Consider the following 72,089-nt stretch of genomic DNA (forward strand, 5'->3'; position numbering starts at 1 on the left):
TTGCAGGAAATAACACATTTTTTTCAAGATGTTAAAAAGTGTGAATTTGAACAAAAATTATAGAATCGCCCATATAAAAGATCTCATCTCATCTCATCTCATCATCTCTAGCCACTTTATCCTGTTCTACAGGGTCGCAGGCAAGCTGGAGCCTATCCCAGCTGACTACGGGCGAAAGGCGGGGTACACCCTGGACAAGTCGCCAGGTCATCACAGGGCTGACACATAGACACAGACAACCATTCACACTCACATTCACACCTACGGTCAATTTAGAGTCACCAGTTAACCTAACCTGCATGTCTTTGGACTGTGGGGGAAACCGGAGCACCCGGAGGAAACCCACGCGGACACGGGGAGAACATGCAAACTCCGCACAGAAAGGCCCTCGCTGGCCGCTGGGCTCAAACCCGGACCTTCTTGCTGTGAGGCAACAGTGCTAACCACTACACCACCGTGCCGCCCCTATATAAAGGATAGTTACTTATATATAAGCTTCTTTTTAATAGATTATTTTGTTGAAGGGTTTTCAGTGCAGTCGATAGAGAATGTCCAGAGTCTGTTCCTTGCACACCTGAAACCTCAGGTACAGAAAGCATGAACTGGCTGCGATTCCTTATGTTAAAAAAAAAGGTCAGTTAATCAATTAGTATGTAAGTAGGTAATAAATCGCTGTCACTATTCTAAGCAGAAAAAGTTGGGCTCGTCCGGGATTTGAACCCGGGACCTCTCGCACCCAAAGCGAGAATCATACCCCTAGACCAACGAGCCGCTCATGAAAACAACTAAGTATTCGTTCGATTATATGGAATCTGTTAGTGTAATGACGTATCTGTATCTAATAAAATGTATATTTTTCTCACAAAACTAATGAGAGAAATCGCTTTATGCAACATATTCCTGAAAATAATAAATTCGTAATTCTCATTTTTATTACAAGTGTCGTTTCTTAACAATAAAACTTCACAGATAACAAAAAACGTCTCGGGAAAGACTTTTTTTTTTTTTTTATCCTAATGGTTCCCAAAATGTTAAACGGGAGATTGTTACAGGATGTTTCCGGTCCGTCCAGCGACCCTCCGGTCCAGCAGTTCAAGAGCGTCCACTGTTCGCCTTCGAGCTTGCGTGCAGTTCTACCTCTAACCGACAGAGGTCGCTAACACAATTTCATAATGCTGGCCCTTAAACATGACAGCACTGGTTTTAATCAGCTGGAGGTATAATCCATTAAATTTGAATTAATTGTACAGAATAATAGTTCTCTCAGAAATGTGATTTGAGATTAGGGTTGAGGTGGCAATTGGGGTGGCAGGGCTGATTTCAAGGGTGGCAGCTGTCACCCAGAGCTACCCTACTGATATGTTAAAGTGTATGTAATGCCTTTTTGTAATGCTTTAAAATTAACATACATCATTAGTACCAACCAAAATTAATTAATAAAGCGGGGGGGGGAGAATAAATATATATTATTTACCAGCTTAAGGTCGGTCCGTATCGTGAAATACCGTGACCGAGGTCTTGAAAATACTGACTGAGGCCCTGTGGGCCGAGGTCAGTATTTTCAAGGCCGAGGTCACGGTATTTCACGATACGGACCGACCTTAAGCTGGTAAATAATATATTTATTTTTTTCTTTACCAAATTCTAACAGAAAATGGGAGCGCCCGAAAGGGAAAACAAAGCCAAGGTGAGCCGGCATTTTGAATCCTCATTCACGGTTGTCATGCAAATTGCTTCCTCCTCGGTATACAAGTGCACTTCCATGGCAGGAAAAAAACCCTACATTTTGCCGCCTATGTAGTCCTGTATTTATACAAAATTGAGTCATTCAGGATTCAGCCACGTTTTTGCTCGGCGTTACCAACAGTTACAGGTTTTCGGCTGTCTCCTGAAATGTTTTCTTTTAGTTCGTTTTCATCAGGGTAGTAAAATTCGCTTTCGCTGTGAACACTGTCGTTATCACTATCCATGCTGTAAAATTAATGCTATTATACTCAGAAATGCAAAAATAAATGTTGACAAAAAATTGCTACTATGTTTATTGTTGTTGTGAACAAGCGAGTCGCCAAAGGTCCGTAACCGGGGTCCGTATCGTAGGATTCTGGACCGCTCATGAGCCAATCAGAGCGCACGATTTGATGGAAACCGGACCGCAAAAAAAACAATATAAATTATTTGTTATTTTATTATCAAGCACAAAATTCTCGATAAATCAGGGCTTTTAGATCCTGGAAAAAGGCAGCTTTGCCTCAGGGCTAATCTCACCTGACGTCATGCGTGGAATCTCAGTTATCTGGGTCATTTAGGTTCATCTGACTCCGTGCTTGTTTACTCACTGAAATTGGATGTTGTTGTTGGAGTCTTACAGGAATAACGATGAGAAAGTGCTGTGTTGTGTTTGGATGTTCAAATTCATATACAACAGGACATTTGGTTCACGAATTTCCAAGAAATGAGACAAATCTAAAGCAACAGTGGGTGAGGTTTGTGCAAACGAAGCAGGCAGATTTCGTGTCGCCTACTAATAATAAATTCGTTTCATCAAGTGTTCACCACCACCAGAATGACCACATGGGAATTATTGGAGCAAAAAGAAACCCATTTATTTAACAAATGACATTTGATCTGACATTTGGACAGATCGTCAATTCCCCTCTTATCTCACACACACACACACACAGTGCACCAGACGCAGGATTATGAGCAACATTTACACGCTCGCGACATCAGATCTTATCATATCTGATGCACTTAACACGAAGAAAAATGCACGTGTGCAATCATCATCATTAATTATTAACTGAAACGTGTTAAATGCTCTCAGATTGCAAAATATTGCAAGACTCGATTTGTTTTTAGTTTTTTTTAGTTCAGGAAAACATGATGAAAGGTAACCACCGCGTTCTGCACATCTCTCTCTCTACTGTATCCATCTCTCCATCTTGCGCACTTCAGAGGAAGACTGTCGTGAACTGAGTGCAGTTTCTCGTCTTGGGGGCTTGAAAAGATAACCATTTACTCCGGAATATCCTTTATAGTCATCTGCCCCTTCATCCGACATATAAGAATCCCAATCACGATCAGAATTCTCTACAAAACGTGATCCCATATCGAGATTGGTCTAACCACTGCTGTGCACATGAACAAAATTGAAACCTGGATTGTTAACACATGTGACGGCATGCACCCCTTCGGGATCTTCTGGATGATTCTTGGCAGATTCCGTGAAAATTGGCTAATCTTATTGATTTTCCGTTAATTTATGGCCTTTCGGATCAGCTACGGTTCGAAAACACACGGTTAATCAACATAATGATTGTTGCTTTGTTCAAGGAAAAATGTGGGGTTTAGAGGCATTACATACACTTTAAAGTGCATATCACGGGTAAATTCAGGAGCAAGATCAATGTAATTCTCCTATTTTATATTAAACTTTGGTCAAATACCTGTCACATTTTGTGCTTTGGGGGCAGGACGGCGGTGTAGTGGTTAGCACTGTCGCCTCACAGTAAGACTGTGTGGGTTTGAGCCCCTTGGCTGGCGAGGGTCTTTCTGTGCAGAGTTTGCATGTTGTCCGTGTGGGTTTCCCCCACAGTCTAAAGACATGCAGGTTAGGTTAACTGGTGACTCTAACTTGACCGTGAGTGTGAATGGTTGTCTGTGTCTATGTGTCAGCCCTGTGATGACCTGGTGACTTGTCCAGGGTGTACCCCGCCTTTCGCCTGTAGTCAGCTGGGATAGGCTCCAGCTTACCTGTGACCCTGTAGGACAGGATAAAGCGGCTAGAGATGATACGAGATTTTGCATTTTGTGCAGTTTTTTTTTTACCTTGCGCAATGCCAGAAGAATTCAATTGAAATCAAGCCATTTGAGGCAAATTGGTCCGCCTCTGAAAAAACTTGGCATTTGGATTTCCCGGCAAACATTGATTTTCGTGACGTCACGTGCGGGATGCCTCCTTCTGAACCCTATGTCAGTGCTGGTTTGTTTATGAGAATACGACCTGGTAGTTTCCTGCAAATTTCTTCAACGTTATCGTGTAATTATTAAAATGGTTAACAGATGTATTGTAGGAGGGTGTAGCAACACCAATCTTGATGGGATTAGTACTCATCGTTTCCCAAAAGACCGGACAATGAGAGAGAAATGGGAGCGCTTCGTGCGAGGCACCTGGAAGCCAAGGACCAAAGCAGAGCCGAGAAAAAGACCAAGAAAATTAGCGATTCACAAGTCGACTGTTGCCAGGGTAAGAAATAAGAGAGACTATACTCTACTCTAAATTAGGTGTTCCTGTGTTTGTGTGGTACACGGATAATGTTATTTATTGACACACACAAAAGTAAACAACACGAAAGCGCTGGGCAATAATGCACTTACTTCACATGTATCAAGGGATATGCGTGTCAGGGCTTGAGATCTCGGGACCTGTCAAACACATTAAATGTATATACAACCCTGTTTAGCTGATTCCATGTGTGTAGCTTATGAAATCTTTCTCCTACAGTAGGCAGCACTCTTCTAAATGAATAAATATATAAATACATAATAGTAATTAGAAAAAATATGATTTATGTAACAATAGATAGATGAGCATTGATGCATGAATCCATGGGTTTAGAAGCTCAGGCGACAATTCCATATTTCAATGCAAAATCGCTAGCTGCTAAACTTGGTCTACACAGGCTGTGCACTGAACCCATGCAAGCTCTCTCAGCCTGCTGGCGGATCCGCACGTGACGTCCCGAATCTGGCTCCAGACTCCCTTGGGATTTTTCCAGACGTGTTTTGTTATTTTATTTTTTTCTGCTGTAGACAGATGGCCTTGTGCAAAATTACCCTTCTGGATGAGTGTGTCAAGGGACATACTTTCATATAAAAAAACACGAAATTGGTCCAGGATATGCACTTTAATAAAGATAAACTGGGTTGGGTACAGGAGAAACCTGCAACAAATTTGCTCAAACAGAGCTATGCCAATGATAAAGTCAGTGATACCAGTGACTATAAAAAAAATTAGACAGCATAAGGTCTCTAAAAAGTGAAGCTACCACAGATCTTTTGCTATATAATAGCTGCAGTATAATGTGTAGCACTATGGAGGTTTTTTTTCTTATCTTCAATCAAGAGCATGGTCTTTCAATCTGAGAACAGTATTTATTCATTTCACGTTCAGATTTTGCATCCAACCATCCATTATCTATACTGCTTATCCATCATGGACACAGAAAAGCTGGAGCCAATCCCAGCTGACTTTGGGAAAGAGGCAGGATACACCCTGAGTAGGTCACCAATCTATCACAGAAACAAATAGCCATTCACACTCACATGGGGCTCTATGGGCAATTTAGAGTAACATAACCTGTATGTCGGCGGCACGGTGGTGTAGTGGTTAGCGCTGTCGCCTCACAGCAAGAAGGTCCTGGGTTCGAGCCCTGTGGCCGGTGAGGGCCTTTCTGTGTGGAGTTTGCATGTTCTCCCCGTGTCCGCGTGGGTTTCCTCTGGGTGCTCCGGTTTCCCCCACAATCCAAAGACATGCAGGTTAGGTTAACTGGTGACTCTAAATTGACCGTAGGTGTGAATGTGAGTGTGAATGGTTGTCTGTGTCTATGTGTCAGCCCTGTGATGACCTGGCGACTTGTCCAGGGTGTACCCCGCCTTTCACCCGTAGTCAGCTGGGATAGGCTCCAGCTTGCCTGCGACCCTGTAGAAGGATAAAGCGGCTAGAGATAATGAGATGAGATGAGATAACCTGTATGTCTTTGGACTGTTGGAGGAAGACAGAGCACCTGAAGGAAATCCACAAAGGCATATGGAGAACATACAAACTCCGCACAAAAAAGCCCAACTGGCTGCAAGGTTCAAACCCAAAACCTGCTTGCTGTGAGGCGACACTGCATCACTGTGCCAAGCTGGGTGATCCAGTATTTTTATTTATATTTTTCCACTGTATAATAACTTTTATTAATACATCATTTTTACAGGCAGGGTCAAGTCACAAGCAATAAACTAGAATAATCCATAATCAGAATTGAGCAAATAGGCACCAAACAGTCAAACTAGGAATTCACAATGAGGGAAAAGAAACAGGAAACCAAAGCTCAGAAATACATGATAACACTGAGGAGACTGCAAAATTACTGGAACACAAAATCTGATGTAAACACAAACTCAAAGACAGATCACTGAATAATCTGAATAAACGCAATGTTATCTTAGGGAAATGGTGGTGTGATGTGGGAAAGATAATTTATTAGTGATGAAAAAGCATTACGAAGTCAGAATTTAAAGATTTTTATAAAGCTCAGCTGAGTTGCCAATTAGATTGTACATGATTTCCTGGAAGGCGGCATGGTGGTGTAGTGGTTAGCACTGTCGCCTCACAGCAAGAAGGTCTTGGGTTCGAGCCCAGTGGCCGACAGGGACCTTTCTGTGCGGAGTTTGCATGTTCTCCCCGTGTCTGCGTGGGTTTCCTCCAGGTGCTCCGGTTTCCCCCACAGTCCAAAGACATGCAGGTTAGGTTAACTGGTGATTCTAAATTGACCGTAGGTGTGAATGTGAGTGTGAATGGTTGTCTGTGTCTATGTGTCAGCCCTGTGATGACTTGGCGACTTGTCCAGGGTGTACCCTGCCTCTCACCCATAGTCAGCTGGGATAGGCTCCAGCTTGCCTGCGACTCTGTAGAACAGGATAAAGCGGCTAGAGATAATGAGATGAGATGATTTCCTGGAAGGCGGCACGGTGGTGTAGTGGTTAGCACTGTCGCCTCACAGCAAGAAGGTCTTGGGTTCGAGCCCAGTGGCCAACAGGGACCTTTCTGTGCGGAGTTTGCATGTTCTCCCCGTGTCTGCGTGGGTTTCCTCCAGGTGCTCCGGTTTCCCCCACAGTCCAAAGACATGCAGGTTAGTGGCTAACTGGTGACTCTAAATTGACTGTAGGTGTGAATGTGAGTGTGAATGGTTGTCTGTGTCTATGTGTCAGCCCTGTGATGACCTGGCGACTTGTCCAGGGTGTACCCCGCCTCTCACCCATAGTCAGTTGGGATAGGCTCCAGCTTGCCTGCGACCCTGCGCAGGATAAGCGGTTATGGATAATGGATGGCTGGATGATTTCCCGGATTCTTGCAGTAAACACTTTCATTACTGTCTGAGCTGTCAAACGTTTGCTGATATTCAAAAATAAGTCCTCGATACTGCTACTAATGATAATAATAAGTTTTGATGTAATGTGTAATTAAATATTTTCTTCATGGCAGAATCGATTTTTGAAACAGCATTAAAAATGTTAGCAGATAAATGTGTGTGTGTGTAAAAATCTTAAAATAATAGACCGAAACCTGAAGCTGTTCATGTGTACAGTACATGCCATCTCAATTTTCATGCCAATATCTTTGGCATGGTTACACAATATTAACTATATTAATAATGTTCTATTCATCTTTGGCAAAGTGCTTACGTTACAGTTGTGTACACTCACTACTTTAATACAAACACCTGTACGCCTTCTCATTTACACAGTTATCTCATCAGGTAATCATGTGGCAGCAGCACGATGCATAAAATCATACAGATACAAATCAAGAGCTTCAGTTAATGTTCACTTCAAACATCAGGATGGGAAAAATTGTTATCTCAAAGTGTGACTTTCACTGCGGTATGGCTGTTGGTGCCAGATGGACTGGTTTGAGTATTTCAGAAACTGCTGATCTCCCAGGGTTTTCACACACAACAGTCTCTAGAGTTTACACAGAATGGTGCGAAAACAGTGAACAACAGTTCTGTGGGTGGAAACGTCTTGTTGATAAGAGAAGACAGAGAAAAATGACCAGGGGTGGGTTTCCCAAAAGCCTCTTAATGCTAGGAGCAGCTTAACGAGGAGAGAGAGTGTTCATTGTGCTGCTCACTCTACCATTTAACAATGATCTTTGTGCTGCAATGCTTTGGGGAAACTCGGGCCAGATTGGTTCGAGCTGCCAGGAAGAATATCGTAACTCAAATAATCACTCTTTACAACTGTAGTGAGCAGAAAAGCACCTCATTATTATATTTTTATTATTATTTCAGGCATACTGTTTTCACTTTTTTTTTACTCAAAAGCAATACATTTCCTTTTAATTGTTTGATATTTAGACAATCAAAATTCATATACCATGCCATTTAAGCAAAAAAAAAAAAGGATATGCATGTAAATTATTTATAAAATATTATAAACAACATGGGTGAGATCAACCCCCCAAAAGAAAGTTACACTTTTAATTAATTAATTAAATGAGGTGAAAATACATTTTGCAACACTATTAAAAAACTTTACAATATGCAGTGATTCAAGAACAAATCATACAGTCATTGGAAAGTCTTTGATACCTTTTTAAAATGTCCATGAGATAGTATCTACAGAGCACCTGAAAAGTCAGAAACCAGTGAGTAAAACCACATATAATTTTGTATTGATTATTTGCAACATATGTTCAAATGATTTATGCATTTTCTCAGCCTCTGTGTCATGTTTTTGTGGTTTGTGTGCCACATTCAGAACAACATACTCGTATTAGCTCAACATATTCCCATTGATTCCTGACTTTTCAGACACCCTGTATATGTTAAGTAGCCTATATCAAAATCCACATTTAATTTTTTTAAATATCAAACAGGCTTCAAGATCACCAGACAAAGCACAATAGAAAAGCTCACAAGAACTGTAAATAATGTATGTTCATGGCTGGAAATTGTTAGAAGGAATCCAAAATATAAATAAAACTTAATCAGTTAAACAAAACAGTTATAATGGGGGGGGGGGGGGGGGGGGGGGGGGGTTTACACTTATGACAAGCCCTGTGAAGTTGAATCAGTACAGACAAGCTGATTAGTACAGACAAGTCCTCCAAGAATGCACCCAGCTTTACTATTGCTTTGACCTGTTAATGATTATTGTATCATCCATCCATCCATTATCTATAGCTGCTTATCCTGTTCTACAGGGTCGCGGGCAAGCTGGAGCCTATCCCAGCTGACTACGGGCGAAAGGCAGGGTACACCCTGGACAAGTCGCCAGGTCATCACAGGGCTGACACAGACACCCATTCACACTCACATTCACACCTACGGTCAATTTAGAGTCACCAGTTAGCCACTAACCTGCATGTCTTTGGACTGTGGGGGAAACCGGAGCACCTGGACAGACACGGGGAGAACATGCAAACTCCGCACAGAAAGGCCCCCGTCGGCCGCTGGACTCAAACCCAGAACCTTCTTGCCGTGAGGCGACAGTGCTAACCACTACACCACCGTGCCACCCGATTATTGTATCTTTCCAAGCATAACTGACCCTCAAGCAGCTCCATCCTGACTGATTTGTGAAATGAATCAGGGATTTATAAGCCGGCTGTACACCAACTGCATTGTGTTCAGAAAAGATTCATCTTGTTATTGCACACTTTATTCCTTTAGCTAACACTGAAAGTCATCTTGTTTCTGCAAGGCACCTTCAGAAGCTTCTTCCACACCACATACAAGAAGGTCTGTGACAGCAATATATGTTTGGCATGCTTGAAACGGGTACAGGCTGGTCTGATTGCTACTTGTTCTTGAATCTGGAACAGGCAGGGCAGGCTGTTCTGATTGCTCCTTGTTTTGGTTAAGTTAAATCCTTGAGATTTATCTTTGCTTGGACATTCTGATCTCTGCTGATGTTGACCAGTAATGTTTTCCTTCTTTTCATAAGACTATCAGCCTGATGGGTGATGTAATGGTACATAATGTCTCTCTTGTTTCATACAGTAGTGTAGTCTAAACCAGTGATGTAATGCTTCATCACCCATTTATGTTATACACAGATAATTTAGCTTCATCAATCCCATCATCATCATCATCATCAGCCAATCACATAGCTACAACACACTCTTGAATGTGACTATATTCTCATGTTTGTCCTACAATAAACTGAGAAACATCTCTGAACAGCTGTGTCAGTGACTGTTCCCAGATCGAGCCATGAGGCAGAATCTCTTAGGTGGCAGAGATCCACATTCCTAGATCATACTTTGTCAATTCGACCTCCTTCGGTACATACAGATCAAAACCTAACAGTCTGACTTGTTGCTGGAACCATAATCTGAACACCACATAGTGTATAACATTAATTAACACAGAGTGGTAGCCCCAGCCCCCATTTTAGTATTCACTGCTCTGACACTTCACCACTTTAACTCAGAAAAGGCTGAAAATTATCTGATTAAGGTGTTGGGAGCAGGGAAAAAATGTTAAAATGTACAGCACAAGGGGATACTACAGGACCCCTGTGAAAAAAAAGGGGAGCACATTCATAAATTTTATTTACTCTGTTTTCCTGTGAGAATGGCTTTATTTGTTCTGAAGTTGAGATGGCATGATTTCCTGCATTTTACTCGGCCTATCTATTACGTCTGAAGATCCTAATAGTGATTTGGGACTGCAGTGGGCTTACAGTTGTTCTCATCTGATGATCCGTAGAGCTTTCAGTCATGAAAAATGAAACGTTGGGGCAGGGATTAAAGGAGGTTGAGATCTCAGAAGATATTACTTCTTAGCTCATGACAATGACTTGAGAGATTATGTGAGATTGACATTAATTACTTGTTTTCTAATGAAAATGACACGACAGATCACATGAGATTCTCAAGTGATCTCTTGTGTAATTATCATGAGATAATAAGTAATGTATTCCAAGATATAAACAAACAAACAGACAAACCAACAACAGCAGTTTGAAAGTCATCAAGTTTATTTGTATTGCGCTTTACAGAAAATTAAAGACTTTAAACATATGAACTAATTTGATCGCTAATAAATTGATTCAGGGATAAATCATTGCTTCTAAGTGAATCATTGCTTCTACTCTGTACCAGATAAAACGTGACATAAGTGGCACAGCTAATGACACCTGAAATACAGAAAAATCGCAGCCATGAATGTTAAACTGTTGAAATATTTAATGTGTGTCTTGTTCAGCCATTTTGAATGAACTACTAAGAGGTCATGGAGCACTGCTTTGTAAAATAGCAAGATGGTGGCGGTGATGGAGGACAGCATGTTGGCTGAAAAAAAAATCACAAGATTTTGCAGGTGCTGCAATTTCAGAATATTTTAATTTTTATATTTCTGCACACATATATTTATATTTCAGAGGGACAGCACATGTGGAGAGCTTGGGAATTAAGCTAAGAGAGATAAGACCGAGATGGTATGGGCACATCCTGAAAAGAGATGCAGAGCATGTTGGAAGGAGAATGTTGAGGATGGAGCTGCCAGGCACACGAAAATGAGGAAGGCCAAAGAGGAGATACATGGATGTGGTGAGAGAGGACATGAAAGTGGCAGGTGTGGTAGAGAAGGATGTGGAAGACAGGGAGCAATGGAGACGAAAGATCCGATGTGGCGACCGCTAATCGGGAGCAGCCAAAAGAAGAATTTTTGCACACATTTTTCCATGTATCATCCATTCAATATACAGTATATATATTATTTACCAGCTGGGAGATCCATATCGTGAAATACCGTGACCTCGGCCTTGAAAGTATTTTCAAGACCTTGGTCACGGTATTTCATGATACGGACCGAACTTAAACTGGTAAATAATATATTTATTTTTTTCTTTACCAAATTCTAACAGTAAATGAGAGCGCCCGAGAGAGAAACCATATTTAGAACAAACCTGCTACAAGCTCATTTTCGGCTTTCTCCTGAAATGTTTTCTTTTAGTTCGTCTTCATCAGGGTAGTAAAACTCATTTTCGCTGTGATCACTGTCGTTATCGCTATCCATGCTGTAACATTAATGCTATTATACTGAAAAATGTGAAAATAAATGTTGACAAAAAATTGTTAGAGTAGAGTGGGGGAAAAAGCCCCCTTTAAGGAAAATTCAGTTTTTCTCCAAGTTGAAATGAACCATGTGTTTAGTTTTAATCATAGTTTTTGACAACAGTGACATGAATAATAATGCCACCTAAAGTTTGCCTAAAGTTAATACTTAATTTTTTTTTTTTACAAAAACAAACATTGTGCCAAGGGGGCCTTTTACCCCCCCAGTGGGGTAAAAGGCCCCCTGAGGTGGGGCAATAGGCCCCCTCACTCAAAAAAAGCTGTTTGGATAGCAAAAGTGTTTATTTAAGCCTATAATGTGAAAGAAACAAGAAAATATCCCTGAATTAATGAATAGATGCATTATTTTATTATATTTCGCATTTTAATTTCATTTTTTTTTTAAATTTCAATTATTTTTAATATTAAGTTCAAATTACTTGCTTTACTCAACCAGGTAAGCGAGATGTTATTAAAAACTATGTATCTGCTATTCAGAAATGTATGAAATACAGTAATTATGATAAAAGGAAATGATGCCCCCTGGGGGCCATTTACCCCACCATTAAGGGGGCGTTTTACCCCACAGACTACACTTTTACAAAAAAGGGTCTTACTTTCAAAATGTGATTCAACTTTTTATACCTAATGTATTTTTTTAAACGTACTGACCTGTCTACTCATACCACATACACAGCTGTGATATCTGACGAAATAGCAGCTATCTAAATACAGTTTTACTGATATCTGAAAATTATATCACTTACCATGAAATTTGATTTCTCTCTGCTGCGTTGCTGATATGTGATCCACAGTGGATATTTGTATATCCCCGTTGTCAAGCCAGTCCATAGCAACAATAGAAATGTAACTTTGCGCCATCTGGTGGTTATTTTGGGTAAAACAGGCCGGGGCGTATTACCCCACGGGGGCGTATTACCCCACTCTACTCTACTATGTTTGTTGTTGTTGTGAGCGAATCGCCAAAGGTCCGTAACCGGGGTCCGTATCGTAGGATTCCAGACCGCTCGTGAGCCAATCAGAGCGCACGATTTGATGGAAACTGGACCGCGAAAAAAAACAACAACAGTTTTTTTGGGGAAAAAACCCCAAACAAAAATGTTTTGTTTTTCCATTGTATTTCAGCAAATCAAGCATGGAGTTTTTTCATGTAGCCCAAATAATTACATTCAGGGGCATAGCTAGGATTTTTCAAAGGGGGGGGGGGGGGGGGGGGTGTCACACACTGACTGGCAGCCTGAGTACATTATGTAACAAAAAATAATTACCATTGCTAGTTTTAGGTAGCTTAGAAACCGGCTCTTCCATTATTGCTGTTTCTTCCACGTTTTCTTGGTGTTGTGTTCTAGAAACGGCACACTAAAACTTAGCTTTGAAGCCACAAAATGCAACTTTGATGGAAAAGTATATATATATATATCAAACTGCTTACCTCTCTTCACGTCGAAAGAAGGAGGAAAGTTTTGCTTGTTTTGACATGGCGAATTATTAACACAAGAGGAAATACTTGTAATTCGCAACTAAAAAGACTGCAGCTACACTGGCAGCTTGACCGTGCTTTCTAGTGTGATCGTGTTGCGATTGCACAGAACTGTGTCAGTCCCGTGCGCCTTGGCTCGTGCACCTGAAGGCGCGCGCCTAAGCTCCGGCATGCACGCTGTTAACAAAGAACACCTGTCTTTAATCAATGAACTGTGTTTGGGCTATTTAACCTCCCTGTCATGTTCGGGTCAAATGTGACCGATTTACAACTTAAAACACTCACAAATATTGTTTTTTATATCTGATTGCCTCCAGACCTTATGATATCCTCCACACTGTGTACTTGAACACAAGGGCGTAACCATGGTATAAATATTGGGGGGGTCCAAATTTGAGCCCTTCCCAAAATATTTTGAAGTGCATTTCGCGCAATTTTCATATAGGCCTATTGATAAACATGTGCTTATCTAGAACATTGTTTTGATGAATACAATTACCAATGAACATGTTAACATTTATATCTTGTTTTTTTTTTATTGTGTATCAGGCAAAACACAAAACAGAATGTGCAACTGCAAAACATGTAACGCAATACAACATACAAAAAACATGTAAAACATTGCATGAAAATCTGTCACACCAGAGCTAGTCACACACACACACAAATGCAGAAATGCCAAATTGCTACAAAAAAAATGGCTACCAAAGCAATAGAAAGGAGCATTACCCTGGTTAATAGGTCAAAACAACATAGAACTTTGTAGAAAATATATTGACTTTATCTAAATAAATGGCCCAAAAATATGGAGGCGTTCAAGAATAGAGGGCTACCGCGTGACGTCACCGTACCACGAGATTTTGTTAGGGCGCCATATTGGAAGACCTCAAGTACATACATACATACAATATAAAACAAACTATGAGCGAGAGTGAAGTGACACGATGGCTGATAATTCTGGTTATGTGAGTACATTACCAGCTGCAGAAAGGGCACGGTATGTGGAGAAACTCGCTGTGATTGATGGGTTTGACCCATATGATAAGACTCGGGGCAAGGGCGAATGGAAACATAAGGAGGACCTGACACCAATTCTGCCATCTGTTTGCTACCCAGACATTGTAAACTATTTGTTGTTTACACCCAGTGCCTACACGGCTGATGACTTGAAGGCCTACAAAGGGCTACAGGCTTACAATTATGTTGTTAGTGGCTTGGTTCGTGATATTACAGCTGTTATTAAGAATAACCTACACATAGTTATGGCCAAGGTAATCTTGTTGATATTTATCTTTTAATAATATATCTTTTCAGTTGAAAAAATAATACTTTTTGTTCCTATTAAGGTATCCATAATTTAGGTTAATTTATCCAAATTATACATATGTATTTATGATATATGCCTACACAACAACTATGCTTTATTTATATAATAGCCCCAAACCATCCTAAATTATTATTATTATTATTATTATTATTAATACATTGTAGAAGTCTGGGAGGCTTGCTCCTCATACAGTTATCAACTTGGGGCCAATTTAGCATGTTTTAAATCTGAATTTCTTGCGTTTGCTTACCTCAAAGTGTCCGCAGATCATGCACAGACTTATCCATTATATCCACAGTTTTTTGCCAAGTCTCACAGAGGTTTCTTTGAAGTCTACTGTTGGGCCAATAAATCATAAATAAAACAGCTCAGATTTGTTTGTTTAAGTCGTTTGCCACTCCACTGTATTCTCGTGGGTTCACATACCGCTGCCGTTATTTCCCCCTAATCACGAGTTTGTTGGTCTTCCAAAATGGCGCAGGGTCTGTTTACTTCCGGTTTCGGGTGACGTCAGTGATATCCCTCTATTGTTTTGGGATAAAGCATTGGCAGTGGGAGGGGTATTCAATGAGAATTTCAGTTCAGTCCCATGCGGATTCGCAAGTGCTGTGGTGTATTGTAAGAGATCAGCTTACATTTCGATTTCATTCATTACATACGGTTTCTACCAGCTTTTTTAGTTTGTATCCAAACTGGGCTGGGCAGACACTGTGCGATTTTTGGCCCGATTTTGACACGATTTTCACTCGTGCGACTATTTTGGAGATCGGGCCGATTTTTGGCTCAATCGTGCGTCTCGGATCGTGTAGTATACATGGGGTAACGACAAGCGATTAACACCTCACGACCTCCTCCCGATCGATCGGATGAAAATCAAACATGTTTGAAATCCTGGTCGCCCCTCGTGAGGCTATCGCACTGTTGAAGCAGTGTCACGAGCCGATTTACCTCAACCGGTCACACTGCACATGCGCGAACACAGATACGGAAGAGATAAACACTGAGCAGCACTTCCGGTCTCCTCTTCTTCTTCACGTAGATGGGATTTATGGCTCTTTGATGGGATCCGCATATTTGTGATCCGTTCTTTGAAAAGAGCCGTTCAAAAGACTGGCTCATTTGGCTCTTTTTTAAAATATTTATTCAGTTTTAAGAAGACAGCGTCTAAAGAAGCCACATCCCTCTGCTTAGACAGTGACATCAATATTTCTGGACATACCTTTTATATAAAGCAACCTAGACTTACATTATTGTAACCCCTAAACGCTCATAAATAACCATTAAAAAACAATGAGGGCTTCAATGAATGTCCATGCAGAACGGCTTTTCTGTAAAAAAAAAAAAAAAGAACCCACTCAAGAACATAGTTATCAAGAACGCAAGAATATTTTATAGAAAAACACTTGTTTTACAAAAATATTTAATTCTGAGATACAAAACAGATAAATAAATAAAATACACAAAAATGGAACAAACAAAATGACGATAATTAAATGAACGTCCATGCAAAGTAGTTTTCCCACAATATTATCATTAATATCACACAACATTATAAACTATCTGAAACACAGTACAGAAAAAGAACGACAGAAAGAACGGCTCCCCCAGCTCGAGACTCGGTTCTCATCGTTCATGCCTAGGAGCCGTTCAAAAGAATCGGTTCGTTCGCGAACGTCACAACACTACGTTGCAGTTCCGGATACAAGAATCTGGAAGTATGGAAGTACAGTGTGAGCAGTCAGATCGCATCCGAGCATCGGATCGTATAGTGTGAGAACAGGAATCGTAAGCTGGGTGCTGTTTACCCCTGCGATTCACTCGTACAGTGTGAGCAGCAGCTGAATACCGCGATTGAAAAAATCGCACAGTGTCTGCCCAGCCACTACGGCGTCATGGGCTGACCCAAGTGCACAATCATAGGGGGTGGTCGCAAAGGTTTTTTTTGTTTGTTTGTTTCTCTGTGCTTCCTAAATTGAAAGTAAATCGGACATAACAAGTGAAGGATTCATTATATAGCCATGGTTCAGGATGGCATATTATTTGTCTCATATTGATTTAATACGCCAAATATTGGGGGGGACAGATTGGTACTTTCCCAATATTGGGGGGGGGGGACATGTCCCCCCCAGTGCCTATGGTGGTTACGCCCATGCTTGAACATATAAAAGTGATGAAAACACAGTGTTTTAGTCAACCTTGTTACATCTGTGGTGTTCCCGGTCAAAAGTGACCGCCATAGGAAATGAATGGGTATCCAGATTATATTCATCCATCAAATGAGAAAACATCCCCATGCACACCACCCCAACACAGACACACACACAAACCAGGGAAGTATGGAATAAAGATCTGGGCAGCATGTGACTCCAGGAGTAGCTATGCCTGGAATATGCAGGTATACATGGGGAAACCCAGTACTGGAAGGGCCGAAAAAAAAAAAACAGGGCATGCGTGTTGTGCTGGACATGACAACTGGTCTCCAAGGGCATAATATCACATGTGACAACTTCTTCACATCATATGCTCTTGGTCAGGAGCTGCTGAAAAGAAAGCTCACCATGGTAGGGACAGTGAGGAAGAACAAGCCTGAACTTCCCCCTGCACTGGTATATCGACCAGAGGAAGAGAGGCACTGTCATCAAAATGTGCTTTCACTGACACACACACTCTTGTGTCATATGTGCCCAAGAAAAATAGAAATGTCATCCTGATGAGCACGCTACACAAAGACGCCACTGTCAGCACCACAGAGGACAGGAAGCCCCTTATGATCCAGGACTACAACAGGAACAAAGGAGGCGTTGACTGCCTTGATAAGGTAATGTGTAGTTTCATCCATCATGCGTTTTATTTTATTTTTATTTATGTGAATCATAGCGGAGCTCCAGCAGAGCACCATACCTAAGAAAAAATGGTAAACCCATCGAGTCGATTTTTTGTCCGTGTACATGTACCACCAGTCATACACACCGCCTAGTGGCCAGTGTTAGTAATTACCAGTCATACACACCGCCTAGTGGCCAGTGTTAGTAATTACCAGTCATACACACCGCCTAGTGGCCAGTGTTAGTAATTACCAGTCATACACACCGCCTAGTGGTCAGTGTTAGTAATTACCAGTCATACACACCGCCTAGTGGCCAGTGTTAGTAATTACCAGTCATACACACCGCCTAGTGGCCAGTGTTAGTAATTACCAGTTATACACACCGCCTAGTGGCCAGTGTTAGTAATTACCAGTCATACACACCGCCTAGTGGCCAGTGTTAGTAATTACCAGTCATACACACCGCCTAGTGGCCAGTGTTAGTAATTACCAGTCATACACACCGCCTAGTGGTCAGTGTTAGTAATTACCAGTCATACACACCGCCTAGTGGTCAGTGTTAGTAATTACCAGTCATACACACCGCCTAGTGGTCAGTGTTAGTAATTACCAGTCATACACACCGCCTAGTGGTCAGTGTTAGTAATTACCAGTCATACATACCGCCTAGTGGCCAGTGTTAGCAATTACCAGTCATACACACCGCCTAGTGGCCGGTGTTAGCAATTACCAGTCATACACACCGCCTAGTGGCCAGTGTTAGTAATTACCAGTCATACACACCGCCTAGTGGCCAGTGTTAGTAATTACCAGTCATACACACCGCCTAGTGAACAGTGTTAGTAATTACCAGTCATACACACCGCCTAGTGGCCGGTGTTAGCAATTACCAGTCATACACACCGCCTAGTGGCCAGTGTTAGTAATTACCAGTCATACACACCGCCTAGTGGCCAGTGTTAGTAATTACCAGTCATACACACCGCCTAGTGAACAGTGTTAGTAATTACCAGTCATACATACCGCCTAGTGGCCAGTGTTAGCAATTACCAGTCATACACACCGCCTAGTGGCCAGTGTTAGCAATTACCAGTCATACACACCGCCTAGTGGCCAGTGTTAGTAATTACCAGTCATACACACCGCCTAGTGGTCAGTGTTAGTAATTACCAGTCATACACACCGCCGAGGCGGCACGGTGGTGTAGTGGTTAGCGCTGTCGCCTCACAGCAAGAAGGTCTGGGTTTGAGCCCCGTGGCCGGCAAGGGCCTTTCTGTGTGGAGTTTGCATGTTCTCCCCGTGTCTGTGTGGGTTTCCTCCGGGTGCTCCGGTTTCCCCCACAGTCCAAAGACATGCAGGTTAGGTTAACTGGTGACTCTAAATTGACCGTGAGTGTGAATGGTTGTCTGTGTCTATGTGTCAGCCCTGTGATGACCTGGCGACTTGTCCAGGGTGTACCCCGCCTTTCGCCCATAGTCAGCTGGGATAGGCTCCAGCTTGCCTGCGACCCTGTAGAACAGGATAAAGCGATGAGATGAGATATTCTGTCTGCACCTCGAATGACCTCCTGCCTTGATTATGACTTTGCCTGCTGTTTCGGACTGTTTGCCTGTTGTGTGCGTTTCACGCACTTTATACTCATATCGCACTGTGTATCATTTAACATATCTGCACTTACATGCGCCTCTCCCGCACACACTCTGACAAACTGGGTTTTAGCGCCCAAACCACAGGAAGTCAAGGTTATAGAAACCCTAATGAGGTTTATCTGTAGCCGCTTATCCTGTCCTACAGGGTCGCAGGCAAGCTGGAGCCTATCCCAGCTGACTATGGGTGAGAGGCGGGGTACACCCTGGACAAGTCGCCAGGTCATCACAGGGCTGACACACAGACACAGACAACCATTCACACTCACATTCACACCTATGGTCAATTTAGAGCCACCGATTAGCCTAACCTACATGTCTTTGGACTGTGGGGGAAACCGGAGCACCCGGAGGAAACCCACGCGGACATGGGGAGAACATGCAAACTCCACACAGAAAAGCGACAGTGTGAGGCGACAGTGCTAACCACTACACCACCATGCCACCCGGTGACAATCTCAGCCTCTGTGTCATGTTTTTGTGGTTTGTGTGCCACATATTCAGAACAACATACTAGTATTAGCTCAACATATTCCCATTGATTCCTGACTTTTCAGACACCCTGTATATGGTAAGTAGCCTATATCAAAATCCACATTTAATTTTTTTAAATATCAAACAGGCTTCAAGATCACCAGACAAAGCACAATAGAAAAGCTCACAAGAACTGTAAATAATGTATGTTCATGGCTGGAAATTGTTAGAAGGAATCCAAAATATGAATAAAACTTAATCAGTTAAACAAAACAGTTATAATGGGGGGGGGGGGTACACTTATGACAAGCACTGTGAAGTTGAATCAGTACAGACAAGCTGATTAGTACAGACAAGTCCTCCAAGAATGCAAATCAAATCAAATCAAGTTTATTTGTACAGCGCTTTTAACAAGAAACATTGTCGCAAAGCAGCTTTACAGAATTTGAACGACTTAAAACATGAGCTAATTTTATCCCTAATCTATCCCCAATGAGCAAGCCTGTGGCGACGGTGGCAAGGAAAAACTCCCTCAGACGACATGAGGAAGAAACCTCGAGAGGAACCAGACTCAAAAGGGAACCCATCCTCATTTGGGCAACAACAGACAGCCTGACTATAATCTTAACAGTTTTAACAGGTATAACCCTCAACTGTCCTCATGGGGCCGTCCTTCACAGGAGTGGGGCGATAAAACTCCGACCAGACACAGGGCACCAGGATGGATCAAGCAGGTCCGAGGGGCAGGAGAGGCCAGCATCTCAATCCCAGGATCAACATGTAACTCAGAGGGACAGATGGGGGGGGGGGGGAAAGAAAACACGTTGTTAGGTATGCCCTAAAAATGACAAGTATTAAATCTGTGTGGTAGGCTCGCAGAGACGAGAGTCTTTACATCAGGCATAACACACAATGGCATGTTAATGTTAATGCACCCAGATTTACTATTGCTCTGACCTCATCTCATTATCTCTAGCCGCTTTATCCTGTTCTACAGGGTCGCAGGCAAGCTGGAGCCTATCCCAGCTGACTACGGGCGAAAGGCGGGGTACACCCTGGACAAGTCGCCAGGTCATCACAGGGCTGACACAGAGACAAACAACCATTCACACTCATTCACAATTACGGTCAATTTAGAGTCACCAGTTAACCTAACCTGCATGTCTTTGGACTGTGGGGGAAACCGGAGCACCCGGAGGAAACCCACACGGACACGGGGAGAACATGCAAACTCCACACAGAAAGGTGACAGTGTGAGGCGACAGTGCTAACCACTACACCACCGTGCCGCCCGGTGACAATCTAGTTTTTTTAAAAAATGTTAGAAAAATGACAGTGGGCGCTTTTCTAATATTCTTATGCGGCTATCGAAAAAATGTATGATCCGACAAAGGGGGGGGGGGGGGGGGGGTCACGGGCACCCCAGGACCCCCCAGCTACGCCCCTGACATTTTTAGAGGGTAAAAAACAAAATAAAACAAAACAAAAAAACCAACGCAGAAAACAAAGGTTTAGTAGAGTATATAGTAGCCTGTGACTATTTTTCTCTTGAAACACAAATTCTGAGCCACACAGTTTCTATATAATATTACATGAAATCGCTGACATTATGAATAATTTAGATCGCAGTCTTGTTGACATACAATATTTCAGCGAATGGATCCAAAATAAATGGGCTCGTCCGGGATTTGAACCCGGGACCTCTCGCACCCGAAGCGAGAATCATACCCCTAGACCAACGAGCCGCGTGTGTAATCTGCTGATTTTAGTCTATGTAACTCTGCCAACAACCGCGTCAACGGCTACAGCGTTCAGTGTAGTTATTTATGCGTCTGTGTAAATTGTGTGTTTGAATTATGCAGTTTATTTCCCATTAATGTCTTGGGTTACTTTTATACACAAAGAGCTTTTTGTTAGACTAAACTGACGTTGGTTAAACTCAATCTCCGACCTCGGTTTATCTCAAGCGCTGTTCAACACGACTAAGACAGCTGGGTTTGGCGGCTAAAGTTAAGCTAAGCGAAACTAAGCTAAGCTAAGCTAAACTTAGCTAGCTAGCTAACTGAAAATAGAATAAAAGTTACCCATAATGCTTTGCGCCTAGCTGTATTTTATAGCTGCTATACGGTTGAAGTCGTCCTTCAGCTCAAACTAAACTCAAACCGGGCTTTGTTTAAACATGAATTTAAATGTAAGTCGTCTAACTTTTTCATTACTGTTATTATAACTTGTCCAACACTAATGCTCTAGTTTGTAAGTGGTTATTTAAATGTTGCTAAGAAGTTAAACGTATTTAGCCAACGTTAGTTCATCTCATCTTGTATACAGCTAACACCGACTGACTGCTTCTCGTGTATTGTGATGATTAGTTTCTTACATAATTTTAACAATTTAGTACCTATTCATGTTATATCACTGTTCCTGTTAAGTCTGTGTTTGAGCAACATTCTTTGTTTTCATCTACACTTATGAATTTGACAGTGTGACCCACTGTAGAGCTGCTTCTTCTTCTGCTACTACTACTTCCTGAGGAACCAGTGTGAACATCATCATCATCATCATGGTTTCGTAATTATGCATAACTGTGATCTTGTTTTCACGAGGATGTCTTCAGAAAATCTCTGACAATCAAATGGATGCATTTTTGGGAACTCTTCAGGCTCATGATGTCAGGTATCTAACATCAAACACTACGTTCACACTGCAAGGCTTAATGCTCAATTCCGATTTTTTTGTGAGGTCGTTCACATTAGCAAATATATGCGACTTGTATGTGATCCTCAGTATGAACGAAAAGCGGCCTAAAAGTGTTCCGCATGCACATTGCAGGATACGACAACGTCACACGCAGTGAGCATGGCCAGTGTTTACAGAAGTAACCTAAAGTTTCCTGTGTATGACAGTAGCCAGCATGGAGTTCCTGGCGATGATGCAGTTGTTGTTGCGACGGAGCCAGAACATGCACAATAGCCTGATGTTAAGGAGGAGGTTGAGAAGGAAGAGGGCAAGGGTTTGGGCTCAGGCGTTCTGCGGGGTAGTGACTGCAACCTCCGTTCAAAGGAACATCAAAGCCATGTTGTTGTAACTTTTTTTGAGAGACCCGCCGCCTACTTCAGCGCAGAATAGTGACGTTTGTGGCTTGTTGATGACGTGTAAGTCGGATGAATGCGACCTGGCGGTTCAGACTGAAGTCGCATATGAAAAGATCGGATAGGAATCGGAATTAGGACCACATATCCAAACGGCCTGGGTCGGATTTGAAAAAATCGGATCTGTGTCGTTCATATTGTCAATAAAAGATCGGATACAGGTAACATATGGGCGAAAAAATCGGATTTGAGTCACTTCAGCCTGCAGTGTGAACGTAGTGTAAGACCCTTAAAACCAGCCTGTTTTGCGAGTTGCCCTCATACTTCAGCCAGTTGATCGTATTTGCGATCTGATATTTTCATGTTACTCTCAGCTCCGTCCTGACGTCCTGTGAGCCTGAGCTCCAGGAGCTCATGAGGCAGATCGACATCATGGTGAATCACAAACGCAGCGAGTGGGAGGCAGACGTACGAGCCTTGGAGCTGCGACTGCATAATGGTCAGGAAGAGCTCCAGTCAGCCAAAGATCTGCTGGACAAGAGGAACTTGGAGGTACTGAATAAGTTACCAAACACAATATAGTGGCTTACTAATGAGGACTATATGGCTTTTGCAGCATACAGGTTAAAGTGCATATCACGGGTAAATTCAGGAGCAAGATCAATGTAATTCTCCTATTTTATATTAAACTTTGGTCAAATATCTGTAACATTCTGCAGTCTCTGCAATTTTTTTTACCTTGCGCAATACCAGAAAAATTCAGTAGAAATCAAGCCATTTGAGGCAAATTGGTCCGCCTCTGAAAAAACTTGGCGTTTGAATTTCCCGGGAAACATTGATTTTCGTGATGTCATCTGCGGGACGCCTCCCTCTGAATCCTACGTCAGCGCTGGTTTGTTTATGAGAAAACGACCTGGTGGTTTTCTGCAAATTTCTTCAACGCTATCACATAATTATTAAAATGGTTAACAGATGTATCATAGGAGGGTGTAGCAACACCAATCTTGATGGGATTAGTACTCATCATTTTCAGAAAGACCGGACAATGAGAGAGAAATGGGAGCGCTTGGTCTACACAGGCTGTGCACTGAAACCGTGCAAAGCTCGCGCAGCCTGCTGGCGCTTCCGCAGGTGACGTCACAATTCTGGCTCCAGACGCGTTTTGTTATTTTATTTTTTCTGCTGTCAACAGATGGCCTGGTGCAAAATTACCCTTCTGGATGAGTGTGTAAAGGGACATTCTTTCATATAAAAAACCCCCCCGAAATTGGTCCAGGATATGCCCTTTAAAGGAAAAATTCATCCAAAATAACTTGCATACAGCAGAAAATCACTAATGTATACCAAATGTGTCTCACTGAGGGCCAAAAATTGACCATGTCCTTTCCAGCAGAAACCTATGGTATATTGGCACAAATTATGTCTAATATATACCTGGAAAATTTTTCTCACGAATCTTCAATGGCAAAAAGTTACATACATTCAAGTTACAGTGCTATCGGGGCCTACGGACACTACGTTTTGCCATATTACTTTGTATTTGTGATAAAGAAATGCTATAAATATACTTGTAAGGACACCAATTATTGACAAATTGATTTGGTATGTAAAATCGGTCATATTAAGAGCAGAGAACAAGATCTTCCCCATTACTGAAAAGACTGCTGTCTGCTAATATATGTACTGAAACAAACAACGTCATATAAACTCTTCTTTGTAAGAGGCCAGTAAACCACTGAAACTTGTCATTAATGTACAATGTAATCTACAATGATATTTAAATTTATATTCTAGTCTGATCTATCCATCCGTTATCTGTAGCCGCTTATTCTGTGCAGAGTTGCAGGCAAGCTGGAGTCTATCCCAGCTGACTACGGGTGAGAGGCGGGGTACACCCTGGACAAGTCACCAGGTTATCGCAGGGCTGACACAGAGCCAAACAACCATTCACACCTACGGTCAATTTAGAGTCACCAGTTAACCTAACCTGCATGTCTTTGGACTGTGGGGGAAACTGGAGCACCCGGAGGAAACCCACGCAGACACAGGGAGAACATGCAAACTCCACACAGAAAGGCTGTCGCCGGCCACTGGGCTCGAACCCAGGACCTTCTTGCTGTGAGGCGACAATACTAACCACTACACCACCCCTCAATCCAAGCTAGTTGAATTCAAATAATGATTTTTTTATGGTTTGAAGAATATTACTGTGAAGGGGCTCCGGACACTACAAGTAGGGCTGGGCGATATGGACCAAAACTGATATCCCGATATTTTAGGCTGATTGGCGATATACGATATATATCGATATTTTAAACAGAGAGAGCGAAATGTTTTGTATTGACTTAATACTACAATTGATAACACAACCAGTTTTAATTAGACTGATTTCACACTGCTCTAACAGAGCTGTGCAAAAAAGTGTAAACAATAACATATACCAATAGGCATACAGCTGCTCTGATGTAGCTGTGCAAATAACAAAATTAACATTAGAGCAGGAAGTCGACCCTGACTGACAACACAGGCCTAGAGCTTTGCAACAAGAAAACAACAAAGGAAACACAATATATAAAGGTAACACAAAACATAGACTATCAATAGCCAATATAATAAACCAATTAGCATATAGAGCTGTGCAAATAAGAAAAAAAAGAAGGCTACACAGTACATACCTGACCTGTTTGTAAATATTTAACTGCACAAGGATTCAAAAAATAAAATGTCTAGAAAATACCCATAATAAAATTTAAAATAAAATGGTTGGGTATAGTGCAATAGCCAATATAATAAACCAATTGGCAAATAGAGCTGTGCAAATAAGAAAAAAAAGAAGGCTACACAGTACATACCTGACCTGTTTGTAAATATTTAACTGCACAAGGAGTCAAAAAATAAAATGTATAGAAAATAAATTACCCATAATAAAAATAAAATGGTTGGGTACAGTGGCAATAATGATAATGCCTACATATGCAACAAAAAAAATGCCCACCTAATGTGACAATGAGGTAGGTTTGATGAAGAATGCTACCTAAACTTGTACATTTCTTACAAGTTCCGTGCCAGAAAAACAAGCCTATCCACTGTTTCAGGCTTCAGGGATGCCCTATAGCATGTTACAGTGTTACCACTACAGCTGAAAACTCTCTGTGAAGGAGAACTGGTGGCAGGTACTAAGGGAGATTTCTTTGCAAGGTGGCTAAGTGCTAGCCTGGGCCCGCCCATCCTAAGTGTGACGCAACACGGGGGGCTGTTGCGAACTTAGTCTGGCAAGGCAAGCTATCTCCAGCTCTTCCAAGCTCCCGAAAAATCGGGAGCCAATCAACTTTGAGCATCTCCAACGGCCCTGGGTAGAGGCGTGTTCAAGGCAGTGACGTAGTAGAACTGCGACCGGAAGCCATAGATTGTTTACAGAATCTATGCCGAAAGCGCTTCATTCACTAGAAACCTTACGAACATGGAGCAGCGGCAAGCCTTTGACACAGCGGTAGATGCTGTATTGAAAGCATTCAATGGGAAGTTCTCATTGAAAACGGAGCAAAGAGCAGCCCTGGAGGTATTTATTGAAAGGAAGGACGTTTTCGCCTTGCTCCCAACCAGCTTCGGTAAGAGTTTAATCTACCAGTTAGCCCCACTGGTAGCCAAATCAATGGGGCTCAGCGAGAATCCTATCGTGGTCGTCTCGCCTTTGATCGTGCTATTATCGTCCTCTTCCTCTTCAGCTCCTCCTTCTTCTTCCTGTTACTCAAGCAGTTTCCGTCGCGTCACATACGTCAGAGGAAAGAGTGATGTGATTGGTTTAAGCTTCGTCACAGCCTTTTCTGGTTTCGACCAGTAGCAAACTGAGGCATTTCAGGGAGGCGGGTCAACCACGGGCTTTGGGAAACGGTTGGGCTTAATATCTATGCCAGACCAATGCTCGCAGAGCTTTGAAGTTGCGTTAGCCAGACTAGCTAAGTGCTGGATAGACTGTCTCATGTTCCCTCCACCATTTCAGAGGATCTGTATCACTCTATACCCTAGCTGAGAGCAAATAGCTTGAAAGTTCATTTTCAATTTTCTCATCCTGTGTCAGTGTGTTACTGCTGGTCGCTGCGCTACATTTGAAAAAGCTGGACAGTGGCTTCTTTGCTGTTGGTGGTCCCATTGTTGCCTCTTCGTCTGCTGGCAGCGAAGTTGGAGTAGGCTCACAGCTCTCCTCATTAGGCAAGAGCGCCTTTGCCTCAGTCACAACTCTCCATTTCAAGGCATCAACCCTGTCTCTTTGAACATATGCATCCCTGAAACGTGGGTCCACAAATGTGGCCATGTCCAGTAGGTCTCTTGTAGCTGGATCGGCATACTTGTCATTGAGGTAATTCATAATGCAGCTCTTTATTGACCTGCACAACTCGGTGTCCTCTTCCTTCTCTGCCAGGATATCTGTGCTGAAAAGATGGACAGGTCTGATTATAGGAAAGTGTCACATAGTCCTCCCCTGACAGAGCATCTTTGAAGTCCTGGAGGGGTTTTAGGGCCTTCTGGACTGTCTCCAGTACTTCGATGTCTTGCCAAGTCAGGACTAGGTGTCTGGTCTTTTTGTGTGAGGAAAGGACCTTTGTTATGGCTGCCTCTCGCTCAAGGATTCTTTCAATCATCAGCTGTCTTGATCCCCAGCGAGCGGCGGATTCTGTGATCAACTGATGAGTTGGAAGTCGAAGCTGTTGTTGAATTTCTGAGAGTTCCCTCCTTTTGAGCCAGCTGTATGAAAATGCACTGACTATCTTTTTGCATACGGAGACGGCCCTCATGATCCGGTTGTCATCCATCCCATTTCCTGTCAGTAAGAAACATAAATTTATTGGTAAAGAGTACATGCAAATAATAAAGTGGACTCTGCTTTAATCAATTCCAGTGGTTATTTCAACTTGCAATAAACAAATAAAGCAAAACAAAAATAGGCACCCATGAGGGTAATTATGAAGCCTGTAGGCTCGTATGTGCTCAATGTTCCAACAAAGTGTTCATCCCCTTACGAAAAAAATCCTGTTGTAGTAGGGCCTAGATAACCAGCAAATTTATGATGGTCTTGCTATCGATGACACTTGCCCGATGGCCCGGCGGTGTTTTTTACGTCTTTCGGGCCAGTTTGGGCCACTAAATTTGGCCAAATAGTGGCCCGGGCGGGCCAGTACATTTTCGATACAAATTAACACATTTTATTACTCATATTTTACCCAGAATTGTGAAGAAATTGTTCGTAAAATGCACCTTTTCGATACGAGGTCCGTCATCTTTGTTTTCATCACACTCCTCTCCGCTCCGCGGCAGGAGTGTGTCGTCTTCGTGCATCTTCGGAGATGTTCGGCGCTGTTCGGAAGCGTCATTTTGGCGGGAAAATAGCATCTTGTAGACGAAGACGGTTGCGGCAAGGAGACCTATGTTCAAACTCCATGGTCCCCAACCTGGCCAAAGGCCAGGTAAACAGTTTAAATACGATCGTGCATAAATTAACTATCGGGTGTTAACGAACGGCTTCATTTTGAACTCGGCAGCCAATCAGAGCGCGCGACGTCACGCTCGGTTTACAACTCGCCAAATCGTAAAACAGCATTTCAACACGCGCTTTAGCTTCAGATGGTGTAAAATCGTTCAGACTTTGTATATTAATATCAAAATTTCAGGATACACTGCCAAGAAATATGGCTACACGTGTATCAACTTTTAGTGATTGAAGTATAAATGTTGGTTGCTATGACGGAAATAGAACAGATAAAATAATGTGGTAAATTAGATCTGATCCAATATATTATATTATTCAAATATCCAAAGATGATGAAATATATCAAAATAGCCAAACTAGGTCTACGTTAGTTCATTACAACAAATAATAACTATTCTGACCCTCTCTGGTACAACCAGACCATGCTAAACCCAGTATACCCCCAGTTGCTTGGGTATCTACTGTTGCCATGGCAATGGTTTATGCAAATGAGCTGAATTTGCAAAAATTTACTACTAGTTCCCCCAAGGGCATATCCTGAAAATTTGGTGTTTATATCTTTGTCTTATTAAAAAAATACAACATTTCACCCCTTTTTGGCTCACCTGAGCATACCTGTTAATTAGCTAATTAACAGGTAATTAGGGTTATAAATCACCCCCGAGCAGGTAAGACTTTGCAAAAATCTCACTAGATTATTCCCCAAAGTCCACCCTTTCAGGAAATGTATGGTTTGTCAATGATTTTATTAATTAAGAAATAAAACTTCTTCATGGGCAATAAAAATGCCCATTTAAATCCAGCATGATGAGGGTTAGTATGCCACCCTCACCTTTCATCCACACTTGGGACTGGCCTGTGTGTGTCTTGTGGCTATTATATAAAGGTCTATTTAAAAAGTTCATTGTACTTCTATTTCTATAAGAATATCTGCAGTGGTGAGAATTCAATATCTACAATGTTTAGAATATATGAGCCAAAATTGAAACCATGACAAAAAAGGAAAATATGTCTCCATGACACCGGGTGGGTTACAGGCAAAGCTTATTCTATAAACAAGTTAGTTGCATGGTGAGGCAAAACGTAGCTCATTCTGAAACTTATACAAACAATTGTTAATGTAAAACAGTAATCAACAGCATGTGTTAAACGAACAGAGAACAAGAACAAAGAATTTTTAAATGTAACTAAGAAATTGATAGAACAAGAAATGCAAACAATAAAATATCAATGTGAACAAACAATAAAGATATAATAATGTTAACAAAATATGAATAATCTTATTTTCATTAATTTCACCTTAAAATGCACCAGAATGCACGAATATGAATTGAAAAATCAAAATTTTCCGAGGGAGGGCCCCCGGACCCCCCTCTTTGTGCAAGCACCTGTGGTGCTTGCAGTGGCTGCCTGTGGCAGCCGTGGTTCAGGTACCGCGCGCATTCGGACCACCACATTTTCCATTTGGGCCAGTAACTTTTCAATTCCACTGGCCCAATGGGCCACCAGTGGTAAATGCTTAATGTCTAGGCCTGTATAGCCTCCTGTTGTTCCTCATCAGTAATTTTGAATCCAAAATGCCTCCAAATAACCGAGCCATTGTTCTTCTTTGGAACAAGTTCTGCCTCATCGACCGACTCGGCCATGTTTGAAAGTTTGTAGTGCTGCGAGGGAGAACGTGCATATGCGAGGGGCGCAATTGAGCAACGCGAGAGAGCTGCGGCTCTAGCTGCGGCTGTCTGAATGGTCGGAACACAGGAGAGCAAGTGGCTTTTGATAAAATGGTCCATTATTAAAATTATATCGGTATGACGATATCTCAACTACATATCGATTTAAAAAATATACCGTTCGTAGTCATAATACCGATATATCGCCCAGCCCTAACTACAAGGTAGTTAGTTACAACTCCCAACTATTTTGAATTGTTTTCAAAGCATTTATTGGCTTATAAAGATTTGAAAGTAGGAATACGATGTATAACTTCTTCAGTTATCCTATGCTATTCTAACATTCAACACTATTTGCAAAAAATAACTTATCATGTTCATAGTAAAGATATTAATGGGCATCCATCATTCTTATATCTAAATGTCTCATACGATTTGTCAGAGAGGTGGCATACCTCTGTCATACCCTCATACTAACCGAAGTGCCATATATGGGTAAAAAATAAACGATTGAGAACTCTCAACTTGAGCATTGTATGAGATAACATGGGGCCTACGGACACTACAGGTGGGCTACGGACACAAGTGAGTTAACTGTCCTGCGTTTTGTAATTCAGCAAGACATCCCAAGTACCATATAGACATAGTGTTGTTACTAAAGACCCTTCATAGTTATTGTACTGAGCTTATTGTATGTCCCTCAGCATTGTGTACAGGGGGACCTACGGACACTACAGAGATTTTTGTCATTTTGACATACTATTTTGAATCATATCTCAGTAGTATTAAGAAGTTATATTGTGAACATGTTTGGGTTTTTTTTTCCTATCTGGATACTTTGTAGATGAGAAATTCAGTATAAACTAGATATTAAATGCAAATTTGACATTGCGAGCTTGATAAAATTGACAAATATCTCAAAAGTAAATTTGTCACACTGCAGACATTTCATGTGTGGTTCAGCCAGATGTATATTTTGCAACAAAATGGTGTACTCCAGCCTGAAAGATGAAGAAATATGATACGCTAGCACAAACAGTGCATCCAATACATGTACAGATGTACAATTTTCCTCATTGAAAAAAACGAGACAAAAAAATTCATGAAATTGTAGCAATTTTGACCCACGTTCATTGCCGTCAAATTTTTATTACTGCAGATATCCATGTGCGGTTTTCGACATCTGACAGTCCTTGCGGTATTTTATCTGAAAACGCTCAAACTCTACAGTTCTGTTTCTATAATTCTGAAATCTGTGCATAACTTTGTCAAACATGAAATGACTCACATGAATGATTTTCTGCTGATATCTGTATTTATAATAAACAGCTTGTCTTTAATGATTCCCAGTACTTAATGAAATTGAGTTGATCTTTTGTTGACATGTTGGTTTACTTTCACTTTTTGTCATAATGTCTTTGACTACCTGATGATGATCTGATTGTTAATACTGTACCACCATCAGCATCACTCAGTGCAGATGTGTCATATCTGCACATTGCATTCAGGAACTTTGAATCCAGCATTTGCTTTCCCCACTAAGTTGGATTTCTCATTAGCATGACCTAGAATGTCACAAAAAAATGGCAAGTGAGAAATGAAGCACTTGCAGGCTTGTTTTGCAGCGATAACAGTGAATCGCGACCATTATCCTCCCCCCAATTAAATGCTACTGTATCAAGCAAGAGCAATGTCCATCCATTATCCGTAACCGCTTATCCTGTGCAGGGTCACAGGAGCCTATCCCAGCTGACTATGAGCGAGAGACACCCTGGGCAAGTCGCCAGATCATCGCAGGGCTGACACAAAGAGAGAAATAACCACGCATTCACACCTACGGTCAATTTAGAGCCACCAATTAGCCTAACCTGCATGTCTTTGGACTGTGGGGGGAAAACCGGAGCACCCGGAGGAAACCCACGCAGACACGGGGAGAACATGCAAACTCCACACAGAAAGACCCTCGCCGGCCACTGGGCTCAAACTCCGAACCTTCTTGCGACAGCGCTAACTGCTACACCACCTTGCCGCTGTGTTAGAAGTGTCCCCCTGTGATGTCAGCATGACGGACAACCACTAACTTCATGAAAATACAGCACTAGTCAACAAGTGAGCTTGAAAATTTCAATATAAGATAATGTGTTTTAGGGTGGAGCTTTCCTTTATATATGGGACTCTTTTTTTGGAGTTTTAAAGGAGAGTGAATAGTGATTTTGATTTGGGCCATTTTTTTTCTTGCCTATAGATCAGTGGCGAACTGTTACTACTAGAGCTGGGACTTTAGCTCAGCCAAAACTTAGCCAGACACACCAAAAAAAGCAACAGGGCAAAGGATTTTGCCTTTGATTTTAAAAGTAAGTAAGTAAATTCGATAGGAAAATGAATACTTAAGTCTGAGTGAAAAATACTGGGGTGAGTGTATGTAACTGACTATAACCAGTCATATACTCTAATAATAACTAAAAGTCTCTGTGTGGCTAATAGATGGTGCAGAGGAGGTGAAGGTTTGATCTGTCAGCATTTATTCTGGAAAACAATGAACGACAGGGCTATCAACACACGGAGACAGGGGAAAGAATTCTGACATCCATAGAACATAATACACCAGTTTGCACCCAGCCAAATGGCTACTCAGATAAACACTCGACTTTTCACACACAATTTTACGACGCTAATTTACATATTTGATCCGATACAAACAGTGGATGTGTGTCAAAACATTCTTACATCAAAAAATAAACATCATACCTTTTTTTGGGGGTGGAAATTATACTGCATTAATGAATATTGTCCATGCAGGATTCACGAAGCAAGCTTACACCTTTCCAGACAGTCCAAGGATGATAATGTCCATAGGTGTGTTACACTAACACCCCATCAGAAACAATAGTGGAACCATTAACAAAACCCAACAAATTAACATATTTTACAATAGAGGTATTTGGGGAAGTTCACAAAAAACCCCAAAACTTTATTCATATGAAATTATGACATTGCTACATTTGTGTGGAAGAAGATTCTGGAGACAGAAATCTTAGTTTCTCGGTCGTTAGCCTGTGCTACCTGGTCTCGATAGCACTGGGTTGACCGCTTTATTAGCATTCGCTAACACTACTGATGAACGACTTGTGGTTAAGCTAGCGTTGGCCTCTGAGGAAGCTGAGGGTAATACATTTTTGGTCCCTCCAACTATAAATCAAAATCTGATTGGTTAATTCATCTGTCACTTCTTACATAAACGTACACTGCCATGGCCTTCTGTCCCGGCAACGAAGTCCTAACCAATGAGTGAGCAGCTCTAAACCCTTCTCAGCCTAGAGACAACAAACAAAAAAAATCTCATTGGATAACTCAATTTTAATATTTTAAGGACAGTAACCCTTTCATTTCTGAATCAAATTTGATAGAAAATGAGGCCAAAATAGAATTAGAAGAGAATAATTATAATTAAATTATGAAAAATGAAATATAACATTTGAAATGCCAATATGATATGTTCTAGGCCTTCAGACAAGGCCCAAAGGCCCTGACGGTTCCCCTCTGCTATAGATATCGTAAAATCTTTTTACTCAGATGTGCAATATTGCACCAAATAACCCATGTAGAAATTTCCCACACAGGTCAATTGAGGGCATTGCTGGTTTTGGTGTTTACTATTCTCCTAATCCTTGGTCAGTCAGACTGTGTCCTGGCCTCATGCTCTGCCTTTACTCCGGCAGATGCTCAGAGTGAGAGAGGCTGTTGTGTCGTTGCTGCAGCTGCAAGACTCTGGCTTCCAGCAGTTAAGTCTGGTAGCGGAGAAGGGGTTCATGCAGGTGAATCTGCACGGCACGTGGCTGCCGGACAGGAAACGCTCTTACCTGCATGGCCAGCAGGGTTTATTTCCTAATTCCTCTCACCATGTCTGTGCTCGTGATAACCGTGTGATGGGAACCTCATCATTTCTCAGCTTTTATCAAGCTTTCAAGATTAAAACTTCAGCTGGCCCTGAATATTTACCTGCCTTAGTTCAAATGTCAGTAATACCACTAATCTGCAAAATAACCCCAAGAGAGGTTGTGTGTCATCAGCATTGATATCTCTTAGTGTTGACTTATTGTTTATTTACTGTGTGAGATCATTTCTTATTTCCTTATAGGAATTAATAAATCAGTAATTGGGATGAGTAATATACACATGCATGATTGATATAATGCAGGCTTCGGTCATTAGCAATGGAATCGATTAGAATATAATATTAACAGCATTGTGTGAACAAGTGACAGATGTTAAGCTCATAACATATTTAGGAGGGTTTTGTTGAAGCTAGCATGCTTGTTTTATAGGGTAATCATTTCTGTAAAGAATTGTAACCATGCCTTATTCCTTTGCTTTACAATGCCTGACAACCACCCTTCAGGTTCGAGTGCTTGGGAAGCAGCTCAATGAAATGCAGGCTGGGAAACAGGAACTGGTAGCAAAGTATGAAGGGCAGCTACAGCAAGTGAAAGAGGAGGTAAGCAATTTCATGATCACATCCCTCACTGAATGTTGATCTGAAGTGAGCTGTTGAGACTCCGCATACACGTAGACTTAGTAGCTATTTTAATAGTGTACACCTGCTCATTCATGCAGTTGTCCAAACGCTCAGTCATCTGGCAACAGTACAATACAAAAATCAGCATCATTATGGAAGTTATGTTTATGTAATATAAGAAAAACGTATATATGTAATGTACAATATAGACCTTACACAATATAATAAATATGCAATGTACAATAACTAACTAGTATAACTATTATAGACAATGTGTTATTTACCAGCTTAAGGTCGGTCCGTATCGTGAAATACTGTGCCCGAGGTCTTGAAAGTACTGAGCGAGGTCCTCTGGGCCGAGGTCAGTATTCAAGGCCGAGGTCACGGTATTTCACCATACAGACTGACCTAAGCTGGTAAATAATATATTTATTTTTCTTTACCAAATTCTAACAGAAAACAAGAGCGCCCGAAAGGGAAAACCGAGCCGAGCCGCCATTTTGAATCCTCATTCACGGTTGTAATGCAAATTGCTTTCCCCTCGGTATACAAGTGCGCTTCCATGGCAGGAAAAAAAAACTACATTTTGCCGCCTATATAGTCCCCTATTTATATAAAATTGAGTCATTCAGGATTCAGCCATGTTTTTGCTCGGCGTTAGCAAGTTAGAGGTTTTTAGCTTTCTCCTGAGAGGTTTCATTTTATTTCTTCTTCCTCAGGGTAGTAAAACTCGCTTTCGCTGCGAACACTGTTGTTATCGCTATCCATGCTGTAAAATTAATGCTATTCTCCTGAGAAATGCTGGCAAAAATTTGTAAGATTTTTGATAATCTTATAAATAAATCTTATTAAAAAAAAATGTTGACAAAAAATGCTACTATGTTGTTTGTTGTTGTGAACGAGCGAGTCGCCAGAGGTCCGTAACTGGGGTCCGTACCATAGGATACGGACCCGCTCGCCAGCCAATCAGAGCGCAGGATTTGGACCGCGATAAAAAAATATATGTGTTATTTACCAGCTGTGAGGTCCGTATCATAAAATACCGTGACCGAGGTCTTGAAAGTACTGAGCGAGGCCCTCTGGACTGAGGTCACGGTATTTCACCATACGGACCGACCTTAATATATTTATTTTTCTTTACAATATATTTTTTGGGCTTTATTGGATAGGACAGTGTAGAGACAGGACAGGAAATGAGTGGGAGAGAGAGACAGGGAGGGATCGGGAAATGACCTCGGGTCGGAATCGAACCTGGGTCCCCGGATTTATGGTATGGCACCTTAGCCACCTGAGCCACGACGGCCCTTCTTTACCAAATTCTAACAGAAAACAAGAGCGCCTGAAAGGGAAAACTGACCCGAGCCACCGTTTTGAATCCTCATTCACAGCTGTAATGCAAATTGCTGGCAAAAATTTATAAGATTTTTGATAATCTTATAAATAAATCTTATAAAAAAAAAAAAGATAACTGTTGACAAAAAATTCTACTATGTTTGCTGTTGTGAATGAGCGAGTTGCCAGAGGTCCGTAATTGGGGTCCGTATCGTAGGATACGGACCCACTCGCCAGCCAATCAGAGCACAGGATTTGATGGAAACCATACCGCGAAAAAAATAATTAAAAGTTATTCCATGAAATCGAGTTGTAGCTGATTCAGGCATAGCGCCGAGTTGGTTATTAGCCACGTACAACAAGATTGAGTGGAATAACTGTTTGTTTTTTGTTTTTTCCATCCACATTCACTGGATTTTGAGAAACAGAGCATTTTTATTAAAATTTTTTTTGCAAATTCGATAAATATAAACTTTATTCCAAACATCCGACAAAATCATTTCCACTTAGAATGTAAGCAAACTGGCGAAATGACAGTAGCAATTTGTGAAAAATGCAGTAATATTAATTCTTGGGGAAAAAAATTTTTCTGACCATCAAATATTTTTATGCCATTTTTTTTTTTTTGGGTTTTGTTTTCGAGTAGAGTTTTTATTTCATCCTCGGTTGGTTCAGCAACGCGCTCTACCATTTTGTTTTTCTCTACTCATGGTATATGAGCTGATAGCCTAGTAGTAGAGTAGCCCATCAGAGCATGTGATTGCTCATATCCAGTGAATGTGGATAGAATAATGTATAATACCTATATTATGCACAATATGTCTAAAATATCTGTATTATACAATATCTATAATCTAAATATCCACAACTATAACCTACAATATATTATGCATAAAAATATCTATCAGTAATATACAATATCTATAATATACAGTATAATTATAAATATGTATGCTGTCAACAATATAAACAGTACATCATATATAGACAATATGCAGGATATTTACAGATGACAAAATATACAAGACAGTCCGTGTACACAGAATGCAGTGAGGTCGTACAAATGGGAGTATACAGGAGGTACAAGTGGTACAATAGTATAATGGCAAGGATGGTTCACGTCAGATAAAAGCATAAAGATACAGGTGAAGAGCTTCAGATAATGTTCATATCAGACATCAGAAAGAGATGTAATGGGATCTTTGTGACTTGACTGTGGCATAGTTATTGATGCCAGATGTTTAGTCTTCTGCTTTTGTAGCCCATTTGCCTCAAGGTTTAACATGCTGTGCATTCTGAGATGCTGTTCTCCTCCGCACGGTTGTAAAAAGTGGTTATTTGTGTTACTGTATCCATCCCGTCATCTCATTTCTGATCCCAGAACCGCCACTTGGTGAGTGCTTTTTTTTTTTTTTAATTCTCTGTAAACTCTAGAGATTGCTATGCATGAAAAATCACAGATCATCAGAAGTTTCTAAAATACTCAACATCTGGCACCAACAACCATTTTCCCACAATCTGAAGTGTGAATGTTAATGGTAGTATCTCACTGGGCTGCGACAGCCTGCGACTTGTTGGAGACACAACAATTGCGATAAAATGTGCGAATTAGCGACAATTTTCACTTGGAATCACACTGAATTGATATTCGCATATTTTATCGCAATTGTTGTGTCTCCAACTAGTTGCAGGCTGTCACAGCCCAGTGAGATACACTCGTACTTCCTGTCTCTCGGAAACTGACTTGAGAAGGGTTCGTGATGGCTTTGCGACACCAGCGACACATTTGCGGCTATTTTGAGAGAAATTTTGTCTCATTAATTTTTTGATCATGTTCAAAATTTCAGCGACAAAGGAGCGACACTTTGCGACTCGTGCGAGGAAATTGAGAAGCCCCGTGAATGTTTCAAGACACTTTTGAAACTCTCTCGCGAATGACGTTCGCGATTTGTCGCAGCCCAGTGAGATACTGGCTTAACTGAAGCTCTTGACCTGTATCTGTGTTGCTGATGGGATAATTGTATGAATATGCAGGGTGTGGGTGTTCCTAATAAAGTGGTCAGTGAGTATAACTAGCGTACACAAATGCAAAGTGATTTGGGGAAAGTGACCTATTCATCTCCAAATAGGGAAAAGGAGCAAATTCTCTCACTGTCCAAACAAATTCAGTGTTGTAAAATGTTGATGGTCTGATTTACATGGAAATTATTTTAAAATTTTTGTATTTCTTTTTGCTGAAGAACACACACACAAATCAGCAGTTCCTTTACATGTTAAGGACTGTGCTGATGCGTATTACCGAGCCTTTCTACCCGTTGTCTTGATTTCCTGTTTCACGATCCTTGTGCCTGTTTCTCGTTCTTGTCCTCGCTTAGCCTTTGATGTGCTGTTTGCACCTCGACCGACCCTTTTGCCTGTATTCTCGTTTTTGATCTAGCCTGCCGTTTTGGATTGTTTGCCCGTGTATATATTGTCTCACTGTATATATATATTTCGCACTTTATTAAACTGTATACTCCTGCACATACATCCGCCTCCCTTGCGTACGTGACATGGAGATTATTCCATACGACTTCAAACCAACGTGGAGATGGAAAGACGACAGGATAAGGACAAGTCCTTCGTGCTGGTATTTACGTCATTACTGTCGCACAATTAAGACGTGCCAGATCAGGCGGCTGGTGGGTTTTCAAAATAATAAATACATGCATGTATTTTTGTGATAAATACATATTATACTGAGCGCATTTCCTACATAATCCTCACTAAGGTTTCAGACAGCGCTACAAAATGGTGTCCCCACTATATAGTGCCCTATATAGTGAGGTATGGAGCGATTTCGGACGCAGGGAAAACTTCCAGCTTGATTACATCAGCATTCGAAGGAGGGCACGCACATCTTTTGACAATGTTGGCAGATGTTGGTCACTTTGATTTCCGCTGTACGTTTTACTTCCGTCCTACGAAGTCTCGCACAGGTCTCAACAAATCTCGTTTACAGCCATCGCTTTGACATATGGACTGATATATTACATAGCATATTTCAAACACTCATAACTTGCTATAGCCGTGACAAAATAGCTGTCAGAAATGCATTCCTACATTTTATGTAATGAAATGAATAGAATTTTGATGATGATAAATGGCCTTTAGTTCCCCTTTAAGGAAAACTAGAAATTTGGGCTTAAACTGGGCACCTATGACAAGCACGTTCTTTATTTGGGCTATAAGTGTGGTGGGGTGTTTTTTTTTATTTTTTTTTATTTATAAAGTTGTCAATCTTTAGCCTAGTTAGTTGTGATTCTAGGAAGGCATACTATAGGACTGTAAGCATACTGGTGATTTGAATCGCTCAGTGAGCTAGCTCATGAACTCAATTTGTCCAGCCCTGTTAGATTATACTACCAACCCAAAACTGGTAGTGTGTCCAAAAACAGCATCCAAACACCTGCCACGACTTTGTGTTTAGAGAATTTATACTCCTTATAACTGTATTTTTGTGTCAAAGCTATGCAGTATGCATCTTCAATATGCAGTCGGTATGCGTCTTCACGATATGCAATAAAAGTCCAGAGTACAGCTTCTCCTCAGTTCAGATAAAGCTGGAGATGTGTTTATTGCTTGAGCAAAAGAAACAAAACCGGAACTGTGTCTGTAGGCAATTAAGTCAGTGCAGTCGAAATGATGGAAAGTGTGTTATAGTATGTACAGTATGTTAGCACTCAGGTCGTCTTTATGTGCATCATTGTTGATTTGTCTTTCACATCAACATAAAACCAGTCTGCTTGTTAACACTTAATAAGTGAACACTTCTTGTAGTTGTCCAGGTTGAAGCGCAGCTATGAGAAACTTCAGCGCAAGCAGCTCAAGGAGGCGCGAGAAGGAGCTCGAAGCCGTGAGGAGGACAAGAGTGACGTTTTGCACCTGAACAGCAAGCTGGAGGTACTTCATTGATCATTCTTTTTACTTTTGTTCGGAAATGCAATCAACTTTCCAATGATTGTGTTGTTTTCATTCCTCAAGTTGGGCTAGAATATCCACACGTTCACTTTTTAGCAATTGATGACTTGATAAACTGTAAACTTAAGCTGTTTGAAATGCGTTCGTCATTTAAATCACAAGATGATGCAGTTTATTGCCAAAAGTATGTGGACACTTGACCAGTCATGCTCATATTTGCTTGTTGAACGTCTCATTCCAGATTTAGTCCCCTTTTGCTGTGATAATATAACGTCCACTCTTCTGGGAAGGCTTTCCACTAGATTTTGGAACGTGGCTCTGGGTACATCAACCAAACAGGAAATGTGCCCAGAGATGTCATTTGAGTTACCATAACAGTCAGACAATGAAGGAGACATTTTTGAGAATGAGATTTTGTCTAATTCAAAAGGCAGTTCTTTTAATTTTAGTCACTCTTTCATCCTTATCAATAAATCCTTCATTCCTTAACACTAAACATTATATCTAGGCCATGATCACTCTGGATCTGCAATCTATGCTGGGAACACTGGGTGTGAGGTGTAATACCCTGGATGGGAGATCAGTCCATTACAGCGCAATACAAACATACATTTACACCTGGGGCATATTAACAGAGCTAATCCGCCTATGAGTGTGTAAGGGAAGTATCTCACTGGGCTGCGACTCATTGGAGACACAACGATTGCGATAAAATATGCGAATTGGTGACAATTTTCACTTGGAATCACACTGAATTGATATTCGCATATTTTATCGCAATTGTTGTGTCTCCAATGAGTCGCAGGCTGTCACAGCCCAGTGAGATACACTCGCACTTCCTGTCTCACGGAAACTGACTCGAGAAGGGTTCGTGACGGCTTTGCGACACCAGCGACGCATTTGCGGCTATTTTGAGAGAAATTTTGTCGCATTAATTTTTTGAACATGTTCCAGGGCTCGAAATTCATATATTTTTTTTCACCAGCCAGCCGGACTAGTTAACTTCCAAAGTAACTAGCCAAACAGAAAATCAACTCGCCAAAATTTGTTCATGTATGAATTTTACTTCTGTCAAAAATAACACAAAAGAGAGTACAGTAAGCCCTCAGTATTCGCGGGGGTTAGGGACCGAACATGGCCGTGAGTAAGCCAAAATCGCGAATACTTGTACCAAGAATACCAAGAACGCACAACACGTGAACAAGTCTGAACTACAGGAACCGCGAGACTGTACTGTACAATGCGCTCATTCGTATCAGCCAATGAGCAGCAGCCCGCCATTCAAACTAAAGCCAATAGCGAGCGAGCATTCAGCTCCGAGAATGTAGCAGTGCGTAAACATTCACAGTGCGTAGACGTTCGATATGTTCGCCGAAAATGACCGCGAATCTCTGAGATTTCCCGCGAATGTATAGGAGATATGTTCTATATAAAATCCCGTGAATATGTGAATTCGCGAATACTGAACCGCGAATAGGCGGGGGTCTACTGTAGTTACCATTGTTCATGACTAATGTGCATTTATTTCAAGACCCGAGTATTTTGATACTGTTGTTTTTTTGTTGTTGTTTTTTTTTTCCCACACTTTACAAACTGGCATTTGCTGTTCCATGTCCTCCTCGCGATATCCAAAAAAAAAGCCAGATGACTGACCCCTTACTAGTTCTTTTAGGAACCAATTCGTCCGCTTCCATTTTTAATTTGTCGCTGAAATTGACAGAGCTTACACGGTAGCCTATGCAACACCAGCGATTGCACGAACTGAGTCAGCTCTGTAAACTGAAACTAGAAAATCTTCCCGCAAGTTCCTTTCAGCACCGAGATGTCGCCCGGGATTGGTTAGCGAGTGTGTGACGTTATTGTTTTGTTTTTTTTTGTTTTTTTACCCTTAGGCAGCCTCTCATGTTACTGCCTGAGGGACAGGGAGAAAACCACCGGAAAAGGTTTTAAACAAACACGAAACAAACGCACGTCGGCAGATGACCATAAAATACTCGATAGTTATGATATAATAATTTTATGTATCTCTCACAGAATTTTCGGAGATATATCGAGTATATTCGATATATCGCACAGCCCTAGTCTGAATCTTCCCTTCATATATATTTTTTATTTTCAACTAGCCAGCCGGGCTGGCTAGTGACAGGAATTACCTGCCAAATGACAAATTAAGTCGCCTCGGGCGACTGGACCACTGCGAATTTCGAGCCCTGTGTTCAAAATTTCAGCGACGAAGGAGCGACACTTTGCGACTCATGCGAGGAAATTGAGAAGCCCCGCGAATGTTTCAAGACACTTTTGAAACTCTCTCGCGAATGACATTCGCAATTTGTCGCAAGCTGTCGCAGCCCAGTGAGATACTGGCTTTAGGGTGCTGTTTATTTTAAAAAAAATTCAAATTTGTTGCTCAGAACCCTACTCATATATATTATTTTATATAAACCCTATACAGATTAGACCATAAGTGGCCCTTCTATTTTATTATCCAAGAACACATGCCATTCACCTGTTTAACAACAAATTGGGTAAAAAAAAAAAAGTTAATTCAGAAATGTACCTTCTTAAAAAAGATTCCGCAGAGACAATACTGTAACAGGTTTCATACTTGACCTGTGCAACATAATTAATTCCTCTATAAAGATTTTAATATAGTTACCATGTTTGTGTTTTTTTTTTTTTTTCCTCCCTCCTAATTTTCTAGATTTTAGATATAGCCAATTCTCACCCACCACATAGGTTTCCCTCATCACATAGCAGCTACCACCCAGGGAGGGTGAAGGTTGTCATGTGATTCCTCTGATTCTACCGCACTTCTTTTCGAACTGCTGCTTATGCAGTGTTATGGGGTGGCATATCGCGCTCGGAGGAAAGCGCTATCCGCCCGCTTCAGTTACATGTTGTGTGTTTTTTTTTTGCAGGAGTTCCGTCAGCGCTCAGCGGAGTGGGAGCAGCAGCGGTTGCAGTATCAGAGGCAGATTGCTTCATTAGAGGCCCAGAGGAAGACCCTGGCAGACCAGTTCACTCAAATGCAGGTGATGTAAAAAATGAGTAAAGCACTCGCCCAGTGTATTCATCTCAGATTTAAATACCAATATTTCTACAACCCCAATTCCGGAGAAGGCTGGAACACCGTCTAAAGCAAAAATAAAAACCGAACGCAATGATTTCTCCCCCATTTGGGACCCCATACCTTCACAGATGCTGGCTTTTGAACTGTGCACTGATGATAAACCGGATGGTCGGTGGGTGCGCAACAGTAGGACGCAGTGTCCATGATTTACCAAAAGTTATTCATAAATTGTTGCACTGTTTGCCCACGCAGTCTTTCACAGATCGGTGAACCCCTCCACATCTTTACTTCTGAGAGACTCCACCTCTCTGGGATGCTCTTTATATGCCCAATCATATTACTGACCTGTTGCCAGTTAAACTAATGAGGGTTTTATAAACAACTTTTCCAGTCTTTTGTTGTCCCGTCCCAACTTTTTTTTGAATCGTATTATGTTCATTTTTGAATTTGACACCAGCAACATTAAAAAAAACAAAAACAAATGGTTTCTCCATTTCAGCACTTGATATGTTTGTTTTTGTACTATTTTTAATGAAATATAGGGTTTTCACACATTGTTTTTATTTACATTTTAGTGTCCCAACTTTTTTGCAATTGGGGTTGTATTTTCAGTGGAAACTCAAATCCTTGAGTGTGGCATTAATGACTTGCCATGTGTTCAGATATTCAGAGATGTGGAGCAACTGATGATTATTGAAGTTATTAATCAGAATGATGTATTCTAGTGACTGAGTTCTTGATGCATGTGTGTATTCTCTGTCCAGTGTCAGGGTACAGCGCGGCTGCAGGAGCAGGGAGAGATGCAGCGGTTGCGGGCTCAGCTGCAGCGGGCGCAAGACTCCCTACATGCACAAGAGCTAGAGCTGGAGAGATTACGACTGCTGCAGGATGAACTGGGAGACTCTCGCAGAGAACAGCAGGTCAGCTGCGGTGCTGCAGCTCACGCTTCATGCCAGGTAGAGCCAGACAGGGTCAAGAATTATGCCGGAAATGCACCAATATTGGTATCTGTTACTACTTTGAAGATGGCACTTGGGGACACCAGGATTCATCACTTTATATTAATGTTTATATGAATTCATATTTTACCAGTGCCCATTATGAATAAATCTTTCTACACCACCACTATGCAGCGCACATGTATCGTGAATATTGGGCCATTTGGGATTTGTGATAAATAACTGTAGGTAACTGCAATAGCAGCGACTGTCATTTGATTTCAGTTTGTTAAAGGTGGTGGAAACCATGGTATTGGTGCAGCTTGTTCAAATATACAGTAATTAGTGATTGCTGCTAGTGCAGTGCGTAAGCATGGTTTTAGTATGATAGAGTACCCTTTAGCTTGCTTGCTTTAGTAATACATTTACCTGAGTTGGAGTACGAGGAGGTTTTTTTTTTTTTTTTTTTTGTCTCTGATTAGGTAATGAGTGAGGAGCGGGAGGAGCTGAGGGCTACACTAGATGCTCAGGATCAATTTGTGAGGACCTCAGAGCTGCAGCAACAGCAGCTGCGCAGTGAGGTGGCTCGCCTTAACCAGGCGCTGCAGGCCAAGGAACATGTCATCAGGTACACAGCGTTAGCATTGTGCTGTGTAGCAGGAACCTTTTTTTTTTTTTTAAACTTCAGTCTATTTCAAAGAATATGCTCTTTATAATTTTTTTTCTACATAATCTCTGCTATATATGCGCCATTAGTCTAATATTTTAACATTTGAATTGGTTATATTTTTAAACACACTTAAATTATACATACATGTCAAAGGCAACATATCATAGTTTGGATGAAACCCATCAGACAACCAGACACATAGCTAGGATATTTTCGATACCCTTCCCTGAAAGCATACTGAGAAAGAACAACATGATAATGGCCAAGGTGGAAAACTTCCGGTGCGCTGCTCGGCTGCGAACCGCGTCCTGAGCATGTCAAGCTCGTTAAGTTTGTTTGTTTGTTTGTATGTGTTTATTAGTGTGCTCGCGCCGTTTGTTTTGTGTCTAAAATGTCACCCTTCGCGTATGCTTACTTGTAACTTGGAAGATGATTTATCCGTGGATTATATTGACTCTAGTTGGGATTGCCACCATTGGGCAGCCCCCTGCACACTCAAAGTCCTCTGTTGCATCTGTGAGAGAAATGGATTTAAAACCTTACCGGGAACTTCGACCAAGCGCACGTTACAGTCGGGATGCCCTGCTCGCACTTCGCCACAAATCACCGTCCTTGTTGCCCCTGCCGTTCCTGAGTGACATCCCCGCTGAGCTGAGAAGGCTCACGCGTAGGAAACGAGGCAGGAGAGGTGGAATATGGAACCGGCTCCGACGAAGATACACCAAACCTCTGCTTCCAGTAATCATTCTCAGCAACGTTCAGTCCTTGAACAACAAGATTGATGACCTCCGAACCCATGTAAGGTACTGCTCCGAATTCCGTGAAGCTTCGCTGTTGTGTCTCACAGAGAGCTGGCTGCAATCCAATGCCCCCGATTCCCTATTTGAGATTAACGGATTCACTTTGATCCGGCTCGATAGAGATAACAACTCTGGGATAACCAAGGGTGGTGGGATTTGTGTATACATCAATGATCAGTGGTGCCGCCAGTTCACTGTCAAAGAGACGCTATGTGACTCAAACGTTGAGATGCTCTGTTTGACATTAAGACCTTTCTATCTGCCACGTGAGTTCAGATGTGTGCTTTTGTGTGTGGTGTATGTTCCACCAAGTGGCAAGGCTTCGCTGGCCGTAGCCACTATCGCGGACCATGTTCACAGATTATTACAGAAATACCCCGACGCACCTGCCATTGTGGCAGGGGACTTAAACCGTTGTCAGTTGGATGCTGTTCTACCTGGCTTCTACCAAACGGTCAAAGGTGAAACACGAAAAGACAGACTACTTGATAAATGTTATGTGAACGTGAAAGATGCCTATGGGTCTAAGATTAGACCTCCTATCGCCAATTCCGATCACAACGTGGTTCATTTAATTCCGACATATAAATCAAAATTGAAACGCTGTAAACCAGTAGCAAGAGAAATACGATGCTGGTCTCCTGAAGCCTGCGAGGAACTGAGAGTTTGTTTTGAACTGACGAATTGGGATGTATTCCATGACCAGAACTCTTTAGATGTCACTACCTCAGTCACCACGGACTATATTAACTTTTGTGCACAGTTAGTTATCCCCACCAAACGAATAAAGATTTATCCCAACAACAAGCGATTTGTGTCTAAGGACATTAAAGACATAATCAATAAAAGGAAAGTAGCTTTTAAAAACAAAGATGCCGTCGAATGCAAACAATTGGAGAGGGTTTTAAAAAAACAAACTAAGGGAAGCTAAACAGGTGCACAGAGATCAGCTGGAGGAAAACTTCAAAGAAAAAAAACCCTAAAAGACTCTGGGACAATATGAAAAAAATGACTGGAATGTCATCCTCTAATAAACTCATTGTGACTGGAAATGAACTCATGTTTGCAAATGAACTGAATGACTGACTTTTTCTGTAGGTTTGATTCTTCCTCCCACCTTAATGACTGTGAAAACATAGTAAAGACCATTAAACCGTCCAACTCCGACAGAATTCTTTTAACTGTGGAGGTGGTCAGAGGTACCTTCCAGCGCAATAAAACAAGGAAAGCCTTAGGGCCTGACCACAGCAGCGCACTCATTCTAAAAACCTTTGCCAGGGAATTAGCCCCTGTATGGCAACCCATTTTCCAGCAGTCTCTAGACACCCATCATATACCTCTAGCATGGAATACATCCCACATTAAGCCTATCCCTAAAAAGAAATGTCCTAAAGAACATAATGACTATCGGCCAATAGCTCTTACATCAGTGATCATGAAGTCACTAGAGAAAATCATAGTTCAACATCTAAACAGACAGATGGGGGGGCTTCAAGACCCATACCAGTTTGCACACAAACAAGGCCGTAGCACAGAGGATGCAGTGGTTACACTGGTACACATCATATCTAAACATCTGGACAAACCCAACACTTATGCCAGGGCTCTTTTCCTTGATTTTTCTTCAGCGTTCAACACCATTCAGCCAAACATACTTCTGTCCAAAATGATTAAGTTTCAGATAAACCCATACATTATCCATTGGTACTTTTCTTTTCTCACAAATAGGGTCCAGCTGGTTAAGGTAAATGACACACTATCTTCTCCCATTACCACTAATGTTGGAGTTCCCCAGGGTTGCATAAGCTCCCCTAGGTTGTTTACCCTGTATACCTCTGACTGTACCACCAATGTGCCTAATCAATATCTTTTCAAATACTCAGACGACTCCACATTAGTGACTCTTTTCACAAAATCTGATGACCACACTCAGTACCAAAGCAATGTGGATTGGTTAATTGAATGGTGTGATAATAACTACCTCATCATTAATACAGTGAAGACCGAGGAGGTCATTTTTGGAAAATCACCCAATCTCCAACTACTTCCAGTAAAAATCCACAACTCCGACATCACTCAAGTCCCATTCTACAAATATCTGGGTGTCATGATTGACCAAAATCTGACATGGACCGACCACATAGACTTCACATGTAAAAAAATACAACAGCGCATCTATTTCCTGTGAAGATTAAGATCCTTTGGGGTTAGTGCCCAAATAATCTTTTTATTTTTTACTTCTGTGATCCAGAGCGTTATGCTTTACTGTAGTACAGCTTGGTATAGTAGCCTCTCTGTTAAAGATAAAGCTAAACTCCAACACCAAATTAAAATCTGCTCTAAGATCATTGGGCTGCCCATAGCACACCTTTTCCAGGAAGCCCACAATAAGAGTATGCTCAGACTGGCCACATGCATCTCCACTGACGTCACACACATCCTACACCAAGAATATCAATTATTACCCTCAAATAGGCGTGTCAGAGTTCCCTTCTTCAACCGCAACAGACTTAAACATTCCTTTGTACATCAGTCAGTTCTTCTGTTGAATCTGCAGTCTTAAGACTGTATGTAGTGCAATCATTCCATGGAGAAAATTGTCCCCATGTTATGTATGTATGCATACTGTACACTACTGTATGTACAGTATGTATGTATTTATACTGTAAGTAGGTTTGTGTCTTTTGTCTTGCTATATCTGTAACAGGCTGTGGGCTACTGTGGTCCCAGGCTCCATGTTTGTTTGTCTGATGGTGCTATATGCTCCACATGCATGGCACTAATGTGCAATAGTCCTGTGATGTTATATGTATGTCTTGTCTTTCTTAAAACGAGTCTTGTTCAGGGATGCAAAATGAATTTCAGTGAAAACTGACAAAGTAGATATCGTATCGTAAGAGATTAATTATATTTGTCCTTTTTATTACTACAGATCTCTGGAGGAGTGTCTGGCCTCTCGAAGTTCTCCAGGCCTGGTGTCTATTAGACAGGAACTGGAGAAAGTAGTCACCAAGCTTCGCTGTTCTCAAACCTGTGAGGCACACCTGAAAGCTGAGGTCACCCGGCTCCGAGAAAAGCAAGTTGTTTGGATTTTCTAGTCAGTAGGATTCTTTGTGAGTGTTGTGCCAGTTGAAAGGTCGCAGTGTTGCTAGTTCTTGCTTTATGACAGGCTCGAAAGCATGCGGAGACAGAAAGCAGAAGCAAGTAAAAGAGAGCAGGAATGGAGAAAGCTGGAAGAGGAGCTCGTTAACTCTGTGACTGAAGTCAAGCGGGTGAATAAAGAACAATATAACAATGGATATTTCATGTTGGTGCGAATGTTTTGTTGTTTTGCAGTCATGGGTGTAATAACTTTTGGGTTTTTTTTTTTTTGGTCTACATGTAGCTACGTGAGGAGCTTCAGCAGGCTGAGCAGACTCGTTGTGCTGAGGTGGAGGCAATGAGGAAAGAGGTGTCGCAGCTTACGAGTGAACTCCACCAGCGTGACATCACTATTGCCACGCTTACAGGCTCCGCCTCCAGCGTAGAGCGCCAGTTGCGGGCCGAGGTAGAGCGGGCAGAGCGGCGAGCCGCAGAACTCAAGGTACAGCCCTTTCAGACAAAGGGGCTCTGGTTAAAGTCATCCGAAAATGTCTCGTCTCTGCTTTACTGAAGTGCATTCTGTGCCTTTTGCAGATGACACAAGTACAGCTGGAAACACTAAAGCTGGAAAATCAGCACCTGAATGACCTGCTGGAGAGAGTTGAGTCACAGTCCCCAAAGGTGCATACTAATATCTTAAAAATCTAAAATAAAATCTTTGTACTTCTTATTTGGAACATTTTTCTGTAATGTTTGTTCATCCTCTCTTTCTCTCAGAAGACAGATGGGGAACTGGCGAGTTTGAGGGACAGCTATGTATCCTCTCTGAACAGTCTGGAGCAAGAGAATCAACAGCTTAGGCAGGATCTGGCAGAGATTCGTGCCCGTATGGAGGCTAGCAACCAGACCTGGCAGGACAAATACAAGAGAGCACTGGTGCAGAGCCACAGCAAGAACGCGTACACCCATGACAGGTACTCAACACAAACCACTGTGCACATTTATTAGTAGCAGAAGTATAGTCTTTGTCAATATTGGCTGATTTTAGATTATTATTAGACCGGGTGGCACGGTGGTGTAGTGATTAGCACTGTCGCCTCACAGCAAGAAGGTCCTGGGTTCGAGCCCCGTGGCCGGCGAGGGCCTTTCTGTGTGGAGTTTGCATGTTCTCCCCGTGTCCGTGTGGGTTTACTCCGGGTGCTCCGGTTTCCCCCACAGTCCAAAGACATGCAGGTTAGGTTAACTGGTGGCTCTAAATTGACCGCAAGTGTGAATGTGAGTATGAATGGTTGTTTGTCTCTGTGTCAGCCCTGTGATGACCTGGCGACTTGTTCAGGGTGTACCCCGCCTCTTGCCCGTAGTCAGCTGGGATAGGCTCCAGCTTGTCCGCGACCCTGCACAGGATAAGCGACTACAGATAATGGATGGATTATTATTAGATCTGTAACATTGATTAATCCAGAAAATGCAATATTAGACCCAGCTTTGTGATGCATTGCATTTTTTTGTAATTCCATTAGCAACCAGAAGAGGGTAGAACCACAGTCCTTGGATGCAAATCTGCCCTCTTGGTGGGGCTCAGCTGCGCTAGGTATATCTAGTCTTATGAGACCAGATTCTTGTGTACTCAAATGAGAGGAAAGACCTGTAAACAAGTACAGTTTTAAAGCATAATATTTTGTCAATTTTTAACAATCTTTAGTCTTTGGCAGGCTGGTTGGGGGATTTTATATTAAGGATGGATCCATACCACTTTTTCTTGTCTGATAGAGATACCAATCTGATACTGGTGTTTTTTTTTTTTGTTTGTTTGTTTTTACCCCCCCCCCCCCCAAATAACGAAGCTGCTAATAATTCATTTTGTCTAACATTTTGTCTAATAATATAGCATGCTCAACTGTGAAACAAATATTCTACTTCACTAAAGGAAGAAATACAGTGGTGCTTGAAAGTTTGTGAACCCTTTAGAATTTTTTATATTTCTGCATAAATATGACCTAAAACATCATCAGATTTTCACACAACTCCTAAAAGTAGATAAAGAGAACCCAGTTAAACAAATGAGACAAAAATATTATACTTGGTCATTTATTTATTGAGGAAAATGATCCAATATTATATATCTGTGAGTGGCAAAAGTATGTGAACCTCTAGGATTAGCAGTTAATTTGAAGGTGAAATTAGTCAGGTGTTTTCAATCAATGGGATGACAATCAGGTGTGAGTGGGCACCCTGTTTTATTTAAAGAACAGGGATCTATCAAAGTCTGATCTTCACAACACGTTTGTGGAAGTGTATCATGACACGAACAAAGGAGACTTCTGAGGACCTCAGAAAAAGTGTTGTTGCTCATCAGGTTAAAAAGGTTAGAAAAGGTAAAGGGTTACAAAACCATCTCTAAAGAGTTTGGACTCCACCAATCCACAGTCAGACAAATTGTGTACAAATGGAGGAAATTCAAGACCATTGTTACCCTCCCCAGGAGTGGTCAACCAACAAAGATCACTCCAAGAGCAAGGCGCGTAATAGTCGGCGAGGTCACAAAGGACTCTAGGGTAACTTCTAAGCAACTGAAGGCCTCTCTCACATTGGCTAATGTTCATGAGTCCACCATCAGGAGAACACTGAACAACAATGGTGTGCATGGCAGGGTTGCAAGGAGAAGCCACTGCTCTCCAAAAAGAACATTGCTGCTCGTCTGCAGTTTGCTAAAGATCACGTGGACAAGCCAGAAGGCTATTGGAAAAATGTTTTGTGGATGGATGAGACCAAAATAGAACATTTTGGTTTAAATGAGAAGCATTCTGTTTGGAGAAAGGAAAACACTGCATTCCAGCATAAGAACCTTATCCCATCTGTGAAACATGGTGGTGGTAGTATCATGGTTTGGGCCTGTTTTGCTGCATCTGGTCCAGGACGGCTTGCCATCATTGATGGAACAATGAATTCTGAATTATACCAGCGAATTCTAAAGGAAAATGTCAGGACATCTGTCCATGAACTGAATCTCAAGAGATAGTGGGTCATGCAGCAAGACAATGACCCTAAGCATACAAGTCATTCTACCAAAGAATGGTTAAAGAAGAATAAAGTTAATGTTTTGGAATGGCCAAGTCAAAGTCCTGACCTTAATCCAATCTAAATGTTGTGGGAGGACCTGAAGTGAGCAGTTCATGTGAGGAAACCCACCAACATCCCAGAGTTGAAGCTGTTCTGTATGGAGGAATGGGCTAAAATTCCTCCAAGCCGGTGTGCAGGATTGATCAACAGTTACTGGAAATGTTTAGTTGCAGTTATTGCTGCACAAGGGGGTCACACCAGATACTGAAAGCAAAGGTTCACATACTTTTGCCACTCACAGATATGCAATATTGGATCATTTTCCTCAATAAATAAATGACCAAGTATAATATTTTTGTCTTATTTGTTTAACTGGGTTCTCTTTATCTACTTTTAGGACTTGTGTGAAAATCTGATGATGTTTTAGGTCATATTTATGAGAAATATTGAAAATTCATAAACTTTCAAGCACCACTGTACATAGCCCACAACATGATTTGGTCATGCAATACTGCTGCTTCTTTTCATTATATCCCCTGTACACGAAGTTTGGGGTGGGTATATAGGAATCACCCTCTCTGTCTGTCTTCGTCCATCCGTCTGTCCATGTGTCTTGTAAGCACAAGTCAAGTTTGTTTGTATAGCGCTTTTAACAATAAACATTGTCGCAAAGCAGCTTTACAGAATTTGAATGACTTTAAACATAAGCTAATTTTATCCCTAATCTATCCCCAATGAGCAAGCCTGTGGCGACGGTGGCAAGGAAAAGCTCCCTCAGACGACATGAGGAAGAAACCTCACAAGAAACCAGACTCAAAAGGGAACCCATCCTCATTTGGGCAACGACATGATTAGAATATTAACAGCAACTTCTCCTAAACGGTTCGATGGATTTTGATGAAACTTTACACCATTGCAGTGTACCACCTGAAGCTATGCATGAAGAAAAATAGTCCCGAACCAAGGTCTTACATGTGTCATTATCTGATGTGGCTCCTCCTAGACCTGTTGATACCCTGGAAATGATACCACATTGTACCAAATGGATTTAGACCCCATGTGTTATTGCAGTGAATAGGAATTTGAATCATGGTGTTGCAGGGTTTTTTTTTGTTTTGTTTTTTTTTAAGTTCACACAAAGTTCCAGTTGACAAATTTTGTTGTGAGCGGGGGGATTCTATCGTGAGTTTACTCCCAGTTCTAGTTTAAACTGTATCTCGCACAGCTTTTTGCAGCATTTTTGATTGATCAGCATCATTCAAACATTCAAAATGAAATTTAACATGCAATTTTGTGCAAACATTTAAATCTGAATATTTAGAATAACAAAGAAATTATAATTCCAGTGTAAAATACTGGATAGAACTGAACATTCAATGTAGCCTGTACCTTAAATGGCATAACGAAACAATTTGCAATGTACACCATAAGTTAACATAAAAATAATAGCATCTCCAGGATAAAATGTACAGTGGAACACAGGATGATAGAATTGGAATCTTAAGGCATTCACAACTGAAACTCTCGGTTGTTTCACCTGATATCAACTTGGCTGCATTGGAAAAAATACATATCTAAGGGTAGGCAGTGTAAGCTCTAAAATTTCCTTCACATGTAACCTGTGGGGTTGAATCTTCTCAATCTATTTACCCAGTTTACCAAAGTAATTTTATTTATTTATTCTCTTGTCATTCATTGGTATTATTTCGAAGATACCGTCTTGGCCTCAGATGCTAAAATGGCCATAAACTTAAAAAGCTACCCACCTACTAAACTTCTGGGGTTGAACTGTAAAACACCTGTGTAAAACTTACCATTAGAATGAATACAGTTCCAGTATGAGAAGATGATTGCAGTGTAAATGAAAATATTTAGCTCAAGTTTTCCCCTCAGAAGATTACCTCCAGATGTTGTGAAACTAACCATGGCAATATTTTCCAAGCATTTCAAGATGCTTGCTTGTACTTATTTGGAGTCGCTGTGTTGGAGATGAAATGTCAGTTTGGCAATGTGTAGTGAGGCTCCAAATGTTGGATTAAGCGTCGAAAACCCTCCTTTTCAACAAGGGGTTGGTCATTCAGCATAATGTATTCAGGGATTTTTCTCCGTTATCAGCTTTGCTTCGCTGCTGTCTGGAAGAAGTTTCTCATGCTTCTGAATTGTTTCCAGTAATGTATGTTGTTGCGGCACACTACTACTTCTTGGCACTCGTTGCTTGCGTTTTAATCAAGTTTATAGTGTTGACGTTTCAAATGCTGCTGTCACCCCTTGAAACACTCACATTATATAATTTGCACTCAGTTGTTTTTGCTTTTTTTTTCTTCCCGAAGCTTGAAATAACTCCACACAGCTGATATGACAGCTCTAGCTACTGTTCACATGACGCATGCTCTTCATCTGTGTTACAGCACAACACTCTATATGGCATGTCGCTCAGAGTTTTTAGTTAGGCGTTTGTGATAATTTGGGCTAATGGATCATTTCTGATTATCCTCTTTGTTTATATTAAAAATAAATAAATAAAATGTCCAATCCAGTGATTTTGGCCAGTATTGGACCAATACTGAGGATCACATTGGTGCACCCCTATTTTATATGTTATAAATATTATGTCATAGAAAAAGCTTTCACAAATACTTTTGTATAGATTATGCACAGTAAATATTCTCTGTATTATCTTTACGTTAGGGGCGGCACGGTGGTGTAGTGGTTAGCGCTGTCGCCTCACAGCAAGAAGGTCCGGGTTCGAGTCCCGTGGCCGGCGAGGGCCTTTCTGTGTGGAGTTTGCATGTTCTCCCCGTGTCCGTGTGGGTTTCCTCCGGGTGCTCCGGTTTCCCCCACAGTCCAAAGACATGCAGGTTAGGTTAACTGGTGACTCTAAATTGACCGTAGGTGTGAATGTGAGTGTGAATGGTTGTCTTTGTCTATGTGTCAGCCCTGTGATGACCTGGCGACTTGTCCAGGGTGTACCCCGCCTTTCGCCCGTAGTCAGCTGGGATAGGCTCCAGCTTGCCTGCGACCCTGTAGAAGGATAAAGCGGCTAGAGATGAGATGAGATCTTTACGTTAAATTTAATGGCATTTAGCAGACTCTCTTATCCAGAGTGATGTACGTACAACATACCTAGAGCAGCCTGGGGCGCAGTTAGGGGTGAGGTGCTTTACTCAAAGGCACTTCCACTGGTCCAGGGAATCAAACTGGCGACCTTTTGGTCCCAGAGCTGCTTCTCTAACCATTGCTTCCCCCATCTTTAAATCTAGTTGTCCGATAATCTTTCATTACCTGCTTAGGGTAGCTAGATTAGGGATAAAATTAGCTCATGTTTAAAGTCATTCAAATTCTGTAAAGCTGCTTTGCGACAATGACTCGTGTTAAAAGCGCTGTAGAAATAAACTTGACTTAACCTTTTGAAATGATAACATCTTAGAACTTTTTGACTTACCCTCATATAGGGCCTGAAAATGCAAGCACGGTATTTCAGCAAAACTAAAGCTGCCATTCTTTTTGTGTTACTCATTCTGTTATGTAAGCATTCAGCTCTGTTGTCACAATAAATAAAACTATGCAGGCATATTTGTGTAAAATCCTGTAATATTTCTCAATCTTGTCAGTCGACATGGTTCTATGGCTTCTGACATTGCCTTTTTCTGTCCGCTCCAGAGAAAATAAATACAAGGTTTTTATTCCTTTTTGTGTTTATTTCTTGAGAAATAGAAGAATCTCAAATACGCAGTGAATGTCCAATATAAAACCATTTTAAGAAGAAGAAGCCGCCTTTGTCACACGTACGCTCAAGCACAGACTTAAGCACACAGTGCAATTTGTCCTCTGCATTTAACCCATCTGAAGCAGTGAACACACACAAGTGAGCAATGAGTGCACGCGCACACATGCATCTAGAGCAGTGGGCAGCGATGCTACAGCACCCGGGGAGCGGTTGGGGGTTAGGTGCCTTGCTCAAGGGCACTTCAGCCCAACCTCAGGCCATGGCTGCTCAACTGCACGTCTTTGAACTGTGGGGGAAACCGGAGCACCCGGAGGAAACCCACGCAGATATGGGGAGAACATGCAAACTCCATACAGAAAGGCTCCCCGTCAGCCGCTGGGCTCAAACCCAGAACCTTCTTGCTGTGAGGTGACGGTGCTAAGCATGACCCCACCGTGTTGCTCCCGTCTTTACCACTGTTTGAGAGCTGCCCAATGGCCACAGTGCTTACAAAATATGATGGTTATAGAAGTCGGTGTTGCGCTGCTTCCATATCCTTCAGCTTATCAAAAAATGCACATGTTCAGCTGCCCACGGGGCTCAAAGCATAATGGGGCTTTAAGTGGTCGTAAAAATGCAACATGTCCATACATATGACACCAAAATACAATGGTCACATTGCTTCTACTGCAGACAATGTTGTGCAGTATTGAATATTGCACTTTATAGTATAACCGGTGATCATCACATATCAGCCTGCAGCCTTGTTCCAGTCCTCTGTTCAGAGTGTACTTGTGTCACTTCCTCCAGCTGCTCTGTGTTACAGGTGTGAAGAAGAACTGAAGGCCATGAAGAGTCGCTTGCAGGAGAGCTCCTTGCACTATGAGCATCAGATCCAGACACTCCTCAAACAGCTGAAGGATCTGCAGTCCTCCTCCTCCCCACACCGACCCAATGGCCAAACTCAGGGGAGCAGACCTGCCGTCTCACCAACACCCTCCTCTTCCACTTCCAGATCCTCATCTTCCTCAGCCAGCAAAACCCAAAAGATAATGGCTCTGCTGAGCATTGCAGCTGAAGAGGAGCGAGCACATGGCTTGGGTTCTACTGAAGACCCACTGCCTTTGGTAAATCACAGGCAATGATGCTCTGCTACAGAAATAAAGGCTTACACACAAATTGTAATGCATATGAGTGTGAGGTGAGGAAGATTTAGTAAATGTGTGTGTCTCTCTCTCTCTGTGTGTGTGTGTGTGTGTGTGTGACATGTAGGAGCATTGTGCAGGTTCTCCAGCAGGCTCTGTGACTTCTTGTTTTGTAGAAGAAGAGACACAGCGTTCTCAGGAGCTGCTACAGCGACTGGACTTCCACATCCATAGCATGAAGCAGGAGAATGCCAAGACTATCCGCAAGTACCTCGGCAAAGACAGCAGCCCCCACAACCCACACTGACTGCACACACACAAACGCAAGAAGTGCCTTTTAAGATTCAGCTAAGGATTCTATTTGTATTCAGTGGCTTGGAGGTGAACATCATTGTCAGTAAATAAGATTATTGCCAAAAAAAAGAAAGAGAGAGAAGAAATAGTCAAACTGATCAAGACCACATTTTGACTGCTGGATGTTTGGTAACTTGTCACACAGCACTGCAGCTTACAATCCCTCTGTAGCCTTTGCACTTGTGAATGACCTGGACGTGGACCTCCGTTATGACCTTGAAGCTCTGACCACTGATTTACCAGGTTTCGTGTCCTGACTGTAGTCTGTCCTTTTATTATTTAGCACTTTAGAATGATGTTTTCCATGTCTTGCTCCTTTTCTTTGTTCACTTTTTATCCTCTCTCTCTCTGTGTGTGAGTGTTTTGAGATATGGGTCTATATTCTAAATTGACAGATTTATGAAACGTTTTTTTAAATTTCTGATTTAGTGAAGAGACTGTTAGAGTGACTGGATTAAATGAGTTTGTTTTGACAGCGTGTTTATAGGAGTGGATGTGTTTTTGTGGATGATTCATCCTCTACATCACTGCATGCTTTCGGGAGAAAGCGGTCTGCACATGAACTATTACATGTGTTCTCAGGACCACATCATTGGGCAGTGCTGTAAAGCAGAAATGTCCAACTGATGTCAAATACACACACCCGCACATGCTGCTGTCTGAGTCATTCTGAGCACCACAGGGTGTCCGAGGGGAAAAAACTGCATTTCACAATAACTACTGTAACTAGTATTCATTGTGCAGCATGTGAGTTACTAGTGGTCCACCAGAGGAAGAACTTAGAAATGGCTAAATAAAAGCTTTTATTTATAGAACATGTTCAATATGTTCTCTTTGACTCTGATTTCCTATGAGTTATTTCCAAATTAGTTGGATTTATTCTTCCTTCTCAGATACAGGATCACCTGTAGATATATTTTTTAAAAAATTTACATTAACCCTATGATGCTGGGTTTGAGACACCATGTAGATGCACCAGAAATCTGTGGGTCAAATGCATTCTTTGAAGTAAATCATAAGAACAATTTGCCACCGAGTTACACCATGAGAGGTCACTTGGTAGTTAAAAAAAAAAGTCTGTAGCAGTAATTATATTTTCTCCTTGGAAAACCACAAAAGGAAGGATAAAGCTTTTTCCTTAAAAAGAAGGGAAAGTGTGTGGTTTTTTTTTTTTTTTTTAAGAGGATTAAAAATCTTCCAAAATTTTTTGAAGGTATGCCAGTAGCCAAAACACCTGGAAAAATACAAAGTGCAAGCCATTACATTCCAAAGCTGAAGGCATTTTGGAAGCGCAATGGATATTCTCGTCAAATTAGGCTACTACGATAACTACTAATCGGTTATTTGTCAACATTAATTTTGTTACTAATGCACCCTCAGCAATGCACATTACATTCCATGTTTTTGTTTTGTTTTTTCCCCCTTTTTCTTGATGTACAGTTCCCTCCATGATTACTGGCTCCCCTTATGAAGATTAGTACAAAAGGGGTTGGGGAAAAAAATCCACCTTTTGGTGAAATAGCTTCATCTCACACTGAAAAAATTCTGAGAATTCAAAGAAAAACAAATCCCTCATCAAGAAATAATTATTTTCAACAAAAACACATGTGCCACTATTGGCACCCTTGCATTTAATACTTTGTACACTCTCCCTTTCCCAGTAAAACAGCACTGAGTCTCTCCTATAACATTTTATGAGGTTGGAGATACAGAGCAGGACATCTGAGCCCGTTCCTCTTTACACAATCTCACCAGATCATCCAGGGTCCTCGGCCCTCTCTTGTGCTCTCTCTCTCTCTCTCTCTCTCCTCTTCAGCTCAGCCCACAGGTTTTCACTGGGGTTCAGCTCAGGGGACTCCGATGGCCAGGGCAGAAGCTGGATTCTGTGCTCAGCTCACCATTTCTGTGTTGATTTGGACATATGCTTCAGATCATTGTCCTGCTGGAAGATCCAATAATGACCCAGTTTTAGTTTCCTGGCAGAGGCAGACAGATTTTGATTTAAAATGTCCTGTTTCATGGAGTCCATGATGCCATGTACCAGAACAAGGTTTCCAGGGCCTTTGGAGGAAAAACAGCCCCAAAACATCACAGAACTTCCAGCATATTTTATAGTTGGGATCAGGTTCTTTTCATTATAGCCATCCTTCTTTTTTCATCACACCCACCTTGAGTGTTTATTGCCAAAAAGCTCAATTTTTGTTACATCAGACCATAGAACGCGGTTCCAGTCAAAGTTGTAGAAGCGTGTTGCAAACTTCAGGCGCTTATGTTTGTAGTTAACTGACAGAAAAGGCTTTTTTTCTGACATACCTTCCAAATAACCTGTTAGCATGGAGGTGGCATCTGATGTTGGCTTTGGAGACCTGGAAACCCCAAGATTTTACTTTTTCTTGTAATTCACCAACAGTGATCCTTGGGGAGTTTATTTATTTATTTATTTATTTATTTATTGCTTCTTACCATCCTCCGTAGTGTATGTGGGGGTGAAAAATAAATTTGAGTCCTCTTCCAGGCAAGTTTATAACAGTTCCAGTTGGTTGCCCTAACAGTAATTATTGCCCTAACAGTAGAAATGGACTATTTTTGGTAAGTAGCTTTTATTTACTTAACCGTTCCCTGACTTATGAAGGTCAACACACTTCTCCCTCATTTGGTTTGTGCGTTCTCTCTTATCTTTCCCATGTTGATGGATGATTAAGGGAGTTTGGCCTCTGTGTCACCTCATATTTGTACCCCAGTTAATCAGGAAGTCATGGATTACAGCTTGAAAGTTCCTACACACTCCAGTCAACTCAACAATGTACAGTTTAAATGGGAAACGTGTTTCAGTTACATTGTGTTCACTATAATTTCCAGGAGTGCCAATAATAATGGCGCATGTGTTTTGGTTGAAGAAAATTTCTCTTTTTATTTATTTTCTTCCCAATGTGAGATGAAGCTACTTCACTTGGATTTTTTTCCCCTAACCCTTTTTACTAATCTTTACAAGGGGTGCCAATCTGTACAAGGAGTGTGGTGGAGAAGACTGTATGTGACTGTGGTAATTTCCCTGTGGGTGGGTGGAGCACAGAGGACGGCAGGACAGAGATCAGGTGAAACAAGGCTTTTATTGCCACACTTTTCAGTTTTAGCAATATGTGTCGGACGCACAGACACACACACATCAGCGTCTCGTCCAAGGGTGAGCTCCTTCCGCTCTCGCTCTCCCTCCTGATATAGGGCGCGGTCACTGGGAAGAGACACAAACACAGGTTAATTGCTCTCAGGTGTTGTGATTCTGCCACTTACCTTCCCTGACTCCGCCCTCCTGTCACAGACCGGCGCTTGACCACGCCCCCGCTGCCACATGCCCCTGCTGCCACATACCCCCGCCGTCCGGCCTGCAGCCAACTCCCTCCCCCCCCTTGACGGGAGAGGAAGTCCGCCATGACCATCTGCGCCCCCGGCCTGTGGACCACCTTGAAATTAAAGGGTTGGAGCGCCAGATACCAACGGGTGATCCGCGCGTTGGCATCTTTCATGTGGTGGAGCCACTGGAGGGGCACGTGGTCCGAACAGAGGGTGAAAGGGCGCCCCAGCAGGTAGTACCGGAGGGCGAGAACCGCCCACTTGATGGCCAGACACTCTCTATGGTGCTGTAGCGCCCCTCACGCACCGACAGCTTCCTGCTGATATACAGGACAGGGCAGTCCTCCCCCTCCACCTCCTGGGACAAAACCGCCCCCAGCCCTCTGTCCGACGCATCGGTCTGCAACATAAAGGGGAGAGAAAAGTCAGGGGAGTGTAGAAGTGGCCCCCCACACAGTGCAGCCTTTACCTCTGAGAAAGCCCGCTGGCACTGCTCCGTCCACTGGACTGGATCTGGTGCCCCCTTTTTAGTGAGATCAGTCAGCGGGCTGGTGACGTCCGAATAATTAGGTATAAACCTACGATAATAGCCAGCCAGCCTCGGGAACTGTCTCACCCCCTTTTTGGTCTTGGGCCTTAGGCAGGCCGCAATTGCTGCCGTCTTATTAATTTGGGGACGCACCTGCCCGTTGCCCAAGTGGAAGCCCAGGTACCGTACTTCCACCCACCCAATCGCACACTTCTTTGGGTTGGCTGTGAGCCCCGCTCGCCTCAGCGACCTAAGGACGGCCCTCAGATGTTCGAGGTGTCGCTGCCAGTCATTGCTATAGATGATTGTCATCTAAATACGCTGCCGCATACGTGGCGTGAGGGCGGAGGACTCTGTCCATCAGCCGCTGAAACGTCGCGGGCGCCCCAAACAGCCCAAACGGAAGGGTGACGAATTGGTGTAAACCAAACGGTGTGGAAAAGGCCGTTTTTTTCTCGGGATAGTGGAGTCAAGGGGATCTGCCAATATCCCTTTGTCAAATCCAGTGTCGAATAAAAGCGAGCAGTGCCGAGTCGATCGAGCAACTCATCAATACGAGGCATTGGGTACGCGTCGAATTTAGACACCGCGTTGACTTTTCTATAGTCCACACAGAACCGGACCGACCCATCGGCCTTGGGTACCAAGACCACCGGGCTGCTCCAGTCACTGTGGGACTCCTCGACGATGCCCATTTCGAGCATGGTCTGAAGTTCTTCCCGAACCACCTTTTTTTTGTGTTCGGGTAGCCTGTAAGGGCGGCTACACACTACCACCCCCAGGGGCGTCTATGTGGTGCTCTATGAGGTTAGTGCGACCGGGCAGGGGCGAGAACACATCCGAAAACTCGGTCTGCAACTGGGCGACCTCCGTGAGTTGGGTCGGGGAGAGGTGGTCTCCACAGGGGACCGGAGAGGTACGTGATGCCAATGTTCCTTTTTGAACCTCCGGCCCCACCTCCGCCTTCTCCGGAACTACCGACACCAACGCCACGGGGACCTCCTCGTTCCAGAGTTTAAGCAGATTGAGGTGGTAAATCTGTAGCGCCCCACCCCTGTCCGTTCGCCTCACCTCATAGTCGACATCCCCGACTCGCCGTGTGACCTCAAAAGGTCCTTGCCACTTGGCGATCAATTTGGAGCTCGACGTGGGCAACAGTCGACCTTATCTCCCGGAGTGAACTCTCTAAGGCACGTACCCTTGTTGTACAGGCAGGCTTGCCGTTCCTGGGCCTGCCGCAAATTCTCCTGAGTTAGGTGGGTGAGCGTGTGGAGTTTTGCGCGCAGGTCCATAACGTACTGAATTTCGTTCTTACTTTGTGAAGGTCCCTCCTCCCAATTTTCCCGCAGCATGTCCAGGATGCCGCGTGGCTTACGCCCAAGTAATAATTCGAATGGGGAGAACCCTGTGGAGGCTTGGGGGACCTCTCGCACTGAGAACAGCAAGGGTTCGAGCCACTTATCCCAATTACGTGCGTCCTCACTTACGAATTTCTTAATAATATTTTTGAGGGTGCGGTTGAATCGTTCTACGAAACCGTCCATTTGTGGGTGATACACGCTGGTGCGGATCGGTTTAATCCCCAATAACCCATACAGTTCGCGCAGTGTTCATGACATAAACGTAGTGCCTTGATCAGTCAGAATCTCTTTCGGGATTCCAACTCGGGAGATGACGCAGAAGAGTGCCTCTGCAATACTGCGTGCTGAGATACTGCGCAGAGGCACGGCTTCCGGGTATCGCGTTGCATAGTCCACCAGAACTAATATAAAGCGGTACCCTCGTGCTGACCGATCTAATGGCCCGACGAGATCCATCTCAATTCTCTCAAACGGGGTCTCGATTAACGGTAGAGGGCGCAAAGGCGCTTTTGGAATGGCCGCTGGGTTTACTAACTGGCATTCGCGGCATGCCGTACACCACCTACGGACATCGCCGCGAATCCCCGGCCAATAGAATCGGGCCATTATTCGGGCTAGTGTTTTATCCTGCCCCAAGTGTCCAGCCATGGGATTAAAGTGAGCCGCCTGGAATACCAATTCCCGGCGGCTTTTCGGAATTAAAAGCTGCGTGACTCGCTCTTTAGTTTGAGTGTCCTGCGTCACTCGGTATAATCTATCCTTCATAATCGCGAAGTAGGGGAAGGACGGGGTGGCGTTCGGCTGGAGCGTTTGACCATCGATTACTCTCACTTGGTCAAACGCATGCCGCAGAGTCTCGTCTCGCGACTGCTCTAATGGGAAATCCGCGAGGGATTCCCCAATAGAGAGAGGAGGAGCCGGCAGCTCCTCACTCTGATGCGGAGATGACGTAGATGGCTCTGTGACAGCTGCTCCCGCCAAAGCGACACCGGGACCTCCCCCTGTCAAATGGCAGGACCCACTCTCTACTAGGCGTGTCATTAAACCCCGAAATCCCGGCCAATCAGTCCCCAAAATTAACGAGTGGGTAAGGCGAGGATTAACCACCGCCTTCACTATAAATTTTTCCCCTCTGAAAATAATGTGGACCGACACCAAAGGGTAGTTGTGAACATCCCCGTGCGCACACAACACCTTCACCCCTTGTGCTCCCCCCAATGCCTCGTTTTGAACCAGGCTTTGGCGAATTGAGGTCTGATTACAACCAGAATCCACCAATGCCTGATATGTAGCCCCTTGGATACTCACCGGTATGCGATACGCTCCGGCCCGATCGAGGGCGGCCTCTGGCGGGTCGGGGATCCGAACCACCGCGCCCACTTCCATTGCTGTGCACTGCTGTTGAAGGTGGCCCGGCTCCCCGCAGCGCCAGCAAACCGGCCCGGGCTTTCCCTCTGCACCGGTGATCTGGGGCTCACTCACCTGAGGTGGGGGAGAGACAGACACAGAAGGGAGAAACGGGAGGGCACCGCGGGTGCGGCGGGCCGGCTGGGGTGGCGCCGGCCCCCGCGGTGGGGGAATGGGGCGAGGACAGGACACAGGAGGAGAGGGGGAGAGAGAGAGAGAGAGAGAGAGAAGAGACGATGCCATCTGCTGTCCTGCCGCCGGGACAGCCGCCAGATGATCCTCCGCCAGCTCGACTGCCTGATCCAGCGACACCGGGCGGTGGCACTGGACCCACTCCGCGGTTCCGGCTGGTAAGCGGGCGATGAACTGTTCCAGTACCACCTGGTCAACGATTCCCTCGGCGTCGCGATTGTTGGCCCTCAGCCACCGCCAGCAGGCGTCCCGGAGCTGCTGGCCGAACGTGAACGGCCGGCCGACTTCCTCCAGTCGCAGCGCGCGGAAGCGCTGGCGCTGTTGCTCCGGTGTGCGCCCCACGCGCTGGAGGACGGCCCGGCGGAGGTCCGCGTAGGCCAGCCGGCGGTCGGCGGGGAGCTGTAGCGCGGCCAGCTGTGCCTCTCCCGTGAGCAGGGGGAGGAGGCGTGCCGCACGCTGCTCCATCGGCCATCCCGAGGCTTCGGCGACCTGTTCAAACAACGTGATGAACGCCTCGGGGTCGTCCTGCGGGCCCATCTTGGTGACAATGAGGGGAGACGGGCCCGCGGCCGGAGCGCTGGTGGACCCCACCGACGCGAGGAGATGCCGGAAAGCCTCGTGATCTTCCTGCTGGGCCAGCACCAGGGCTTCGAAGCGCCGCTCCTGCTCCTTTCGGAGCGTGACGAGCGCCTGGTGCTGGCTTTGCTAAGCCGTGGCGAGGGCGTGGACCAGATCGGCGAACGGGGAGGATTCCATGGGGCTGCTGGTTTGGTGCTCCACTGTCCCGGGTTTCGGCACCACTGTGGTAATTTCCCTGTGGGTGGGTGGAGCACAGAGGACGGCAGGACAGAGATCAGGTGAAACAAGGTTTTTATTGCCACACTTTTCAGTTTTAGCAATATGTGTCGGACGCACAGAGACACACACACATCAGCGTCTCGTCCAAGGGTGAGCTCCTTCCGCTCTCGGGCAATTCCATGTAAATGTCAACCTCACCATGCAAAAATAAAGCAACATGTAATACATCAAAACCACTCCCAGAGATATCACCTAGGCCTGTATTTTACAGATGTGAATAAGTTGAACCAATTTGTAACCAACCTAATACGTCACTGTCAGTTTTTCTTTCTTATAATGTAAAACCCAAGCTAAAATCAACTTTGATCATGTACAATTCTACATTATTGCCACAAGCCACAGAAATGTATGCTAAAATCCACAAAACAGCAAAACAATAGCCATCCTAAATATTATTTAAGAACTTTGATAGTTTTAACTGATATTTAGAGAGTTTTTCAAAGGGTTATGGTGGTTAAATTGCTGATTCTAAACATATGCCATGTCTATTTCAGACGCGTCACATCCATAACGGAATTTCGTCACATCCATAACGCTGACTTTTCCTTCCGAAACTCTGCATGAAATACAAAATATTTTAAACAAAGATTTTTTAATATTCACCTTGGACCCCTCTGTCAAATGGATATCTCCATTTCGACATTAGGTTTACAATTTCACAGAGTTTGATAAAAATGTACAGTCACCCAAGAAAAGTGATACTTTTTCTGTCACATCCATAACGCATCTTTTATTGGCATTTTCTGGCATGCCCTAGATGTACTATGGGAATTGTTCTTGTTCTATCACTTCTCCAGTATGGTACAGCCTTAAAATATGCAACACCTGTTTAACACCTGTTTGTCGTGATTTAAATACTGGGAGACAATAAAACATGCACTGGGTCATTTGTTGCCATTTTGAGTTCAAGTGTCACGTCCATAACGCTGGAATTGCTCTCTCGCTCTCCCTCCTGATATAGGGCTTGGTCACTGGGAAGACACACAAACACAGGTTAATTGCTCTCAGGTGTCGTGATTCTGCCACTTACCTTCCCTGACTCCGCCCTCCTGTCACAGACCGGCGCTTGACCACGCCCCTGCTGCCACAGTGACCTTTTCAAGACTTTTTAAAAATATAATTGAACATAAACAGGAATGCATATGAGAACCTCAAAATCTATCAAGAGATGTATTCTGGTTGGAGTGTGCGTTAAACAGTGTACTCCTATATTATCTATACTTTCATTTGAACATGCAAAATTGCATGCAATTCTCCACTTATTATGTAGTCAAAGTCAGCTTCCTTTGCATGGCCTTTAATACTTTTCTGGTGTGTTGTAATGAATACACCCTGCTGTATTTTACTGAAAACAGACGTGTACTGTTGTAAAGCTGAAACAAATCCTCTGGGAAAGTAAGCTATGTGACACGTTTGTGCATCACATGTCGATAGTGCACGTCACAGGCCTCCACCTCTGTATTATGTCCTTGCTGTTTCTCAACAGCTCTGCCAAACTATGTAGTCTTAGTCATTTAACTGAGCTTCACTCCAAGAATGTGCAAGCCATGCCAGAGCTGTCATGTCACCCCAAACAATACCATACATCATGAGACCAGTTATGGTGTGATAATGGCATCCATGTGGGATTGTGCGCATGCAGAGTGGCCAGAAAGGCCGTTACTAAAGTAATGCTCAGGGTAAAGAGTCATATTTATTGAAGCAGTGATGCATGATGGGCATTTTAAGAGAAACTCTTCTTTCACTGTAATGAGCTACAAGTTAAGGGGGTAAAATTATTCCAGATCTGATTTGTGGTGGTGGTGGTTTTTTTTTTTGGTGTGTTGCTTCAGTCTTCCTTTCCTAAGCTGGAAGTATGTGTAGCTCGGCTTTAGTCCAACGCTTTTCCGAATGGTATTTGGTAACCCAGGCTACCACAGCCATGAGGCCCAACAAACAATGTTGAGGAATTTGGCAGCGTAGTCGTTGACTCTGTCTCTCAAGCATAAAGTGAAGCGTTTTTGATTTGCAGCATTATTTTAAAGACATAATGAGTTGCGCAGATATTTAAGTGACATCGGAATGAAGAGCTGACCAAAAATGGCTCCTATCAGGATTAATCTTGAGTGCTGTGGAGTTTCTGTTGCTTTATTTTAAGGAATGTTTGGAAAATTGTTTGTAATAAATACCATCTGTTTTTCAAATTCAGACAAATTATAATGACACATTTTCGAGGCCTGATTTCCAGACACCCATTCGGGTCAAAATAATGTGGCCTATTCTTTTAGACTATGAAGTTTTTCAATGGTGTACATTTTAAAAGGGCCATACATGAAAAATCAGACTTTACATTTGAGATCTATACTGTACCTCCAATAGAGGGCGCCAGGATGATGACCCATAACTTCTCAACTGGGGCAATTACTTTACCCTAAATCACCAGCTGTCTTATTTATAGTTATTAATGGAAAATGTTAGTTGCCTATCCAGACCCTTTGTAAGCAAGGAATTGTAATGGGACTGTTCGTTAAAGTCAGAACTAGCAGTAGCAAAATGAGAAGTGTGACTCTGAGTAATGTATTTATAACAGATGTGCTTCACACTCATTAGTGCTGATGCCACATGGGTGCTTTATTGGATTAGGCCTTCATTCTTTTTACTCAACATGTCTGGGGCGTTGTCAAAGCACAGCTGGATTAAGAATATTCACATCTGTCTCCTCAGCTGCCTAGAGCAGTGGTTCTCAAACTTTTTTCACCAAGTACCACCTCAGAAAATACTTGGCTCTCCAAGTACCACCATAATGATCAACATTAAAATACAGTAGCATAGTAGGCCTAAGTATTCATTAAAAACAAGGCGGAGGTTTTATTTAACAAGTATATTTAATATTGTTGGCCACTGTAACATTACACACAGTACTTTGAACAGTAACACTGTGTTTAAATATAGGAAAATAAAACACTGTACTTAAATAATGAATCAAATAAAATTAATTGCACATAAAAGTGAAATAAACATTGTACTAAAATATTAAGAGTTCTTAAAGATTAAATGAAAATGTACTTAAAAGTTAAATAACTGTACTGTTCTTAATGCGCTCAATCAGTGTCTTTTTAACATCGTCAGCCATGTCGTTTATTCTCCTTGACACGGTGTCATTTGAAAGCGGCACCAAGTTTAACTCTCTGGCAGCTTTCTCTCCACACATGATACGTGTCATTTCTTTGGCTAATGGTAAACACAGCAGTTCCCCGATTGTGTGCGGCTTACCGGCTCTGGCGATCAGGAGGCTGGCACGATATGAAGCTTCCTGTGCTTTGGCTACGGGTGTACCATAGGACAGAATGGTGGACTTGGACTGCTTCAGTTCATCACGTTTTCATAAAAAAAAAAAAAAATCCATTGGTTTGTCCTTTAGTGCTGTGTGTTTGGTTGTAAGATGCCGTTTGAGATGCGATGGTTTCACGGACTCATTGCTCAGAACGTCCCCGCATACAACACACTGCGGCCTGGGCAGCTCCTCTGTCCAGCTCCAAATGAATCCCAGTTTTATGTATTTTTTGTCATACTTCCTCCTCACTGGTTTCTGCCGTTTGCTAGCAGTTCTGGGGCTGGTTTTGCCACTGTCGTTAGCATCTGTGCTCGGCTCACACACGTCCTCTTCAGTTCTCCCTCTCCCCTGATCCACGCTCCCATTCGCGGATTTAAGCCACGACAGTAATTTTGTCGTATTCGTCATAATTAGCAAAGCCAGCTCCACCTTTTCCCATCACAGCCTAGTCTACCAATGGCGGATAACCGTCTGTCAGCGGAACCGGCGGGAATGCGTACGTACGCTACGTATGGCTAACCAGAAGCACTTGCAAACTTTTTAAAATTATTAACTTAATTTGTATCTCCTTTCATTTTCTTGTCATCGGTTGATAAGATATTTTCATCCATTTGGATATTATGGATAGTACTTCACGTTTTATTTTTTTTATTTTATTTATATTTAATTAAGTAATTCTTTGGCGTACCACTAGAATGGAGCCCGCGTACCACAGTTTGAGAATCACTGGCCTAGAGGGACCGTTTCCAGTGTGTGTGTTGTACAAGTCCATTGTTTGGGCTCTTGGTGTCAACTCTTTCCTTACAATGCTGAAACACTGATTCTGCCAAATAACAGCAGTCTTCTTTAACCTCTGCATAAGCAGTCGCGCTCTCTCTCTCTCTCTCTCTCTCTCACACTCACACACACACACACACACACACACACACACACACATATATACATACTTTGCCATACTTGTCTATGGTTACCTGGCATTCGAAAACAAGTGCAGCAGATGATGAACACATTCCAAAACACACATTCGCAAATCAGATGTGTGAAAATGTTTATACAGGGCATACTTCATCAAACTGCAGAACGAAGGGGTTTTCAAGAAGCAATAAAAGCTGCATACCAAGCATACAATACTGCCTTGTGACTCAAACTGTATTGTGCAAAAGGCTGCATACTTGACTAATCACCCAAGTACAGTTAATCATGGAGGATAATGGTTAGAGTGCTGGATGAAATATAGCTCCGATGAGAATAGTATGGAGCACTGGGCTTTCTCTCTCATCACATGGCCTGCGGAAGGAAGTGGGCATTCCAGCTATTTGCTAAAATCCTGATATTTCAAATCGGACAGATCTGTGTCTATCCAGAAATTAGACATAGCTATGACAAAGTCTTGCAAAGAGCTGTTCCATCACAACATGCATAAACACAAGAAAGAAACACTGATGATATGATGAATTGGCAGAGCTTGGAAAGTCCAAGTTTTTTGGAAAATGTGCAGTCTTGGAAAGGGAAGGGAAGAGAAGTCTGAGGCTCAGCGGGACATTGGAGGATTCCAGCCACAGCAAACAGGGTCATATCTTAAACCAGATGCTTTCCGCATCTTTGCTTGCTGTGGCGTGCCGGTTTGTTTTCCTGATTCTATAAATTCACAGTTCACAAAGCCACCCAACACAAACCTGTTTCTCGATAGTATCATTATAAATATGGTTATCGGCTGCTAACAGTGTGTTGCAAATGCTTGACTGGTTATATTTTTAGCCACAACATCTTCGCTCCAAAGTCCTGAGCTACACTATCCTATCAAGGATGAGTTACCTCTGAAAACCCTGAATGGAGAAGGAAGTGTGTCCACAAAACATGCACGGTATTTTTTTTAATCTCAATTCACTGATTACTCAAGTCTGACAGAGTAATCGAATTCACGTGGAGTTACACACCAGGGCCAATGTTTCTGTGAGTGAATGGTGCCTGGGGATATCACCACCATGTGGTACTTCAATCTACTCCAAAGGTATTGGCACAAGTAGTGCATTTTTTTTTTTTTAAATGTATAAACCCATTGTGTAAATATTGGGACCCCCACAGTTAATATTTGGCAAAGCCTCCTTTGCAGAGACCAACAGCAATGAGTCTCTTCTTGTAATATCTGAAAGGATTGGATAATGTTTGTATTGGAATTTGTGACCATCTTTTTATGCAAAACATTTAATTCTCTTTTATGTTCTTTATATTATGTTCACAACAACAACAACAACAAACATAGTAGCATTTTTTTGTCAACATTTATCTTTTTTTTATAAGATTTATTTATAAGATTATCAAAAATTTTAAATTTTTGCCAGCATTTCTCAGGAGAATAGCATTAATTTTACAGCATGGATATTGATAACGACAGTGTTCACAGCGAAAGCGAGTTTTACTACCCTGAGGAAGAAGAAATAAAAGAAAGCATTTCAGGAGAAAGCTAAAAACCTCTAACTTGCTAACGCCGAGCAAAAACATGGCTGAATCCTGAATGACTCAATTTTGTATAAATAGGGGACTACATAGGCGGCAAAATGTAGTTTTTTTTTTTTTTTTTTCCTGCCATGGAAGTGCACTTGTATACCGAGGAGAAAGCAATTTGCATTACAACCGTGAATGAGGATTCAAAATGGCGGCTGGGCTCGGTTTTCCCGTTCGGGCGCTCTTGTTTTCTGTTAGAATTTGGTAAAGAAAAAAATAAATATATTATTTACTAGCTTAAGGTCGGTCCGTATGGTGAAATACCGTGACCTCGGCCTTGAATACTGACCTCGGCCCAGAGGGCCTCGCTCGGTACTTTCAAGACCTCGGTCACGGTATTTCACGATACGGACTGACCTTAAGCTGGTAAATAACACATATATATTTTACACACACCTACTTCTTGGCAGAAACGTTTTTATTTTTGGTTTTATTAAAAATCCTAGTATTAAGATTAGCATAATTCATGATGCAGCCAATTTACATTTGTATTCTTGGACCAAATCAATAAATCCATCACCATATTGTACAACAGTAGAAGACAAGAAGCCTTTATTTATCACATGTATATTCAAGCACAGCCTTAAGCACAGTGAAATTCCTCTTCTGCATGTAACCCATCGGAAGCAGATATTAGGTGCAGTCCTTTTTTTTTTTTTTTCTCACCAAACATGCCAATGGTATTCATGGCCAAAAACTTTGATTTTGGTTTTAGCTGACCACAACACATGGTTCTAATTGAAGTTCCAGTGATGTTTGGTGAAGTTCAGACATCTATTTTAGTGTGTTCTCCTTCTTTTAGGTACACACCTGTTTCCCAGTTATGTCTTCACTCCAGTACTGGTGTTACTGGAGCACTGGTATAAGTGGAGATATCCTATTTTTTTGATGGACTATATTCTCTATTCTCTCTTTATATATATATATGAGTGATTCCACGCTTATGGGTACTGAAATGGGGACATGAACTTATTTTTAAAAATTCACCTAAAACCATTTCTTTTTTTTACCATCAGGTCACAAAACATGTAATTTTTAATGAATGATATGTTAAAAGATAACTTTAATTTTCTGAGATGTAATAAAAACATATTTATATGCCAAAGTCAGAACGTAACAGAAGTGTTGTGGACATATATATTCTCAATTTTAACAATGTACTTTTTGAAACATAGGAAGGTGATGTTTTAGCAAATATAATTAATAAACATGTGTAGTAGAATAAACATACACATTCTTTCAATAAGATTAACATGGTATATAGCTAGATTGTAATTAATTTGTAACAGACGCGAGATGGACAATCGTAACAGAAGTAATGTAACAGACATCATTTTGGAACTCATAGGCTTGACTTTGGCATATAAATGTTTTTACATCTCAGAAAATTAAAGTTATTTTTTAACATATTCATTAAAGATTACATGTTTTGTGACCTGATGGTAAAAAAAGAAATGGTTTTAGGTGAATAAGTTCATGTCCCCATTTCAGTACCCATAAGCGTGGAATCAATCATATATATATTGTGTGTGTGTATAAGATCATTATACGGTTGCATGAAGATGCACTTTATATCTTGGAGTTGTGAATGTATGTATATATTTCATGAGTGAAATATTTTCAACATGCAAAGATAAACTTCATATCTTCACGCCACCATATAATGTTCTTTATATAATATGGACACATCCACCAAAAAAAAGGCAAGTTAATCAAAAGAATTTTAATTTTGAACCGGTTCACCATTTTGACATCACATGTCTAGTCAGTGGGAAAACAGTGAGTAACATCATCAGAGTGAAATATCAGAAATTATTATACATATGGGCTACTTTTTCCATGGAATAAAAACATGTATTCTATTCCCTTCTAGCGGGTTTATTGGTGGCATGCAATATTGTTATAATATTGCACGTTGTCAAGATATCTCGACGTCACATGTCAGAGCTCATGCGAAGATCCAATGACTAAACTTTTCTGCTGCGCATGTGCAGAATCATTTCTTTGTCGGCCGAGAAAGAGAGAAAACGAGGCTAATCCAGTGCTAGGTTTAAGCACTAAATAAATAAACGAAAGACATGCTGAACAC

General features: G+C 42.3%; 1 protein-coding gene and 2 non-coding genes across 6 annotated transcripts; 1 reads left to right on the plus strand and 2 right to left on the minus strand.

Moving 5' to 3' along the window:
- Positions 1-699: 699 nt before the first annotated feature.
- trnap-ugg (transfer RNA proline (anticodon UGG)) lies at positions 700-771 on the minus strand. Its single transcript has one exon. It is a non-coding gene; the product is annotated as a tRNA-Pro (tRNA).
- Positions 772-21,281: 20,510 nt separating this feature from the next.
- trnap-cgg (transfer RNA proline (anticodon CGG)) lies at positions 21,282-21,353 on the minus strand. The gene has a single exon. It is a non-coding gene; the product is annotated as a tRNA-Pro (tRNA).
- Positions 21,354-21,410: 57 nt separating this feature from the next.
- Positions 21,411-57,299, plus strand: cep63 (centrosomal protein 63). Of its 4 annotated transcripts, none has more exons than XM_060919798.1 (15): positions 21,411-21,799; positions 22,090-22,281; positions 23,072-23,249; positions 34,252-34,347; positions 39,520-39,642; positions 42,579-42,692; positions 43,495-43,686; positions 44,151-44,296; positions 48,071-48,214; positions 48,308-48,410; positions 48,524-48,721; positions 48,814-48,900; positions 48,997-49,193; positions 55,812-56,112; positions 56,258-57,299. In XM_060919798.1, the coding sequence occupies exons 2-15, from the start codon at positions 22,241-22,243 to the stop codon at positions 56,435-56,437; spliced, it is 2,100 nt and encodes a 699-aa protein (XP_060775781.1). In that variant the 5' UTR covers positions 21,411-21,799; positions 22,090-22,240; the 3' UTR covers positions 56,438-57,299. The 4 variants fall into 4 exon arrangements, with proteins under 4 accessions (XP_060775781.1, XP_060775782.1, XP_060775783.1 ...); XM_060919799.1 differs by having other exon boundaries at positions 49,000-49,193; XM_060919800.1 differs by having other exon boundaries at positions 43,495-43,650.
- The last annotated feature ends 14,790 nt before the right edge of the window (positions 57,300-72,089 follow it).

Source organism: Neoarius graeffei, chromosome 4, assembly GCF_027579695.1.
Source record: "Neoarius graeffei isolate fNeoGra1 chromosome 4, fNeoGra1.pri, whole genome shotgun sequence".
NCBI classification, from domain to species: domain Eukaryota; kingdom Metazoa; phylum Chordata; class Actinopteri; order Siluriformes; family Ariidae; genus Neoarius; species Neoarius graeffei.

What these genes read in the sequence shown, in the direction of transcription:
- cep63 (XM_060919798.1), top strand. Translation starts at nt 22,241, where the DNA reads ATGGATGCATTTTTGGGAACTCTTCAGGCTCATGATGTCAG. An exon ending in CTGTGACTGAAGTCAAGCGG is followed by an intron (nt 48,411 to 48,523) that starts GTGAATAAAGAA and finishes GTCTACATGTAG; the next exon opens with CTACGTGAGGAGCTTCAGCA. An exon ending in CTGAAGACCCACTGCCTTTG is followed by an intron (nt 56,113 to 56,257) that starts GTAAATCACAGG and finishes TGTGACATGTAG; the next exon opens with GAGCATTGTGCAGGTTCTCC.